The 71,474-nt window shown below is 43.6% G+C and overlaps 2 protein-coding genes across 5 annotated transcripts in view; one reads left to right on the top strand and one right to left on the bottom strand.

The window, feature by feature from the left end:
- Nucleotides 1-2,629: 2,629 nt before the first annotated feature.
- SMYD2 (SET and MYND domain containing 2) lies at nt 2,630-59,205 on the top strand. Of its 4 annotated transcripts, XM_023203746.3 has the most exons (12): nt 2,646-3,065; nt 27,631-27,694; nt 37,200-37,310; nt 40,550-40,610; nt 41,329-41,453; nt 47,126-47,193; nt 50,098-50,200; nt 52,642-52,752; nt 53,424-53,544; nt 54,476-54,650; nt 56,645-56,753; nt 58,777-59,205. In XM_023203746.3, exons 1-12 carry the CDS (start codon nt 2,893-2,895, stop codon nt 58,855-58,857), a joined length of 1,302 nt encoding a protein of 433 aa, XP_023059514.1. In that variant the 5' UTR covers nt 2,646-2,892; the 3' UTR covers nt 58,858-59,205. The 4 variants fall into 4 exon arrangements, with proteins under 4 accessions (XP_023059515.1, XP_023059513.1, XP_023059516.1 ...); XM_023203745.3 differs by lacking the exons at nt 56,645-56,753; nt 58,777-59,205 and adding an exon at nt 55,332-56,212 and having other exon boundaries at nt 2,635-3,065; XM_023203748.3 differs by lacking the exons at nt 27,631-27,694; nt 56,645-56,753; nt 58,777-59,205 and adding an exon at nt 55,332-56,212 and having other exon boundaries at nt 2,636-3,065.
- An 8,078-nt stretch (nt 59,206-67,283) lies between these two features.
- The window catches only part of PTPN14 (protein tyrosine phosphatase non-receptor type 14), a 205,817-nt gene continuing 201,626 nt past the window's right edge, over nt 67,284-71,474 (bottom strand). Inside the window, exon 19 of the mRNA XM_023203744.2 lies at nt 67,284-71,474. This exon is cut by the window's right edge and continues 5,112 nt beyond it. The gene's annotated coding sequence lies outside the window, so the exon portion shown is untranslated.

The following is a 71,474-nucleotide window of genomic DNA, read 5'->3' on the forward strand; positions in this document are numbered from 1 at the left end:
CTTTTTGCTGGTTAGAGCCCTCAGAAATCAGAATGAGATTCCACGACATTTATTCAACCTTCAAATATTTTTTGCATTCTCTCTGTGTTCCAGGAGTAGTGGTAAGAGTTAGTGATGTAAGGGTAACAAAAACAGACTCATTCCCTGCCCTCATGGAGCTTGTACAGTCTGGTGGAGGATGTAAACACTAATCAGGTCATCACACAGACAAATGCAAACTGTCAGTGCTCTCACGTGCCAAGGCTATTTACATACATGTAAACAGTTATGAAGTGGTGAATGTTGGCACCCCAGCCAGCCCACAATGCTGCTCACAGATCAGTCTAAAACACTGGACTCAATGTGCCACCCCTCGCTTAAACACTTTCACTGGCTCTCCCATGGCCTCTGGAACAAAACTCACCTCTGGAGAAGATGCTCTTCAGCTGCTCCTGCCTCATTTCCTGTCTTCTTCCAGATGCTCAGGGGGCCCCAACTACAAGCTCTGTCCTTTCAGGGTCTTCTTTGTATGCAGTTCTCTCTGCCCAGAAAATTTTTCTCCCCACCTCCACTTGGAAAATCCTGTCCATCCTTCAGTCTTAGCTCTGTTACTTGAATGTGATGCCTGTCTTGACTAGTTAGTAGGCTCAATCTGTCACTCCCTGCCTCTACTACCACAGAACATTTTGTACAAGTCACCATAACTGCACTTATCCCAGTGAACTGTGTGTGTTTGCAGCAAAACACTGTGGTTAGGAGCATGGACCTTGAATTCAGACTGACTTGGAAACCAAATTCTGCAATTTATTGTGTGGCCTTGAAAATCATTCCTTCTGGGTCTTAGTTTCCTTCCTAATCTGGGGGATGAGGGGTATGATACCTAACTCATTAGGCTGTTGTAAAGATAAACGAGGTAATGTGTTTAATGATGGAGCATGATGCCTGGTCAACAATACTCAATAACTAATGGAGAGTATTATCAAACTTGAATGTGCAAATGCAAGGACCTAGGACTACGTTTTGTACATCTTTATTATTATTTTTTTTTTTTTGAGACAGAGTTTTGCTCTCGTTGCCCAGGCTGGAGTGCAATGGTGCGATCTTGGCTCACTGCAACCTCTGCCTCCCGAGTTCAAGTGATTCTCCTGCCTCAGCCTCCAGAGTAGCTGGGATTACAGGCATGCGCCACCACGCCTGGCTAATTTTTGTATTTTTAGTAGTGATGGGGTTCCTCCATGTTGGTCAGGCTGGTTTTAAACTCCCAACCTCAGGTGATCTGCCCACTTCCGCCTCCCAAAGTGCTGGGATTACAGGCGTGAGCCACTGCAGCTGGCCGATTTTGTCCATCTTTCTATCCCAGTGGCTGGTCATAGTCGATGTTTCTTAAAATGCATAAATAAAAATACTATCATAATGTCCTTTACTTGAAGAGGGGTTACAGGCTTATTGGCCACTAGTAAGGACTTTGTTGTTTTGAGACAAGGTCTTGCTCTGTCACCCAGCTGGAGTATGATGGAGTCATCACAGCTCACTGCAGCCTTGACATCTCAGGCTCAAGCAATCCTCCTATCTCAGCACCACTTGAGAGGTAGTTAATTTCCCATAGAGATGGGGTCTTTATGTTGCCCAAGCTGGTCTCCAACTCTCCAATTCCTGGGCTTAAGTGATCCTCCCACCTTGGCCTCCCACAGTGTTGGGATTACAGGGCTGAGCCACCACACCCAGCTGATAAAGCCATTTTACTGAAATGCCAAAAATTCCACTGATTTTACATCTCCAATCATATTCATCCTTTCCCCTTGCTAAACCAGTCCTGAACTTACAGAGGTAACTGTTTGAGGTTCTAGTTTGAAGTAGTGTTTTCTGCTAAATGATCTCGTCACAATTTTAGTCTTTACTGCATGTACATCAATTCCAGTCTTTACATAATCATGTGGAACACGGATTATATTTTCCTTTCTCATATGAAAAGTAATAGCGTGCATGTGTACAGGACTTACGTTTCAGGCTTTGTGTGCTTTAAATCCTCTCTTAACCCAAGTGACTTTTCTAAGGTCACAGTTGGTGGGTGGTCAAGCATATTAAAACCACTGCAAAATCTAGCGCAGTGTCCTGGCCACTGGCCACAGCATCGCATTATCCCCCAACAGCCTAAATTCCTTGAAGGCAAGGTTATCTCTGGCTTCCTCTGCATCGTTCGCAGCATGCAGCAACTCCGTGAGCTGGGCTGGCCAGTGCATTTCCTCTTCCGTCCATGTAATTCTACTAGAGGAGCAGAGGGCAAACTACGTTCTCATTAGAGCCACAAGGTTTAAAAACCTCTAACCTTGGAAAAGCACACGTCAACCCTCTGCACACCAAACTTCTCTACTGTGGTTTCCCCTCTGCCGCTTTCTCCTTGGCGTTCCCCGATCACTGCCTCTAGGGTCTTTACAAGGGCAAGTGAACGTAGGGTTTGGGAGTCGGCTTCGCCTCCTACTATTTACCGGGTGCTGGTCATCCTTCGGGCCAGGCTGACTGTCTAGGGGTGGCCCTCGGATACCTGCTCCGTGCAGGTGACCCCCCCTCCCACCGAGGAGGAGGGCGCGTCCCGCTTGCTCCGTGGAGACGCCGCGGAGGCGCACACGCCTCACGCCCTCCTCGCAGAAGCCACAGGGGCTGCGGCTCTTTGTCGCGGCCACACCGGAAACGGCCCGGAGCGCGCGCGGGGCGGCCGCCGAGGGTCCCGGCGCGGGGCGGGGCCGCGCGAGGCCCGGGCGGGGCCGCCGTCCCTTCCGGGGAGCGGGGAGCCGCCGCCGCGTCCGCCGGGCGGCTCCCACCCCGCCCCCCGCAGCTCTGGGTGACGCGTCTCCAGTAACAGCTCGCCAGGAGCCGCAGCTCGGGCACAGCCGGCGCCGGCGCCCCGCCGCCACCATGAGGGCCGAGGGCCTCGGCGGCCTGGAGCGCTTCTGCAGCCCGGGCAAGGGCCGGGGGCTGCGGGCTTTGCAGCCCTTCCAGGTGGGGGACTTGCTGTTCTCCTGCCCGGCCTATGCCTACGTGCTCACGGTCAACGAGCGGGGCAACCACTGCGAGTACTGCTTCGCCAGGTAGGGCGGCGGCGGCCGCGGCGGGCGGGAGCTGGGGGCTTGGATCGCGGCGCCAGGAAGTGCGTGCGGCTCGCGGGGTCCTAGCGCCGGCCTCTGGGGCGGGGTGGGGGGCGGGGAGGGAAGGAGGCCCCGCGCTGCAGCCTCACGCCAGGCACCACGTGCGAGGGGAACTAGGACCGGTGCCCGCTGCACGCCCTGCGCTGCACGTTTTCAGAGTTGCTCACGCAGGATGCGCAAACTCGGGAGTGCAGCTTCCTGCCTTCAAATGTGGGCTCCGAGCCAGGCTTGTTCCAAGCCTGGACACTCACTGCCCTCCCGGTGCATTGGCAGCGGAGCCCCAAATTTGGGCAGCCACGGGCTGTCACCTTTAACTTATGCTTCCTGCGGTGTGTTCTGTTCCCCACAGGCCAGCCCTGCCTGAAATTGGCCGTTTCTCCCAAGGAATTTAATGACTTAGTATATGTCTTGTAAAGTACGTTTACGTGTGAAAGTACGCTTACATGGGTGTTTGGAGGGACGCCCGTGAGCACTGACCACACGCCCTGGATTCTGAGGCGCTGCAAGGATGAGTTGCAGTGTCCAGTTTTGGTTTGGGATTAGGAAGACATGGTCGCAGTAAGGGATTGGGCAAGATGTGTGGTTGCTAATGGTATTTAATTGTAAGATACCATATGTATATATGTGTCTGTGTTTGTTTATATGATGCATATACATTTGCACACACCAACACATATAATTATATCCTCAACTCTTACGAGAGTTTCAGAACTGAAAGGCACATTAGAAATCACCAATTCGATCCTGTCTTTCACTTAATAGATGAGAAAACTAAAGCCCAGAGAGAAAGTCGGGTTACCTTTATGCATTCACACCAGTAGTGAAGGGAGTGAAATCTAGCCTCATTCACTTCTACCTATTTCTCACTGGTTAGGTGCTCAGTAAATTTACTAAGGCAGGAGGCATGGCTTTGGGGTTAAGTTTATATCAGGCCTTCCAGTACTCTGAGTAGAGACCATGTTTTGCTTTCTTTGAACCTCAGTTTCTTCATCTTTGAAATGGAGATTCCTGGGCTGGATTAAGCTGACCTGCAGTCCTGCAGGGACCTTTTGAGTACAGGTCTCAGGTCCAGCATACTCAATCTCTCAGACCTGTATGCCTTATTCTACAATAAGACGTAGCAAAAGAAGGGACAAAGGCTAAATATTGTAGTAATCTTGCCCAGACTCCCTGCCAGAACTGTCTTCCGCTTGGGGGGACCTGGAAAGGAACTAGACACGGAATCATGCCGTGGGCAGCTTAAGGGCTGTATGTGATGTGGCTCTTTGAATTGGTGAGCCAAGAGCTAAAGGGTCATGGCACCACTTTGCAACGTTTGAGTGAAGTGAGCATTGGGTTTTCCCAAAGTTAAAAAGGCTGCTGTGACTGGTCCCTTGATCTTCTGAGCCTTGCTGTGGCTCGGAGTCTGCAGCAGCGTGGGTGTCTGCAGTGGCAGGAGCAAAGCAGGTCAGGCAGCACAGAAGGAGCCTCCATCAGGGATCCTGGCAATTCCTGGAAGCCATCACCTAAGACCATGGATGCCAGGCACATAGTAGGTGCTTACTTTATATGGGTAGTTGCCATTCCTGGCCCCCAGTGAATGAAAGATCAAATCCCTCTGGGTTTAGAAGGGATTAGAAGAACTGAGAGATGCTTCTGTTTAGCCGTAAGTCTCCTAATTGTTTCTACTACGCATACTCCCAACCTTAGAACGTTAGTGGATGGTGAGATGCAACTTCACAAAGCATTCAGCCTGGATTATTCTGCCATATGTGACAGTTTGCTGCCTTTTTTGTTGCTGCATTTTTCTGATTGACATTTATTAGTGTTATTCACTGTTGCCTTGGGTCCCTCACCAGGGCTGCAACTTGCAATGGGGTGTTATTACGACTTGCAAACCCCTTCTCTGTTTGATTTCCCTGAACTTCTGTCAATACCTATAGTTTATTTCCTCTCTGTTTCCCCAAAGAATTTTTTGAAATCAATTAAAATAATACAAAAGAAACGATAGCCATGATACTTACACAATTAGAAATATCTTTGTACCCTACTTTATGATTTCTATGAAATGTGAATCGTTTAGTATTAGTGGTTAGATCATCTGATAGATTCAGCATCAGTTCCTCTGTCTACAATTCGTGTATGACCTAGGACAAATCAGTCTGTCCAGATGTATGAGGGGAACATGTATTTTCCTCCATAGGGCCTCAAAGTATTGGAGTAGAATTCTGCAAATGTTCATACATACAGGTCAAAATCTGCTGCCTGTCTCAGCCCCACACACCCCTTATCCTTTCTTTTGCCAGAAGTTTAACGTAAACAGTATTGCTTAAGATAAATGAACTACCCAAGAATTTCCATGTCATATTAATTGTATCAGGATCTAACTTTTTTTGAAGGAAAGAAAAGTTATTTCTTTAGGTAGGAATAAGTATATTCTACAAATTGAGAAATAATGGAAAATGTCTTAAGTCTCAACAGAATGGGATTCTTATGGTCAGGGCAATTCAGACAAAGGTTTGCTTTGAGGAGTTTTTAATTTGTATCACGTTTCTCAGTCTGGTGGGTGCCACTGGAGAAGATGCGTATCTTGCCTGAGCTGCTAGAAGGCAGCTCCTAATAATATTATATAAATTTCTTGCACTTGAAAGCTGTCCCTATCAGACTTCTCAGGTACACTTTATACACACATATACACATAAACGCACACATACATATTTTGGCCATTTATCACCGTTTTTTGGCGTTTTTTCCCCCCCCAGATATATAGATATGTTTGTTTGTTTTGAAGCAGAGTTTCGCTCTTGTTGCCCAGACTGGAGTGCAATGGCGCGATCTCAGCTCACCGCAACCTCCGCCTCCTGGGTTCAAGCAATTTTCCTGCCTCAGCCTCCCGAGTAGCTGGGATTACAGGAATGCGTCACTATGCCCGGCTAATTTTCTGTTTTTAGTAGAGATGGGGGTTTTCCATGTTGGTCAGGCTGGTCTCAAACTCCCAGCGTCCCAAACTGCTGGGGTTACAGACGTGAGCCCCCACACCCAGCCAAGTATGTTGTGTTTTAAACTGAGTTTTAGACTTTTTTTTTTTTTGAGACAGTCTCATCTCGCTCTGTTGCCCAAACTGGAGTGCAGTGGCACGATCTTGGCTCACTGCAACCTCCGCCTCCCGGGTTCAAGCAATTTCCGGCTAATTTTTGTATTTCTAGTAGAGACAGGGTTTCATCATGTTGGCCAGGCTGGTCTCGAACTCCTGACCTCAAGTGATCTGCCCGCCTCGGCCTCCCGAAGTGCTAGGGTTACAGGCATGAGCCACTGCACCCGGCTTAGACATGTTTTAACACCCAGTGTGATTTTTCTCAGAAAGAGACAGGGTTCCATTTAAATATTTGTTCTGTGTGCCGTTCCTCAGGTAGGCAGATGTATCCCTTTTGATATTTTGTTCTCTTGGCTCATGAGTTATTTAAGGGTGAGATTATTGTCATTTCCTTGTTTCTTCTGAGTGTAGGGGGGAACCAGGAAAGCCCATTTAGCCTCCTTGGAATAGAGCTGTTAGAACCCAGTTTCAGTGAATTTCGGTCATGTCTGGCTTAGATTAGTTGTTTTAAAAATTAAATTGTTTGCATGAGCCAAACTCTGTGATTAAGGTGTCCTGCTTCAGCAGTTATAAAGACTTTTTTCTCATGTCCCCCAGATTTATTCCCTAGTGTATTCATCTTAGCTTTCCTCTTGTTTTATCAAACCAGCAGAATAATTTTTAGTTGATCTTTATCAGTATTAAGGGCCATGAAATCCTAATGCTGCTTTCCTGACGTTCTCTGAACTAGCCCTGGTTCTGGCTGCCTGAAGCTGTGCATGAGAAGGGGACCTTGTCCCCAGGGCTGCTGTGACTCTGGCTCTCCTCAGAATGCTTTCAGAGTTGTCTCGGGGGAGAAGTGGCTTCAGATGGATTTAAATCATTATGTTTTCTGAATTTAAAAAAATTGAATGTGTGCTCTAATAAAGGGGTTCCCCTTCTTTTTTAGATGCAGTTTTATAAAATAGGTGGTAAGACTAAAACATACATACAACAGATTTCCTGTAAACAGTTCCATTAAAGAATACAAAATTCAGCAATCTGTATGTTAGGTAAGGAAATGCTGTTTTCACTTTCCGCCTTTCAGTATTTCAGGGTTTCCTGTACATTAATGCATAACTTAATGACAGGGATATAGTCCAAGAACTGCCTTAGTAAAGCAGTTTGGTCCTTGTGCCAGCATGCTAGAGCGTACTTACACAAAGCTACATAAGAGAGTCCTCTATTCACCTAGGCTGTATGGTGTAGCCTATTGCTCCTAGGTTACAAACCTGTACAGCATGTTACTGTACTGAATACTGTAGGCAATTGTAACACAATGGTAAGCATTTGTGTATCCAAACGTATCTAAACATAGAAAAGGCACAGTGAGAATATAGTATTACAATCTTATGGGATCACCTTTGTTCACGTGGTCTGTCATTGACTGAAATGTTGTTAGTGCATGACCTTATTTCAGTAGAAACCGCAAAGCAGGGACTTTGTGGCAGGTGGATTGGGTTTGAATTCTGGTTTCATTCTTTCCTGATGGTTTGTCTTTAGGCCAGTTATCACTTAACTTCTCTGAACTCCCAGGTTCCCTTATCTGTAAAATGTGCATGCTAATGCTAGTGCCATTAATCCCAGCACTTGGTAGGCTGAGGTGGGAGGATCCCTTGAAGCCAGGATTTTGAGACCTGCCTGGGCAATGTAGCAAGACCTCATTCTCTACAAAAAAAAAAAAAAAAAAGGATTTAGTTTAGCCAGCTGTGGTAGCCCAGGCCTGTAGTCCTAGCTACACTTGGGTAGGCTGAGGTGGGAAGATCCCCTGAGTCAGGAGGTTGACGCTACAGTGAGCCATATCACTTACTCCGGCCTGGGAGACAAAGTGAGACCCTGTCTCTTAAAAAAATAAAAATAAAAAAGTGCGGGCTGGGCATGGTGGCTCACGCCTGTAATGCCAACACTTTGGGAAGCTGAGGCGGATGGATCACTCGAGGTCAGGAGTTTGAGACCAGCCTAGCCAACACAGTGAAACCCTGTCTCCACTGAAAATACAAAAATTAGCTGGGTGTGATATAGTCCCAACTACTTGGGAGGCTGAGGCATGAGAATGGCTTGAACTTAGGAACCCAGGAGGCAGAGGTTGCAGTGAGCTGAGATCACGCCACTGCACTCTTGCCTCCATCTCAAAAAAATACAAGCATACGGGCCGGGCGCGGTGGCTCAAGCCTGTAATCCCAGCACTTTGGGAGGCCGAGATGGGTGGATCACGAGGTCAGGAGATCGAGACCATCCTGGCTAACACAGTGAAACCCCATCTCTACTAAAAAATACAAAAAACGAGCTGGGCGAGGTGGCGAGCGTCTGTAGTCCCAGATACTTGGGAGGCTGAGGCAGGAGAATGGCGTAAACCCGGGAGGCGGAGCTTGCGGTGAGCTGAGATCCGGCCACTGCACTCCGGCCTGGGCGACCGAGTGAGACTCCGTCTCAAAAAATAAATAAATAAATAAATAAATAAATAAATAAATAAATAAATAAATAAATAAAAGCATATGAACACCCACCCTACCAAGCTCAGCTTGAGAATTAAATGACAGAGTGAAGAAAGTTAGGTACTCGGTACAACCCTAGCACACAGTGAGCCATCAGAATCACACCCTGATTTCTTTTTTTTTTTTTTGAGATAGAGTCTCACTCTGTCACCCAGGCTAGAGTGCAATGGCACAGTCTCCGCCTCTCAGGTTCAAGTGAGTAGCTGGGATTACAGGCGTGTACCACCATGCATGGCTAATTTTTGTATTTTTAGTAGAAATGGTGTTTCACCATGTTGGCCAGGCTGGTCTTGAACTCCTGACCTCAGGTGATCTGCCTGCCTCGGCCTCCCAAAGTGCTGGGATTACAGGCATGAGCCACCACGCCTGGCCTGATCTCTTACTTATACTTATTTGATGAACTCTGCTGGCTAAATGTTTCTAACTTAATTAAATTGTGTGATAAAATATTACAATTTTAGGGGCATTTTTATGGAGTTATGGGGAGAGGTGGATACTGGGAAGGAAATACTGGAAATTGTTGACCAGTGGAATCACCATTAAACTGGGTTATTGGCTGGGCGCAGTGACTCACACCTCTAATCCCAGCACTTTGGGAAACCGAGGTGGGCAGATCACCTGAGGTCAGGAGTTTGAGAGCAGCCTGGCCAATGTGGTAAAACCTCATCTCTACTAAAAATACAAAAATTAACTGGGCATAGTGGCGGGCGCCTATAATCTCAGTTCCTCGGGAGGCTGAGGCAGGAGAATCGCTTGAACCCTGGAGGTGGAGGTTGTGGCGAGCTGAGATTTTGCCACTGTACTCCAGCCTGGGCGACAGTTAGACTATGTCTCAAAAAAAAAAAAGATGGCCTGTTGACCCATAGCCACAACCAGCACTTCTCAACCTTGGGTTCCCCAGAATTAATGATGGACGTCTGGGGTCAGTTTTCAGGATTTTTCAAAACCTAATGGAAATAATATAACATACCTACACAGGTAAACCTTCAAAAAAGAGCCTTTTCTCACTCCAAAGTGCTTAGGCACTTTAATATTATTTTAATAAGATTAAACAAATATTTATAGAGAGAAATGGAAGGAAACAGAATTTTCCACATTGCAAGGATATCAGGGCTCCTTTCTGCCTTTTACTTTCAGCACAATTGTTTCAGCTGCAGCAAGGAGCCGGCCTTTAAGACTTCAAATGTGCCAGGTGCTGTAACTCACGTTATTTTTCATATGCGGGGAACATAATTTCTGTTATAGCTTATAGGGACTCAGTGACCAAGCTGCACGTTTGGAACCGATTTCAGATGAAAGAGACAGAATAACAGCAGGATATCCTGAAGTGAAATTCAAACCCTGGTGAGTTAAAACCACCATCTAACACCTTTCCCTCCCCAAAGCAATTGCACAGAATCCTCTCAATCAAAAAAAATCTGAAGAACCTGTAGAAAATGGCATTTCTTTAAATCATATTGCTCTTTGCAGCCCACAAAGCATTTCCAGATACATTCTTATTTTGATCCTTCTAAGGATGGCTGGGATACACAGGGCCTTATTCCATTTTACATAGAAACTGAGTGTTAGGAAGTTAAGCAGTTTCTCTGAATTTCATACTTTTTTGTCAAATATTTATTGAGTGCCTTTTAAAGGCTGGACTCCGTAACCTTCAAGGATGGAGCCAAATCCCCATGTTCCTTGTATGATCTTCCTGTGCCCCCTTTGGCCTGAACCTACTGTGTGGTTCACCTGGGCACTTAACCCTACTTTACTACTGTGTGGTTCCCTGGAGACTGGGGACTTAATCCATCTCTGATATCTCCTTGATTGAACACAATTTGTAATTGCCCAACAATTTAACAAACGAATGCAGTGTTTAAATAATTGTTTTAAGTTTTAAAAAATGATTCAGCCACTTTAGATCTATATCTTATGCTGATATGGGCTTAGATTATAATGCTTTGAAATTTGCATAAGAGCTACACATATTCTTTTATATGTATGAATTATTATGTAATAAAACATAAAAAGAACACGAGGCTTTGGTCCTTTTGTGGGCTTGGAATATTTTTAATATTACGCTAGGACTAAATCAGTTAGTCATCTCAGCCTTTATACCTACGTATAAAGAGTTTCGTTGTGCACATGTACCCTAGAACTTAGAGTATAATAAAAAAAAGAAAGAGGTTGTTTCTGTGCCGTGTGATAGGGCAGCATCAGCCAATAGCCTTTTTTTTTTCTTTTCCTCCTTAAGCAAATCCATTCTTCAGGCTCACTCTCTACAGAAGTTACATCGCTGAGTTGTGGAAATGGAATTTATGGTGCAGTGATAGGAGGAGGCCCCTGGTTGGTACTCCTGTAGAACAGGCAAGTTGCACACCACCTGTAAGAAGGTTCTTATAAAACTATGTTAAATTTCTTTGAGAAGATCCAGGGCTCACTGCTATAGTTTGGCAGGAACCTGGTCTTGAGGAGAGCTCAGAATTCGTGAGAATTCAGGACAGCAAAATTGTCTCTTTTAGGATTTGATATAGTGAGAGAATTGCAAAGGAAGTTTCTACTGTATTTGGGTGTTTTAGGCTTACTGCTTTGAACTTAGGTTAATATTCCCTCCTCTTTTCCCTGTCAGTCTAAAAATATGAAATAATTACTATTTTATGCCACTTTATTTCTGTCCTTGAAGGAAGCCATCAATAATTACAAGCATGCTTTATCTTCCTGGAGTCATGAATAACTAAATTCACTCCCCCCATCCATACACATCTTTTTTTGGACCTCAGATGTACAGTTGAGGTAATCATACTTCTGAGTTCAAGGCATGCTTTTATCTGGTATGTGCAAGGCAAGTTTGGTTTTTCAGAATGTCCCCTCTCATTTCTGGCTCTTCTCACAGGCAGCTCCTCTATGGGTTTGGTGGTGTATCTTTGAATACATGTGTATGTGTGTCCTGATGATCACTCGGGAACTAGACACACCTAGAACAAGGCACCCTGATTGTACTTGGCAGATTCAGACCTTGAGCTCTCTTCTGATCCTCCTGCTCATTCAGCGTTTTTCTGTAGCTGTGTCAGGGCAGGGGCCCCTGCACTGGCCCCTTCCTCCTGATGAGTGGCCTGTTCTGACATTGGGGGAGGCAGGGCATTTTGAGGTCTCCTTTGCCTCTCAGGAACTTGCATTGTTAGCCCACCCACATCCCCAACGTTCACTTCTTTGGATTTCTAGGAAATCTGCAGTAGTTTAGGGGTGCAGTCCTTTGGCAGGGAATTAACTGAAGTACCTGCCTTTTCAGGGGTTGAACCCATGACCTTGGCCTCATTAGAGCTCTAACCAGTCACAAAGCACACACCTCACTTTGTGTAACTTCTGCTGACTTGTTCCTGCCACCCTCCGCGGCTTCCTATTCAATTGCAAAGGCGTTCACACCAACACAATAGAACAGAAGGAAATCAGATCCCTTCAAGACTTCTCTGAAGGACAGAAATATGCAATTTAGCAGGAAAATAATACAAAAAAGTCTTGAAGGTTCAGGAAACAACTTATCTTTCTAGTCCATACATTCACTGAAAATCCAGCTGTGTCTCTCAGATTCTTCTTCAATCAAAAATTTAAAAATAGTATGGGACTCCTTGTGTCAATTTATTAACATAAAATCTAGTGACTCTTGTACATGAAGTGGAAGGTTTCGGATGACTAGGTAGAAATATTGCATGTATATTATTAAAATGGATTGGGTTAGCTTTTATAGAAAAAGTGGATCTGAGAATTCATAAGTGCTTGTCTTTGGCAAGTTTATAGTCCCTAGAGATAAAAATGAATGCATGCTGTAACAACAAAGACACAGTTGTGTCTTAGCGAGTGCTCTGTGATGCACAGGGTGTGTTGGTGCCCAGGGGACACAGAGTCACCATGGAGGAGAAGAGAAACAAGGACAATCTGCTAGAGAAGTGAAGTTCACACAGGGCTTGAAGACCTGAACGTATATTGGGGGAGGGACATGATAAGATAATCTGGCTGTCCAAAAAGATACAGGTTTTTATTAGAGCCAGATAAAAATCTCAAGGATTTTATGTCTTGGCACTTGGAAGGAGTTATGTTGAAATCTGGGTTCTCTTTAATCTGTGGATACCAAGAAAGACTCTTCAGGGATGTAGGTACTGACTCATATTTTTGATGAGATGGTGATTTTTCTTACTCTGGTGATGTTTGGGTAGGAAACATTTGCTCATTTGCCACCTGAAAAATCTCTTCTCTGTCAATTCCATGAATCTGTGGTACAGTGACAGTTGCTGTTCACAGCGATAACCTCATATGTTCTTAAAACCTCAACAATAAGACACATTTAAGTATGAGCCAATAGTATACTCCCTAAGGGTAGGAATTCTATTTTTTAACTCATTCAAAAACGTTTGTATTTATGGATACTTAGTGGGTTCTATAGTTCTGGAAAACAACTCCAAAGAAAAGGAACGAAAATCCCTACCACCATGGAGCTTATTTTCCAGCAGCTTTTGTTCATCTTTATTTTACCCCCAGTTCCTGGACTTTGTAAGGCTTCAGCAGATGCTATATAAAAGGCAGGAAGGTTTGCGGGTTATGTTCTTTTTATTTCTTCTGGTCATCCATATATGTCATGAAGAACATTCTGTTAACCAGAATGTTTAACCATGTTGGGACTCAGAAAATGATACCCCAAAGTTTGGCCCTTTGGCATACAGAGCACTCTCCACTGAAGGGGGTTGGAAGGGCCTCAGAAGCAAAGACTCTGTGACCTTCCCTGCCCGTCAGTCTATTACCATTATTAGCTCATACCCTTTTGTCCATTCTTCATTGAACCTAAGCATAAACAGGCAGTGTTTCTTGAGTTCTTGAGTTATTGGGCTCTCATTCTGAAGGATCTTGTGTCACGTAAAAACTTCGACTAAATCAGTTTGTTATGTTTTTATCTTGTTAATCTGTCTTTTCTTCCAGGGGTGTTGGCCATGACCCTTGTGATGGATGAGGAAGGACATCACATGCTTCCACCCCTACAACTACAACACCCTGTCTCATGACTGGCACAAACTAAGAGAGAGCTTTGATAAGATAATACTTAGGTCCAATGAATTGGCAACATCCCTATGTTGGTTAAAATAGCAGCAGCTCTGGGTAGATATATTTTAGAAGTTAATGAAATATGGCCTATCCATACACCTGAGTAAATATTTTATTTTATTTTTTTTGAGACAGAGTTTTGCTCTGTCGCCCAGGCTAGAGTGCTCAATCTTGGCTCACTGCAAGCTCCACCTCCCAGGTTCATGCCATTCTCCTGCCTCAGCCTCCTGAGTAGCTGGGACTACAGGTGCCCGCCACCAGGCCTGGCTAATTTTTTTGTATTTTTAGTAGAGACGGCATTTCACTGTGTTAGCAGCAGGATGGTCTCGATCTCCTGACCTCGTGATCCACCCGCCTTGGCCTCCCAAAGTGCTGGGATTACAGGTGTGAGCCACCACGCCCGGCCACCTGAGTAGATATTTTAAACAGTAATCTAAAAAAACGTTTAGAGTTTTGTTTTTTGTTTTCTTTTTTAACTTTAAAACATTCAAGTTAACAAGGAAGTAGGGATTTAGGAAAAACCTATTTCATCCAATATTTAATTGATTTCTGCAGATTTCTGCACATGTTCCAACTTTACAAGATACTCAGCTACTAAATATTTTCTAGGTGCAGAGAGAGAGAGAGAAGCCCACCTTTCCTGATCTACTCTGTCTGTGAATCTGAGGATTGCCCCTGATAGAACTCCATGGTAGAGTAAGGGCTTCCTGATGGACACCCTCAGGCCAAGCCTCAGGAGCCATATCTGAGTCTAGCTTGCTCTGCTGTGTTATTTTCACTCTGGTCATCCTAAATTGCTTATAGTAATGAATACACACATGCACACACATATATGCACCTTGCTGATTCTCCTGTCTGTGTCCCTCTTTGCCTGGCTCACTCCTTTGGTTCTGAGAAATCTGTCTTGATTTCTGCAGGCTGGATTAGTTCCCTTCATCTTTGCTCCCACAGCACCTCATACAAACTTCCTTTATCACACTTACTCTTTGTATGCATGAATTAGGTCTTACTCATCTTTGTAACCCCAGGATTTAGCAAGAAGACTGGCCTCTGTTCCTGCAGTAAATATTTGTGAAATGTATTAGTCTCATTTCTACATCTTATCTTACTAGTGGCCCTTTGCATAGGCCTCATCACCTCTCTTAATCTGCAACTGTTCATTCTTGGAAATGACTCCTTGTAAACACTCTCAGAACTCTTCATTGATTCCCTGCTTTCTTCAGGACAGATTCTTTGCTAAGTGCCCCTCCCATCGTATCCAGCATTATCCCTCACTGCATTTTGACTTAGACTCTAAGTTCGATTTGGATGGTCTTTGCAAAGCTGAGGAATGTCATTCTTCATTCTTCCTATTGTCCATTTGTCATCTAGAATATTGTTCTCTGTAATATTTCCTTCCTTATCTTCTGCCTTCTTCCTAGGTAAGGCCTTAGAGCCTCCGTTTGTTTATACTCAAGAAAGATTCAGATCAAATTGCATCTCTTTCCAAAGCTTTTTCTGTTTCTGTTTTTTTGTTTTGTTTTGTTTTGTTTTGCTTTTTTATTTTTTTGAGACAGAGTCTCTCTCTGTCACCCAGGCTGGAGCACAATAGCACGATCTTGGCTCATTGCAACCTCCGCCTCCCAGGTCCAAGTGATTCTCCCGCCTCAGCCTACTTAGTAGCTGGGATTACAGGTGCATGCCATCATGCCTGGCTAAGTTTTATATTTTTTCATAGAGATGGGGTTTCACCATGTTGGCCAGGCTAGTCTCGAACTCCCAACCTGAGGTGATCCACCCCTTGGCCTACCAAAGTGCTGGGATTATAGGCATGAGCCACCGTGCCTGGTCCAAAGCTTTTTCTTGACTACTTCAGCCCACACATCTTTCATTTTATTTATCGACTTGTTTGTATTTTGCAATAATTTACTATTTATATTTATTGAACATCATACTCTTTCAAGCATTGTGCTCTCACTGTGGAGTTTCAGAGATGAGTAAGACAACATGCTCAGTAGGTGCTATTTCCCTAACTTCTGTGTCTTCAAAGAGCTCAGTCCTAGGGGTAGCTTTCTGCTCTCAATTCCAGGTCATGTGGGCCATTTGGATGCCGAATCATTTTGCCTGATATTTATATTTATTTACCACTCTCATGTAGGCAGGGCAGATTTCCCCAAATAGCTCTTTTTTTGGGGGCGACAGAATTTTGCTCTTGTTGCCCAGGCTGGAATGCAATTGTGCGATCTTGGCTCACTGCAACCTCCGCCTCCTGAGTTCAAGCTATTCTCCTGCCTCAGCCTCCCGAGTAGCTGGGATTACAGGCATGCGCCACCATGCCTGGCTAATTTTGTAATTTTAGTAGTGACAGAGTTTTTCCATGTTGGTCAGGCTGGTCTTTAACTCCCGACCTCAGGTGATCCGCCCACCTCAGCCTCCCAAAGTGCTGGGATTTACAGGCATGAGCCACAGAGCCCAGCCGCTCAAATTTTTTTTTTTTTTAACAACAATATTATTTCCCAGTATGGCTGTAGCACAGTACTTTTGTACCTAGAAAATAACACTTTTGCATATAAATTACTTAACTATGATAGATTAACATGTCTTCTTACTGCCTCATGTGCAAGGTTTTATAGTATAAAAAATGTTCTTCATTCAGAGAAATACAAATGGAATCAATAAGGATTGAAAGAAAAACGTCTGCTAAATCTGTTCAGATGGTATCTGATCAGTTTAAGTTTTCAAGGTAAAGTCCACAATTGGGGGTAATTCACCTAAACAAATTGGTAATTCAATTTTTTATATTTTGTTTGCAGGAAAATAAAACTGAGGGGATGAGAGAATGTCGGCTCTTAAAATTCTTTTGTAGGCAATTAAAAAGAACATTTTCCAGGCCAGGCGCGGTGGCTTATGCCTGTAATCCCAGCGCTTGGGGAGGCCAAGACGGGCGGATGGCTTGAGGACAGGAGTTCAAGACCAGCCTGGCCAACATGATGAAACCCTCTCTCTACTAAAAATACAGAAATTAGCTGGGCGTGGTGGTTCATGGCTGTAATTAATCCCAGCTACTTGGAGGCTGAGGCTGGAGAATCTCTTGAACCCGGGGGCAGAGGTTGTAGTGAGCCAAGATTGTGCCACTGCACTCCAGCCTAGGCGACAGAGCAAGACCCTCTCTCAAACAAACAGACAAAAAACACACATTTTCCTGTAAGTAAGATTCAGAACAGGTCTGTCTGGACAGGTAGTTAACACTCATGTTTTGCTGCAGCAGACCTGACCATGTTCTGGGAACTCACAATTAGCATTAGACTGTAAAGGAATTTTTACCATGGTTTATTTCTGTTTTATGTACAGAATGTTGAAGTGAGGAATACTGTTAGGAGTATTTTAAGTTTTCAAGTAGTTAAATTTATATTACTTTGGTGTTGTCATTTTCCTTGATATTTAATCACGTGAGTTTTACGCAACAGCAAGCATAGGGGACTCTAATAATATTGGTATTCATTACAAGGTACTAATAGTAACATCTGTCATTTAACTGGAAGAAATGGTCGATATTATTTTATTATCAGTTCCTTTATGAGAGAACTGAGTTAGAAAGGCATTCGTTGTTTTTTTGCTTTTGACTTTTCAATCAGAAGGCATTAGAGAAGTAAAGATAAAAGTAGCAAGGAAGTGTCATTCTGACCTTGCACGAAAGTTAAGACCAAGCATTTCCAGAGGAAAATGTGAAATTTTAAAAGTGCGTACATTCATTCTTTGGACGAGCTTTAACTATTAGAGATTGTGCAGGGCCTACAAGAGGAGATTCGGATATAGGTGTCCAGGGGCTGAAACGAAAATGTAATGTTCACTGTTTCACAGGCTAAATATTTCTCTCCTATATTCATAAGCTTTGTGAATTTTTTTTTCTTTCTAAGGCAAAGGTAAATTTTGTCTGGGCCAGAGCCTGCATGAAAACAAATCCGTGTTATTTTGTAACTAGGTCAGCCATCACCCTGACCACTAAACCCAGCTTCCTCCTTGTAAATTACCGCTCCAGTTCCAATAGTTGGGAAAACCTATTAGTTGCCACCTTACTGCCCTAAATATTTCCTGCCTCCCCAAGAGGATGCAGGTTCTAACTTTTAACAAGCCTCAGAACAAAGCCTGGTGCTGAGCGAAGGTTCAGCACAGCCCTGGGAAGAAGCCCCCTGCTGCACGTGGGTCCCGTTCACTGTTACATTGTGGATTAAAGTGATGTGTGGAGCACCTTTCACTATTACACAAAAACCTGTAGCCTGAGTATTATCTATCCTTGTCCCCTGACCAGGGTTATAATAGGGTTCTGCCACAATTCCTCCAATTTTTATTTCTCTTAAACAAGATTGGAGGCCTTGCTAGTATAACCACCCTTGCTGGGTGGGAGGCTAACTTTGTTTCTGATTGTCTTATTTCAACCTATGGTGAAGTTATATTGCGCTGCTGGGCTTTTTTCCCTTTCTCTTTTTCATTTGGCTGGGGCTGCCTCTGTTGAACAGAGCAGACTTGTCACTTCTTCTGTCATCATTAGTTAAAAGTAATTGTTATTGCAAACCCCGTCTATGCCAGTATCATTTTCTTTCATGGTGAAACCCACTAAGCATTCATTTCAGTAGCAGAAAGTAGGGAGCTTACAGAATCAAATCCTTTTTATCTAGACCGACAGCACCTGCGGCAACGCGTTAACTAGCGGGAGTTGTTAATTACATTTCTAACTTGTTGATCTTCATGGTTTCCGATTTTTAAAAGCAAGGAAATTAATCACTGTGTGTGTCTCCTCCAGTCGGAAATGACAGGAGCGTGTCTTCTAAGTTCTGTTCCAGTCAGTAATAATCAAATACTTGCATTTTCCTGTAACATTTCTTTTCTTCCTTTGTGGATGGAACTATTTCTTACGTTCAAAGAACCCTTCTGTTCACAGCAGGGTAGATATTTGCCCATAAAACAAAAGCTTTAGAAACATAGATCCTCTAGCTATGAGTCTGAGTGAGACTATGCTGATGATATTTCAATAGTTGACATCACTTAAAAAAAAAGCACAAAGGCTAATTATAAGTGTCGTAGTACCCAGCATTTATTGAACGTTTACAGTGTTCTAAGCGATGTGTTAAATGTTTTGCTTGCATTTTCTCATCTAACTTTCATAGCAAACCTATGAGGGGGAAATGATATCTTTATTTGACAGTGAAGGAAACTGAAGTTCAGAAAGGACTAATAACTTGCCCCAGATCACATAGCACATCAAGTACCAGAAAGAAAAAAGGATTTGAGAGAGGGAAGTGGGAAGAGTAACTCATCATATTCATCCTAAATTGTGAGACAGGAATCAAGAAGCAGCAGAACAAAAGCTGAGGATTTTTTTCCTAAAACTTGCACCTGCTTCTAGGATACGTCTTCATCACAGGTTAGAAAAAGACAGGGTCAGCTACTTTATTCTTACGTAAACGTTCATCATCAAGGTAGTTAAACAATCTGATCCATCCTGTGATTCATTCTTAAGAATATCAGAAAAATCTAAACAATCTGCCTTGCAGAGTGCTTCAACTGTATACAGCAATTTCCACATGAAAAAGCCACTCCACCCAAATGTGTTACCATAGGCCTGTGGCTCCACATTCTAGAAGCACATTGGAATCTCCTGGGAGCTTTCTAAAAGTCCTAGTGCCTGGGCCCAACACATACCAACTGAATGAGAACTGATGAGCCCTGCCCCAGACAGCCAAGGTTGAGAACCACTGTGAGAGGTTATTAGTGATTCACTCTACACTTTCCTTTTTGTTCCACTCCTTTGGGGTTCAGTTCTTTTTTTTTTTTTAGGGAAATTTTGTTTTCTTTATTTTGCGCAGTCTTTTCCCAAACTTCCTGAACAATTCAGATCACATTACATTGCAAACGAAAAATTTACGACTGGTCTTTTGTAGAAACAGAGTTTATTCCAACTGCTTTGTATATTCCTACAACGAAAATGGATAGCCCATATGAAGTTTCTCTCTGGCTGTAACTCTTCAGTCAGCAATAGTCGAACACTCACAGGATCTCTCTCCTTCTCTCTCAAGCACATGTACTACACACACACAGTACAGGTACCAGCTCAGCAAGTTTTAGTTTGAATTTCAGCCATGGGACTTATGAAGAGTTTAAATTTCTCGCTAGCTGTGGAAAGAACTGAAGCACACGTCTGAATAATTTAAACAGTGCTTCCTCCCTGCCCCCACCCCACCTCATCTAGAATTGCTTAAACCAAAATAGATCAAAGCCGATTCTTATGTTAGTCACTATCAGTAACAGTAGCTATCAAAAATTGTTAGCTTTTCTTCTCTACTCTGAAGGCAAGCTGGCCCAAGACGACCTATGTTAAGAAAATTCACACTGCTGAAGTAAATTAGAGATGACACAAACAAATGGAAAAACATTCCATGCTCATGGATTGGAAGAGCCAATATTGTTAAAATGTCCATACTGCCCAAAGCAATCTACAGATTCAACCCTATTCCTACCAAACTGTCGAAGTCATTTTTCACAGAATAAGAAAAAAAACTTTCTAAAATCCGTGTAGAACCAAAAGAGAGCCCAAATAGCCAAAGCAATCCTAAGCAAAAAGAACAAAACCAGAGGCATCACATTACCCAACTTCAAATAATACTGTAAGGCTATGCTAACCAAAACAGCATGGTATGGGTACAAAACAGAGACAGACCAGCAGAATAGAGTAGAGAACCCAGAAATAAAGCTGCACACTACAGTCATCTGATCTTTGACAAAGTCAACAGAAATAAGCAATGGGGAAAGGACTCCCTATTCAATAAATGGTGCTGGGATGACTGGCTAGCCATATGCAGAAGAATGAAACTGGACCCCTACATTTTACCATATACAAAAATTAACTCAAGATGGATTAAAGATTTAAATATAAGACCTCAAACTGTAAAAATCCTAGAGCATCTAGGAAATACCATTCTGAACATTGGCCTTGGTAAAGGACTATGACTAAGTCCTCAAATGCAGTTGAAACAATGATTGACAAGTGGGACCTAATTAAGCTAAAGAGCTTCTGCACAGCAAAAAAACTATCAACAGAGTAAATAGACACCCTACAGAGTAGAAGAAAATATTCACAAACTATGTGTCTGACCAAGGTCTAATATCCAGAACCTGTGAAGAAGTTAATTAAATAAACAGAACACAAGTAACCCCATTAAAAAGTGGGCAAAGAACACATACAAGTGGCCAATAAACATGAAAAGATGTTCAACATCACTAATCATCGGAGAAATCCACATCAAAACTACAATGAGAAGCCATCTCACATCAGTTAAAATGGCTGTTATTAAACAGTGAAAAAATAACAGATGTGGCTGTGCATAGTGGCTCACACCTGTAATCCCAGCACTTTGGGAGGCTGAGACAGGAGGATCACTTGAGACCAGGAGTTTAAGACCAGCCTGGGCAACATAATGAGACCCCCATCTCTACAAAATAGACAACAAATTAGCCAGACATGGTAGTATGTCCCTGTAGTCCCAGCTACTTGGGAGGCTGAGGTGAGAGAATCTCTTGAGCACAGGAGTTTGAGGCTACAGCCATAATTACAAGCCATGATCATGCCATTGCACTCCAGCCTGGGCAACAGATTGAGACCCTGTCTCCAGAAAAATAAAAAAATAACAGGTGCTGGTGAGGCTGTGGAGTAAAAGGAATGCTTATACACTGTTGGTGGGAATGTAAATTTGTTCAGCCACTGTAGAAAGCAGTTTGGAGATTTCTCAAAGGACTTAGAACTACCATTCGACCCAGCAAACCCTTTACTGGGTATATACCAAAAGGAAAATAAATTGTTCTACTGAAAAGACACTCAGATGTTCATTGTAGCACTGTTCACATTGGCAAAGACACAGAATCAACCTAGGTGCCCATCAACAGTGAATTGGATAAAGAAAACATGGTACATATATACCATAGAATACTATGCAGTCATAAAAAAGAATGAAATTATGTCTTTTGCAGCAACATAGTTGCAGCTGGAGGCCCTTATCCTGAGCAAATGCAGAAACAGAAAACCAAATACCTCATGTCCTCACTTTTTTTTTTTTTTTTTTTTTTTTTTTTTTGAGATGGAGTCTCTGTCACCCAAGCTGGAGTGCAGTGGCGCTGTCCCGGCTCACTGCAACCTCTGCCTCCCGAGTTCAAGCAATTCTCCTGCCTCAGCCTCCCGAGTAGCTGGGACTATAGGCATGTGCCACCATGCCCAGCTCATTTTTTGTATTTTTAGTAGAGACGGGGTTTCACCATGCTAGCCAGGATGGTCTTGATCTGCTGACCTCATAATCCGCCCGCTTCGGACTCCTGAAGTGCTGAGATTACAGACGTGAGCCACCACACCCAGCCGTGTTCTCACTTTGAAGTGGAAGCTAAACATTGGGTATTCATGGACGTAAAGATGGCACTGAGATTACTAGGAAGGAGAGATGGAAGGGAGCAAGGGCTAAAAAACTACGTATTGGGCACTATGCTCACTACCTGGGTGATGGGATCATTTATATTCCAAACCTCAGCATCATGCAAAATCCCTGTGCAGAAACCTGAACTAGGAAGGAGAGAGGGGAGGGAGCAAGGGCTTAAAAACTACGTATTGGGCACTATGCTCACTACCTGGGTGATGGGATTGTTTATATTCCAAACCTCAGCATCATGCAAAATCCGTGTGCAGCAAACCTGAACATGTACCCACAGACTCTAAAATAAAAGTTGAAATTATTATTTTAAAAAAGGAAAATTTGCATATAACCAGATATTTGGTTCACTGAGCATATGTGTGGTAAAGTCTTCCCTAGAGCCAGGCAGAGCTTTTCAGTTTTTAGTGAGGAGTGCAGTGTTCTCTCACCAGGTTCCTAGAGGACATGATCCAGCTTGGACTCTCCCAGGATCTGTTGGAGAAACAAGTAGGCTCACCATACTGAATGAGAGGAGGGACTTATGTACACAATAAATACGTCAATCCTTGCTTTCTTACAATCTGTTTCAAGTGAAATGGGTTCCCGGAGCACAGTGGGTTGAGAGACGCTGTTGTACGGATGTTCCCTCCCCATATCTCATTTTGAAAAATGATCCTGGATCCCCTCCCCATTGTATCTTTAAAGCAAAGTGACATTAATGGGATACCACTGGAGCCCGGGCATTATGCAGACTAGAGTAAAGCATGCCTCTCCCATGTGTGTTGTTACTATTAGCTTATCCACTCATGTAGAAAGACTGTTTTTGCTGCATGGAGTCTCCCCTCCTGAACCATTGTCGCAGTACTCAAGGAAGGATGCTCTGGCATGATGGAAACAAGATGTGTGAATTCCAATTCTGCCACCTACTTGCAGAATGACCATGTTGGATTCATTGTTTCACGTCTAAGATCCTCATTATCTTCATTTGAAAAATAGGAATAATAATAGCTTCTTCTTAGACCTGATGAGATTACTAAAATAGATCAGCAGTTTTCAAACTTTTTGGTTTCAGGGTCCCTCTGTACTCTTAAAGGTTATTGAGAATCGCAGAGAGCTTTTGTTTATATGAGTTATATCTATCATTATGTATCATATGTCAAGTTAAACAGAAAATTTTGAAGGTTTATTCGTTTTGAAATAACAACTATTCTAACATTTTTCTGTGAGAAATATCTTCCAAAACAAAAGAATTACTGAGAATAGTGTTTGTGTTTTAAATTTTTGTTAAGTCTCTTTAATGTCTGGATTTATAGAAGACAACTGGATTCTCAAATATGCTTCTGAATTCAGTCTGTCATGTTTTAGCTGGATTATGTAGTAAAAATAAAGCTTCACATAGATATGTAATTGGTAAGAGAAGGGTATTTCGATACCTTTCTCAGTTACATGTGATGTTCTTATTTGATTCATCACTAAACTTTGATAATTGATGTTGTCTTAAAAGTTGTGATGTGCATTCGGAAACCATATTGTGAACTTTATGTACTCAGTGACATAGAATCTATTGGCTTCCCTTACACTTGGAACGACTTTTTTGCCATGCATAACTTTTGAAACAGTGTCATTGGCCATTTGGAAAATATTACTTACCTAGATTGTACAAATCTCCTGAAAATTGACTCATTTTATGAAACCATATCAAAAAATCATATTTCTTAATATTGCCACTAGTCTCATCAGATAAGTCTTCAGTATTGAGAAGCTGTCAGGCTCAGGATGGCAGATCTGTGTTTCCCAAAATTCTAATTTTTCCTTGAAAACTCAAATTTTATCATTGGCAGCAAGTGTTGTTTTCCAGGAAGTGACAGGCTCACTTCATTCATCTCAGTAATATATCTGCCAAATGCTCAAGTCTGAATAACCACAGTTTATCTAAAACTGTTCTTTCAAGTTAAAAAAAAAAAAAAAAAGAAAGAAAGAAAGAAAAAAAAGGCCAGCAATGTTTCCAAGAAGAAAGTGGCTAGTTCAGTTTACATCGCCAGTGATTGCACCAGTACTCTTTCGTGACATAGCCACTGGACTTCAGTACGAAGCAGAAATACTTTTTGCATTCTTCCTGCTTCACTATACAATGCCAAAGAGATATATACTTAAGAATCGAAATTTAGTAAAGTTAATATTCATTTAGTAAAGTTAATTTCATGAATGTCGGGGACGTTCATGAAACTGGCTTTCCCCCTCTTACTAACAGTGTGGCAGTAAAGAGTACAGTGTTTCTGACCAGGCGCGGTGGCTCATTCCTGTAATCCCAGCACTTTGGAAGGCTGAGGTGGGTGGATCAGCTGAGGTCAGGAGTTCGAGACCACCCTGGCCAACATGGTGAATCCCTGTCTCTACTAATACAAAAATTAGCTGGGCGTCATCACACCTGGCCATCATCCCAGCTACTCAAGAGGTTGAGGGAGGAGAATTGCTTGAACCCAAGAGGTGGAGGTTGCAGTGAGCCAAGATTGCACCATTGCACTCCAGCCTGGGCAATAGAGCAAGACTCTGTCTAAAAAAAAAAGAATACAGTGTTTCCTGGGCTTTGATTTACGCTCAGGTATCTGAAGGTTTACTACCCTCCAGGAACCTTTATGCCTTACACCTTCTGCATCACAAATGTTAAGACAGTGAGAAAAAAAGCAAATAATCTGAATTCTGTCTCTCACCAACTCCCTGAAATGGTGTCCAGGACCCCAGCAGTCTGCAGACCTTCTTGAGAACCACTGGGATAGAGTGTAGAAATGATGTATATATCATATTTCAGCCAACACTGAAAAGTTAGCCTTTACTTCCTGCTCTTTATTGTTTGTGGCTGTGGACTTGGTGACAAGCTGGTTCGAATGAAGGCCAGCCTTTGGGAGAGGTATTATTTTGATGAAATCTAGAGTTCTTTCCTAGTTCCCTAGAGCTTAGTTGCCTACTCTCTCCTTGGGATGTTACGTGGAGGCTGCAAACAAGTATTGGTTTCAGGTTAACTTTACTACTGGTTTCTGTGCAGGAAAACCTGTATTAATCCTTGTTTTTTTTTTTGTATGTTGTGGAGCTAATAAATATCTTTTTAACCATGATAATTTTCTAATCTCTTACATCAGGGGTTCTTAACGCTGGTGTCAGAGGCTCTTTGCTGGTCCTACATATGGGCTTTTAAGTGGCCCCTGAGCCTGTTCATTTTTTTGTTGTTCAGCATTTAACAACAAGTTAAGTGCTGTTTAACTTATTCATGTTGAATGAATTTCAAAAAGCCCTTGAAATTTTACAGACTTCTTTTGTTCATTAGGGTTGGGGGAGAAGGTGGGTTATTAGAGAAAGTTAAAAGCTTCAACCAAGTTCTCAGAGGTCTCTAACCTGCCCCCTATAAAAACAAACATTAAAGATGACTTTTCGGATGGACATTTTTAAAGGGTAGCATCTCCCACCGTTATCTATTTTCTGATACACCTCTCCGTGGAAAGAAGTTTGCAAGCTTCCTCCCTGGCTCTGCTGTCTTTGTTTTTCCTCCCCTGGGCATTTCTGCACAGCGCATGTCACCCAGTGCTTGCTGACGAGTCACTTCACCGTGATTTTTTTAGTGCATTTCCCGAGAGGGCAAGGGTCTGTGCATCTTGTTTCTTTTATATTCCAAAATGCAAAGTCAGTTCAGTCCCTTCAGATATACCCTGGGGGTTAGGGGGAGTATTTTAGACCAGAGAATACATCAGTTAAATTATCAGGTTCCTTTTTGAACTATTGAGGTGTGCAAACTTGGAATATTTATTTATGCCTCAACCCCAAGATGTGTGTTTCTCCCACATTCTTCAGTCTGCTTCTTGGAATCCAAGTGCTGTCATGAAAGCTGCAAGGCAGTCTGTTTAGTTCCAACAGCAGAATTTTTGGAAGACTTCCTTGATGCTGTAGGAGGAGTGTGGTGACTACCACTTGCTGACGAGAAGCAGCAGAGGATTCTGCAGCGTGACAATATGTATATCCGTATTATAAGATGTCAGCCCCACCGTGCACGCTTCCGCCCCCGCCCCCGTCAGCTCTGCTGGGCTGCAGAGGAGGTGGGACGAGGTGGCACAGGGTGGCTCTGCGGCAGCGTAGCCGCTTCATGGTGTCGGTATCTCCACAAGTCCAGAAGCTGGCTTCACCGGGATGGGAAAGAGTTAGACAGCAGGTTTTACCGATTGCGCTCTGACTTAAACAATGTAATTGTTCCCTACTTCAGAAAAAAAGTAAAGAGTTTTGTAGTATGTGGCTTAATTCAGTGGCTTTTCAGCTTTTGAAAAAGCTTTGGTTCATCTCACACAATACACACGCTAGCACCTAACAGTTGGGAAGCAACAATGTCCCCGTCCTTTATGGGAAGCAGGAAAATGATATAACAATGAATAAGTTGAATTGACCCCATTATGAAGAGGCAGAAGAATAGCTAAATAGTACACTGACAAAATGGGCATGTGTAGCAATCAGATCCCATAATACCGTATTCAAGAATCTGTCTCTTGGCAGGGGCACGGTGGCTCATGCCTATAATACCAGCACTTTGGGAGGCTGAGGCAGGTGGATGGCTTGAGCCCAGGAGTTGGGGATCAGCCTGGGCAACATGATGAAACCCCGTCTCTACAAAAAATACAAAAATTAGCCAGGCATGGTGGCACATGCCCTGAAGTTCCGGTTACTTGGGAACTGGTGTGGGAGAATGGCCTAAGCCTGGGAAGTCGAGGCTGTAGTGAGCCAGAATCACGTCACTGCACTCCAGCCTGGGTGACAGAGTGAGACCCTGTCTTAAAAAAAAAAATCTGTCTCCACTTGCTAGGTTGCACTTTGAAACTTAGCTTTCTGGACAACATTCGCATAGTCCTAGCATACTAAATTCCATCTTTGCATTACTTGCAGTTTCTAAATAATGAGAGTTGTCACTCACATGGGATTTTCACTAGAGCAGCTGCACCCCAATACTCCATCTTCATGGGGTCAAACCTACAACATGGTTTTGTTTATTTCTGTGCCTCTTTAGCAGGTGAGAAAATCAGGACATAAGAACCTTGACTTGCCCTGAACTACTGACCAGTAGTACAGATGATGTTCATAGCCTTGGTGATTTTGGCCAGGTCACCGGTCAGTCAGAGCCATTGTCCCTCATCTCTTTGGACAGCACCCTTCATACTGGTGGGCTCGGTAAATGTGAGTGCGTGCACTGTTTGACTCACTCACTCCTCAAAGGCTAAATCTGGTCAAACTCTCGTTAAGGAACATGCGCCTTCTTGGTGGGAGAGTAAGGTAAGGTGAACCTTGGCTCTGCTTTCCAACCAGGTGGCTTTTGTTATTGCATGATAAAATGTACAGCTTCACGTTTCTGTGCCTCTCACCACTACAGTGCCCTTTCTGTTTTTAAGGAAAGAAGGATTGTCCAAATGTGGAAGATGCAAGCAGGCATTTTACTGCAATGTGGAGTGTCAGGTAGGTGCTGGGCCATTGGCAGGGAGGGCCTAATTTCCTCTGAAGTCCTCTTCCTTGTCATGGCATTCCTCAGCGCCCCCCTGTAGCCAGAGCTGGAAAGCATAGGATGTGGCTGGCTATCCTTGGATGTATGCTGACCCCAACCTCACAGGCAGCCAGTGATAGGCAGTAACAGTTTGAGGCCGCATGCAGCACCAAAATTGAGGTGCAGAAGAAGAGAAGACCATGTTAGATACAGGCAAGTGTGCTAGCAAGTTTGCCCCAAGGACTGCAGCCACAGATGGAAAATGCAGAGATGACAAATAAACAATGTTAAAATGCTGTCTTTAAGTTTTTAAATTTTTTATTGTTGTATTTTTATAAATTCCTCCATAGCAGGCTACATCTTACCCTTGGGCTGTTTGAATCCAACCTGCTTACAGCGAGACTCAGATGAGCCCCTGGTCCAGCCTCTGTGTAGCCAGAGGGGGGCTATTCTGAACTCGTAATTGGAGCCAGCGCCTCAGGAGCAGGCAGGACTGAGGGGTTCAGGATGGATGAGTCTCAAATGAATCCTGAAATGTAGGAATGGGATAATAAGGAGGATGTTGGAGGAATTCTTGGTAGACTCTTTGAGGGCCTAAGAGTGGTATTTCCCAAACTGTTAAAGTAAACACTGGTTCCACAAAATGTTCGGAGATATTTCACAGAAAATGCATTTCATGTTCAAACAATTTAGGGGAACGTGGTCTCTTTACTTCAGAACTTGTTATAGTCTTTGATACACTAGTATGGCATTGTGAATTTCTAAGCCTTCTTGTTCGATCTCTCTATACCCCCGCCCCGGCATTTATTTTTAAAGGGAACCTATTAATATACCTTGGGAAATGGCGATGCTGTTAAAGGGTGGTTCTATGGTACAGGGAAGATTTTCTCCCTATCTGCATCTCTTTTTGTTGTTCCAAATACCTGGTGTTGTCCTTCTCCCCTCCCCACCCTCCAGCCCCATCCCCAGTCTACTTTGGCTTACCCACTATTTTTTTTTTTTACTTTCTCACCTCCCTACACTGTTGGCCTCTGAAAGGCCTCAAAGAGCATTATTTAGCAGCGGGAGAGATTGCTAAGCCCTGATGTCTCATCTGACTGTAGCGCCCCAGGGACAGCGGCCCCTCTCCATAATGGAGCACAGGCTGAGACCTTGGCTTGGGAATCTCAGACTCTGCCTTGGCTCTGAAGACCATATGCACCGTCCCCTTCCCTGTGTTTCCCACAGCAGGCTCCTAGAGGCTGTCAGCCTGTGTGGCAGTGAGAATATAAATGGAGCTCGTAGTTGAGTTTTCGGGGAGGGTGCCTTCTTTTGAAGAGGAAAGATCATACTTTGCTCCTACCAATTGTAGATAGAGTAGTGCATTGGTATTGTAGAGATCAGCAGGCCCTGCGACATATACAGTTTGATTCTAGGCCTGCCAGATGAGTTAGCTGTTTCTATATGTAAGTTAAACACTTCTAAAAAGTTAACTCATTCCATTCTGGTTCTGTAGCAAAGCAAGCATAGGGAGTCACATGTAGTTCAGATCATATAGCATAGAGTAGCAGGAGGCTGTGGTCCTAGGAGCAGGTCCTGGCTCTGCTACTTGTATGAAATTGGCAAGTTATGGCCGGGCGCGGTGGCTCACGCCTGTAATCCCAGTACTTTGGGAGGCCAAGGCGGACGGATCACCTGAGGTCAGGAGTTCAAGACCAGCCTTGCCAACATGGTGAAACCCCGTCTCTACTAAAAATAGGAAAAAATTAGCCAGGCATGGTGGCGGGTGCCTGTAATCCCAGCTACTCTGGAGGCTGGGGCCAGAGAAGCGCTTGAACGTGGGAGGCGGAGGTTGCAGTGAGCGGAGATCGCCCTTTTGTACTCCAGCCTGGGTGACAAGAGTGAAATTCTGTTTCAAAAGAAAGACAGAAATTGGCAAGTTACAAAACATCCCCGAGGCTCAGTTCCTTTAAATCTGAACTGAGGACAGTGGTGCCCACCTTGATGAGTTAGGGACCACGTGATGTGATAGATATTAAAGTTTTATATAAGCTGTTACCCTATATACAGGTGTGAGGAGTTAGTATAAATCATATTACAGTCCACAGGAAAATCGAATTTGTGTAATTCAGGCTAGACTAAAGCTTAGCTTTATGCAAAGAAATAAACAGCACAGTTTTGATTTAAGGGGCTTGGTTTTTCAGCCTGAGAGAATGAGTGGATTCTAAGAACTTGAGGGTACTGATGGTGTACGTTGTGTGAACAATGCTTATTACAAAATGAGTCTTAACTCCGTTAAGTAGCTGTGAACAGTGTATTAATGAGTACCATCAGAGTGTGTGGCATGTGGAGTTAGCTGCGAGTCTTGAGTCTCCTAAGCACGCTGCTAAACTGTCTTCTGTTAGGCCTTACGGCGTGGCAGTATTTTGATGAATCGTCATGGCCCACGTTGGGATTTGAGATGCCCATTTATGGTTTCCCTGTCCCCAGGACCTAGAATCCCAGATGTGCAGATTCAGAGACCTCATTTGTAAGCGTGCAATGAGGGGTGTCCTCCCTTGGGGGAGGCTCACATTAACCAATATCCCAACCTCTATGTGCCACAATGCCAGTTTATTACTCTACAATAAGAAGTTGAACAGTCTAGATGTCCTGCCCTTGAACAAAACTATACAGGTGGTCACTTCATAATAAGACAATTGCTTAGGGGAGCAAGGAACTCCAGGATGGAGGAAACAGTTATGGGATTCTACTGTTGCGAGGCTGCAGGCCAAGAGAGCCTGCTGTGTTCAGCCTCATGATGGAGTTTCCCCTGCTGCTTACTCAGTTCCCGGGCAGGGGACCCTGAGCACTGGGGATTACTTCTGCAATTCTGCTTTCCTGTGCTTCTGTTAAGTATCTGGTGACCAAAGCACCCTTGTAGGAGGTGAGTGGTACCGCAGCTCCTGAAGCCTCTTGTTTCTAGAGGTGGCAGGTTGGATCTGACCTGTAAGTTTCATTTTTGTTTCATCTCTCTCCCACTGCTGAAGGAAGAGGCTAATGACCATTAAGGTTTTTCATCCTTTGGTACTGAAGAACTAAATAAGTATGGGCAGTGTATTATAAAGAGATAGAGCAGACATAAAGGTTTAATAAAAGTAAGTGCCTAGAAATAAAGGGTAGTGCAAGGGCTTCGTAAAGGAAATCATTAGGGAGGAATCTGGGGCATCTGCTCCAGATAAAAATGTGTTCAGGGTTTGGCTTAAGGGAGCGCTTGCATGGGATCAAAGTAGAGGCTCTGCTTAAAGGATAAAACGTGGCACAAAACAAGAGCGCGATGAGGAAGGTAATTGAGTGATTCTCCACCTAAGAAAGCATGGCCCTCAGTTGCCAGTAATTAACTGGTCCTTTCTCAAAGGTAGGCCCTACCCCCCTGGAGTCATCAGGTGGTCGGTGCCACACAGCAGATGGTGGAGTTGGGATAGAGGTTATCGAGTTCAATGTGTCAATAGATAAGAAAGCATAGTCCCAACTGGTTGGGTGATCCAAGATCACCCAAGGTCAAACAGTGGCAGAATGAAGATGAGACTTTACACACTACTTGGGGAGGGCTTTCACCCCTTTACAGTAGTGTGCTTGGGAGAAGTGAGGGCCCTCTAGAAAAGGAGGTGCTGTGGGAATGTCAGAGAAAGAGAAGTGGCCTTCAGTGGATGTGAAAGGAGAGAGCTGCGTCCGTTGTTGCCTTGGCCAGAAACCTCTCCAAGAGTCCTAAAGGCTCACATTGCTTCCTGGGGGTTTCCTCTTTACACAGAGTAAAGCTTCTTAGGGGATCCTAGCCATGGTGTATGTTCTCCCCAAGCCCTCTTCTGTCTGCATGCTGTGCTTTCGGATTTTGCTTTATTTGATACAGTTTTGTTCTATCTTGTCCTGTTACTTTCCTCTTAGTTCACTTGACTCAGTGTGATGGTGCCAGAGGAAAGATTTTAATTGCTAATGCATGAAAGGATAATGGGAGGAAATACAAAAGAAACAAATTCCTTTTTATTTCGGCGTGTTATTTTGTAACTTGTGTGTTTTAATGAACTGTATTTATTTTTCTAAATACACCTGGGAAGCAAAGTATATTATTCATTCACCCATTCACCCATAAATTGTACCAGGATATTTTCAAGAGAAGAGTTTTAGAAAGTTATTATATAGAATAAATCATTGGGCAGTAGAACTTTCTAGGGAATATTTCTTGACTGTAATGACTATAAAGAAGAAAACCTTTGTGTTTTAGAGCTGAGGGGGTTATGAGTAAGCTTTGAAAGTAGGAAGGGATTTTTTTTAAGTGTGTATGAGGAGCATGTGAGAAAATAGTAGGCCCTTATCATTAACTAGAAAATAACTGAAGTATAGAACATGTCTAATAAATGCTATTGTTATGGGTGATTCGTGTAATGGGGCCACAGTCGTAGGTTCAATCCTGGATCAGTTCTCTCCTGTGAGCCATAGGAAGCATCTTAAATTTGGGCCACTCTTTTTGTCTAAATCTTTAATATCACCAGTAGGAAGAAATGCATGTGAATGACTGAGTATGTCTCATCGCTTATATTGGGAAAACGCAAAGCGTATGTCCTGGTGATGGTAGCTCAGCAGCATGGGCCATCTTTGTATAAGGTGGTCAGGTGTCCACCTGATTGCTTTTGTACTCTTCTTCTCAAGGATCATGCTAGTGGAAAGCAGAAATCCTGTGACATTTTTTCCCTGTTCCACATTTTAAGAAATCACATGTGAATGTGTACAGGTAGACTGTGTTTGTTGTTAGAAGAATAGAAACACCAAATGCTAGAGGCAGAAAAGGGACTTCATGATGAAAATCCAGTCTCCTTATCGAGGAAGGCAACATATTTGCTCAGCAGGAAACTAGATGCCGTAGTAATCACTCTTTTCTTCCAGTGTTGGACATGCTGGTGCACCATGAGACAATTTTGCAACTCTTTATGCATCTTTAAGCATTTTTGACTATGCGCAAAAGTGAAAGTCATGCACAGTAGTTATTATCTTAGTTGAAAATGAATGGGAAGTTTTAAAAGAGGACCATCAGTATGAGAAATTCCATATCTCACCTTTTTTATAGATTTGATTAAGTTGCACAATCTGTCCTCATTATGGGAGAATCAGAAAGTGCAGACTAATAGAACAGAATAAGTATTCATAATCTTATTCCTTGAGAGAATACTTTGGTATATATCTTCCTGAATCCCTTCTGTGCTTATATGTGTATTTTATTATTTTAGGAAAATAAGATCCAGGTTTACAGAAAATTTTATAAGGATTGCAATCAGGGCAGGAGCACTATCTTGAATTTTGAAGAATAGTGGGAAAACTTTTAGAAGAATTGATAACATTTAAAAAAGCATAAAGAGTTGCAAAATCACTCTGTATACAGCAGTACTGCCAGTATTCAAAAATAATTTATAACATTCGTTCCTATTCATCAGGTTAGCCTAATTTTTTTTTTCAATTTTGTCCAGTCTGGTTGCTTATAATTTCTTACAGGCAAAACTAGGGTAGTTGCCTCTGTCAGGTTCTTTAAAGTATGTGGACCATCTCTGTGATAGAAGAGAATGTATCGAAATATGCTTAAAACCTGACATTTTTACTAGATACTATCACATCTTCCTTTTTTAAGAATTAAAACTGTGCAGTGCCATCATGGTATATCTCTGCCCTTCCTCCATTAATCCAAAGCCTTCAAAAAAGAAAGTGAAACAGTATTACTATGGTAAATTTTCTTTAATGAAATTTAACCTGATTCTGCATTTTCTTGGTTATCCAGCTACCTGATTTTAACTGCTATGAGTGGGACTGTATCTAATTGTAGGTGCTCTTTTATCTTGGTTCTGACATTGCCATAAACTGCTTAAAGTCAAAGACTTCATCTCCCATCCCTGCCTCTAGGGTCAGTTGCAGGACTTGCTGAACGAATGAATGAATGAATGAACAATTACCAACGTTTCAGAGCGCAGCCTGGGCCAGGCATTGTTCTGAGTGCTTCTTGTGGATCTGCTGATGGGATCCTTTGCATCTGCATGAATGCGTGATGATCCGTATTTGGCCCACATTTGTTGGTAGTCTTCAAGCTTGATATCTGATTATCACTGTTGGAAGGTGTAAACTCATAGACTCAGAATTCTGGACTTGCTAAGTAACTTAAGGATCATGTTATTTACAGCCAAGGAGACAGATGCAAAGGGATTAAGAGACCTGCGTAGTCACACAGCTGTTTCGCTGCAGAGTGGGAATAAATGGCAGGTTTCTTGAGTGCCAGGTCAGTAGCCCTCCTGCTTGACAGCACTCTGCTTTCCTCCCAAAGCTTTCCTTATGTTTGATTCCCTTCCTTTTGAGGACATTTATATCAATAAATGGCACCATTATGTAATATTTACAGTAACATTAATTTTAAATCAACTACATTAATAAATAGATTGTATTTTGTAAATAGTTATATTAATAAATGTTCATATTTAACTTCCCAGGAATTCATTGTAGTTGCTAAACACCAAAGCCCCACCTGCAGTTCAGAAAACAACAGCTTGCAGGCCCATTAGGGACAGAGTTCATGTCTTGGAGCTTTCTTGGAGTTCCTGGAGTCAGAGTGGGCATTTGTCTATAGTTGTTAATGATCCATCTGTCCCCAGCTGGTAGGTCCCCTTATCCCCTCAGATATCCCGAGGGTCATCGCTGTCTTTTCCTCTTTGCTCTGCAGCTGAGGAGGGAGCTGATTAGTCTGCAGGGAGCCAGACCCACCTGTTCCCACCTCTTTGCCTCATCACCATGCTCTCATTTTAGGCTTTGGCTAAAAACAGATTCTCTTCTCCCTTGTGCATATCTTGTCATTTCTTTTCCTCCCTGCTCTTAGTTATATTTGGCGCGGCGTTATTTAACTCTGCAGAACATCTTGGCCCAGAACTTGAGCTAAGGGGCTGTACCACAGACTGCATTAAATCATTAAGTGACAGTATGTGCGTCCTTCTTGGGGGATCAGGGTGGAGGGAAGGGGGTGAGGGGACATCTTCATTCCTTCAGCAATTATATTGAGTGCCTAGTAAATGCCAGGCACTGTTGTCAGTTCTGGGGTTACAGCTATGAACAAAATAAAGTTTCTTTATTTTCCTGGGGAGAGACAGACACTAAACCAAACAACTAATCAATATGTAATATGCTCAGGTGGTGAGAAGTACTAAGAAGCTGCAGAAAACGAGGAAAGGGAGAATGATGGGGAGGTGCTGTTTCTGACAGGGTGATGGTGGCAGGTATCTTGAGAAGGTGACATTCCAGCAGCGGCTGGAGAGGCGGAGGGAGGGAGCCACATAGATACCCAGGGGAGGAGAGTGCTAGCCACAAAACAGAGCAAGTGCAAAGGGCCTTGAGACAGGTGCATGGCTCCAGGCACAGCCAGGACACTGCTGTGGCCAAGTGCAGTGAGGCAGGCGAGAGTGCGGTGGGAGATGATGGGCTAGGGGTGGTACAGGGGCACTCCCATCATGTATGGCCTCCTAGGTTACCTTTAGCGCTTGGCCTTTTGCCTGGATGAGAAAAGCCGTTAGGTTTTGAGCTGAGGACTGGCCTGATCTGAGTTTTGTCAACAGGATCCCTCAGGCTGCTCTCTGGAACCTAGTCCCTGGGAGCAAGGACAGAAGCGGGCATCCAGTTAGAAGGCAGTGGCAGGACATTAGTCATGAGAGACGTTGGGGCTGCAGCCGGGTAGAAAGGTTGGGGTACTAAGAAGGGATCAGATTCCGGGCAGAGACAGAGGATTTGCTAGAACTGACTAAATGTGGAGCGTGAGTGAGAGAGCAGCATCAAGGATAACTCTAGCTTTCTGGCCTGAGCATATATTTTTATTTTTGAGACAGAATCTCACACTGTTGCCCAGGCTGGAGCTCAGTGGTGCAGTCTCAGCTCACTGCGACCTCCGCCTCCTGGGTTCAAGCGATTCTCCTGCCTCAGCCTCCCGAGTAGCTGGGACTACAGGCACACGCCACCACACTCGGCTAATTCTTTTATTTTTAGTAGAGATGGGGTTTTACCACGTTGGCCAGGCCAGTCACAAACTCTTGACCTCAGGTGATCCACCCATTCAGCCTCCCTGCCCTGAGGATTTATGGCCATTTTCTGAGCTAGGGAAGGTCAAGGACAGAGAGGATAGTACCCCACCATGGTGAAAGAGACAGTTTGTAAGGGCTCCCATCAGTATACAACGTGCTCTGACATTTCCCACCTAAAAAAAAAAAAATCCCCCGCAACTTTCCACACTACTCTAAGCTGTGTCTCCTTTCATTCTCTCTTGAATTTGCTCCCAGTCGTTTCTTACCCCATCATCCCACCAAAACAGGTTTTTATGAAAACCAGCAAGCTTCCATGATTCCAGATCACATTCTCCGTCATCTCACACTAAACCTATATCCAGCACTGGCATCATCGTTTACTCTCTAATCCTCAAAGTACTTTCCTCCCTTGGCCTCCAAAACGCCATGGTGTCCTTCTCTCAGTGCCTTCCCCATGTCAAGTGATGACGCCTCCACCCTTCCAGCAGCAAGTGTCCCTACCTTCATCCCCCTACCTGGGGCAGGAAAACTTCAGGGCATATGATAGAAAGAATACTACTGTTAGGCCAGGCATGGTGGCTCAAGCCTGTAATCCCTGCACTTTGGGAGGCCTGAGCAGATGGATCATGAGGTCAAGAGATCAAGACTATCCTGGCCAACATGGTGAAACCCCATCTCTACTAAAAATACAAAAATTAGCTGGGCATGGTGGCGGGCACCTGTAATCCCAGCTACTCAGGAGGCTGAGGCAGGAGAATCGCTTGAACACAGGAGGCAGAGGTTGCAGTGAGCCAGGATCCTGCCACTGTGCTCCAGCCTGGCGACAGAGCGAGACTCCATCTCAAAAACAGAAAGAAAGAAAGAATACTACTGTTTTATCCAGTGCATCTTTGGGAAGTCCTAAATATTCCTAAATTTCTTCCAGTATTGCCCTTCATGGAACCCTCATTTGTGCTTTTTAAAAAGTCACCTGTAAAAGGGACTCATTGCTGTGTAAGTCAACTCTCCATTATTTGCCCTGACGTGAGAACAAAACCAGAGCGGAACTGTGAGGCAACAGAGCCAAATCAATGGCTGATACTCAAATCGCTCCCTCTGCAATTTGACAGCTTGAACAGATGATGGAAAAATGTATGTGTTGTTTGGAATAATGAGGAGCTGCAGAAAGCCATGAGGTGCTTGAGGAAAAAACACAAAGTAGATCTTCTCATCCCAACAACCTTGACCAGGCCCGAGTCGAGGTCATACAATCCTGTCTATCTTAAAGGATGTTTTAATCTCTAGCTTTTGTGAGCATCCTCGTGTTTTCCAAAAGGAAACATATTTTACTTGACCTTTACTAGGGGGACTCATTGCATCCTCTTCTCTCACACTTTATTCCAGTGTATGTGCTGTTCTTTAATAATGTTTTTTTCAATCTTCCCAGAAAGAAGATTGGCCCATGCACAAGCTGGAATGTTCTCCCATGGTTGTTTTTGGGGAAAACTGGAATCCCTCGGAGACTGTAAGACTAACAGCAAGGATTCTGGCCAAACAGGTGAGGAAATGGGACAGCGTTCAAATGCATTTTATTTTATTTTATTTTTAAAGGTCAGAAAGATGAGTAACTGACCTTTGGTAACCATCTCTCGTTAAACATCCTTAGACTCCATTTCGTACCATATCCATATGGACAAGGGTGGGGAAAATACTCCAGGCATAATCTGGTTCGTTGTGTGCCCTGTGCAATTAGGTTTTTGCTCACCCCAGACCAGGAGCATAGCCACAGCTCTGAAATTCTGAGCTGTTTTCATGACAGGTTTACATAGAAGTACATGACATGAAAAGCCTGACCCCAAATAATTAGAGCTTCCTAGGGAAGCAGATTGGTCTGAGCAGCTTTGAGATTTTCCCCTCTTTCCATTCTGACATAAAGAGTGTACTCTGTTCCCCTGTCCTGTGCAATATTCTGCTGTTTCTTGGCTCCTTTCTTGCCTGTGCATAGGCAGGCAAAGAATTGGATGGAACAGCCATGACTATGACATGTGCAAAGAAGAGAAAGAATGGAAAAGTAGAAATAGAGGCAAGGGAGAGGGGAAGAGAGTTAAAAAAAAAAAAAAAGTGAAGAAGAAGGAAAGAAAGAGGCGCCCTTGATGGAAACAGATGATAGTCATCAATGGCTTTCTCCAGAGGTGATACCAACTCTGACTATTCAGAGTCAGAATAGTCAGACTATTGGTCTGGTGGGCACAGGCTTGGTGGGCAGGCCTATGCAAACTTACCCTCAAAGACTAAGGAAGCTGAGAGACAGAATAAAGAAGCTGACAAATCCAGCTTATTAGAAACATTTACTAGGACTTATGAACTGAAGCCATGTCTATGTCTTGGGCGGCAGCAAGACAAGATGGTGGATCCCTGCACCATTACCCGCCAGACCCAGGGCTTATATACCATGGGGAAGAAATGTGTACAGCAGTTGAAAGGAAATGTAAGGATGCTATGCGAATCTGCCTGAGAGCAAGATTTGTGCTCAAGATTGTTTTGACCTAAGGCAGGATTTAAGGTAACTGTAGATAAAGTAGAAATCTTAGAAGCATTCCCAGAGCAGGAGTTAACCAGAAGTCAACATGGTGCATCAACATCCAGGATGAAATTGCTTTAGCCACCACACTGACTGTTCTCCCCCTGATCTGGTTCATTCTTGCTGATTGCATGATAATTAGACACCCAATCTTGGAAGGGCCAAACTAAAAAGAGGACAGGAAAATGCCATAGGACTTGTCCTTGTGATCCAATGAAATAGGCAGTGTGGGGCTTAGAAGGCCTGTGTCCAGGCTGTGGAGGTCTTGCTCCTCAGTGTTGTCAGAGAAGTTGGTGGCAGGGCCTCTGGACTATAAATCTTTTAAAGCTGAAATTTCGTCTGGGCAGGCATAGTGGCTCATACCTGTAATCTTAGCACTTTGGGAGGCTAAGGCAGCAGGATTGTTTGAATCCAGGAGTTGGAGACCAGCCTTGGCAACAAAGTGAGACCCATTCTCTGTAATAAATTTTAAAAATTAAAAAAATTTCCCAGGAGTGGTGGTATACACCTGTGGTCCCAGCTATTCTGGAGGCTGAGGCAGGAGAATTGCTTGAACCCGGAACTTCAAGGCGCAGTGAGCTGTGATTGTGCCACTGTACTCCAACCTGAGCAACAAAGTAAATGAGACCCTGTCTTTAAAAATGAAAAAAAACAAAACTGAAATTTCATCTACCTCTTCCATATACCTACCAGCCCTCCTCTGCCCTTAAAGTTTTTCTATTTTTTAATCTAAGCCAAATGTGATGGAAATGATTAGCATGTATCTGTCCCCAGACCAAGTCAGGATCCTGGGCTGTGTAAACAGAAGTAGAACATTTCCAAACTCTGAGGTCATCTTTCCACTATGTTCAGCTTAGGTCAGGTGCTTGCTGAAATGCTACCTCACCAGCTGAGAGTATCCAAAGCCATTCATGGGTTGCCTGTAGAGTGAGACTAAAGCATCAGAATTCTTTCCCTGCAGGAGGTTAACTTTCGGATCCTTAATAACAGTTATCTTTAAATGTATGCAGAGTATTTGGGCTGAATGAGTCAGAGGGAATAGGATGACTGGGTGAGGCATCAGAGCCAGTAAGTCATCAGATGGGATCTCTGCGCATTTTGGGAGGATTGGGTGGCCAAGCCGGTGTTTTATTATTTTCTTCCCCTGAATTATTGATGATATTTATAGTAATATTTTAAGAATTCAGAAGAGGCTGGTAGACTTTCCTGAATGAAAAGCTTTCCCGAGAGAGATGACTTATAAATCTTATAAAAATGCATTCCGTGAATGGAAGATTTCTGCTCTAAAAAAGAACTATTGAGATATTTTGGCACCAGGAGGGTAGTCTGAATGCAAAGATGAGTTTATACAAGCTTCATTCAACTTTTATTATAATTACTACTACTACTAATAGTGTATTAAATGAAAGTTACCTGCCCATCTTTTCATCTCTATAGGACTTGATGATTAAAAAAACAGACCATTTGTATTCTAGTAGCTTGCAAAGGATTAGGGGAGACAGGCTACCAAACTACCAAGGGGAGGCTTAACATGTTAACTAGGGAGGTGAGCGTGCCCTGCTAGACCACCTGTATCCCCAAATTGAATAGCCAGATTACAAAGACACGGCCTTGGGCCAGCTCCTGAGCTCTGCCTTTGAACTCTTGTCAACACCAAGTTTATTCATGTTCTCAAAGCCTAGCGGGTTTACTATTGTTAGCTCCTCTTGGGGTGTCTAGAACAAAGCCAGCAACACGTTTAAAGTGAATCTGGGCTCACAGATACAACCAAAAGTGTTCTTTTTGAAACACAGAATTTGAGATCATTTTAGCCTATGCTTAAAGAAAGTGTAAAATGGATGGGGGGTTTGATTTTGTTCCTTTTTAGAAGGCGAAATAATAAATAGGATGGTTTGTCTGTAGACCCAGTCCTTTTAAGTAAAGACCCTAAAAAGTTGTTGTCCGGCCCTGTTCTTTCCCATAACAGGCATTTCTGAGCCTACTATGTGGATAGTATTATCAGGGTATTAGATACGCAGTAGACATTTTAAAAAGCACTTTAGAAGAGTCTTTGGATTTGGTTGTTGGAGAGCCCTAGTGGTGGAGTCCTTGGGTGCCCGTTTTACTTCCTTAAGAATTGTTACTTTTTCTTTATGTTGATGTAAAAGTGAAAGTGCCACTTTCTACACTGGTTGTTAAAAAATCTATATCTGTATGATGTCTTCCCCAATTGCTAGAAAATCCACCCAGAGAGAACACCTTCGGAAAAATTGTTAGCCGTGAAGGAGTTTGAATCACGTAAGTCTTTCTGTGACCAGCCATGCAGTTCTCTCAGCCACAGATATCACATGGGTTCGGCAGGATTGAAGCGAGGACGGGCTAGCCTGTGCTCAGAGGAGTAGTGATTTCTTTCATTACTAGTTTTTATTTTGACTTTTGTGCTGTTTTGAAAAGCACTTTTAGCTTTTTCCTTCTGAGTTGACAGGATTGTTAGGAAATAATTAAAGGAGGTAGGAGCTCCCAAGATGAATTACTGCACCCTGAGCTACTTCCTGCTGGCCCTCTTGGCATGCTGAATATTTTTGGATCTTTGCTGAATTGCAGTCCTGTAAATAGCTGATGTTTTTACTGAAAGCCATGAAATCAGGGGTTGTCCAGTTGTTTGACCATGGCCCAGATTCCTGGGCCAATTGGGGGGCCCTTGACTAGGCTGAAGCTGTTTATGAGTCATGGCTACTCATCCCTGACCTCGTCACTAACAGTCAGTTGAAATCTCATGTCCTGAGTGACTTCTAGTCATCAGAGGGAGAGGAAGAAGAAATGGCATGCTTTCTTTCCCTAGGGTTTGTCAGTTAAACCAAGTGATGGGGAAGAAAGTTCTCTGGGGGTTCAACATGTTAGTTTTGGGGTTTTTTTTCGCCCTTTCCTTTCCTCTATATCATTTACAGCAACAAAAGATGTAGCTAGAAATCCTGTGTTTTCTACCAGGTGAGAATAATGGATTATTTATCCACAGATCTAGATAAGTTAGACAATGAGAAGAAGGATTTGATTCAGAGTGACATTGCTGCTCTCCATCACTTTTACTCCAAGCATCTCGAATTCCCTGACAATGATAGCCTCGTAGTACTCTTTGCACAGGTAAGGATGCCGACAGCAGGTAACACTCAGTCTGGCCTTTCCCTCTCCAAGCCCCTGTCCCCAGCACGCACTCAGTGAAGATGAATGCCAATAGAACGATGACATCTTCCTGACAACGAAGCTCTGAGCCAATTGGACCCTGTGTTGCCATAGCCTTGCTTGGTGACCTTGAGCAGATCAAGGTCCTCTCTGCTGGCCCTCATTGATGGGTGGAGTGTAGGAAATTCGCCTCTGCCTCTGCCTCACAAAGAGTTCGTGAAAACAAAGGAGTTATCAGTGCCCTGGTACTCTGGCATACTTTAAGCTCTTTGCAAAGAAAAGATCATTTGAAGTTCCTACATTAAATTTAACTTTTACTCTCTTGAACCTTCTGTTCTATCTGTAGTGTTTTTTCACTCTAACCAAGGCTGCACTGTTAGAGCGGAGGCAAAGACAGGTGCCCCGACAGGAGGGCCCTTTGTGATGGCCCGAGGAAGGGCAGTCACTGCTGAGAGAAGCCCAAGTGGGTCTAGGTGTGGGAAGTCTTTCCTGATAGTGGCTAAGAAATCTTGTTTAGAGAAGCCTAAGTTTACCGAAATCAGATCTAAGGAAAACTTAGGTTTCTAAGCAAGAGCAATTTGAAAGTGATTACAGCTTTGGAAACTAGGCCACTGGCAAGGTGAAGACTTGGGCATTGTTAGGAGGAGAGAAGAAAGGGTGCAGCGGCCATGCCTTGGGGAGCGTACAGCCTTCCTGTTATTGTGAGGGTGGTTCTTCCTGGCCTGACTTACTAGATTGGATTTCTCTCTCCCGTGTGCCTTTGCAATTTCCTCTACAAACTGGGCATCTAGTTGAAAGTGACCTTCCCAGAGAAATACTAGAATTCTGCTCCACGGGAGCAAGAAGCTACATCAATCTCCGGATGTGTAAAAGAGATGAAGTGGACACTTCCACGGTTTTATCTTAGAATAGAATAAGCGTTACCTAATGCACCCTTTGCCCAGTGACTCTATTTGCAGGAATCTGTCCTAAGGATATAATCAGAAATCATGGACAGAGATGTACATACAAATTGTTCATTGTAGGATTCTTTTAAAAGCCAAAGGCAGAAAAGAAAGAACGAATGAGGGAAGGAGGGGAGGAAGGGAAGAAGAAAAGAAAAGAGGAAAAGGAAATACTATAAATGGCCAATAGTGGGAGTTTGGTTACATAAATAATGGCATCTCCACGTGATGGAGGGTTACATAACCTTTATAAGTTACGTTTCACAGACTGTCAAAAGCTGTGAGAAACGCTGATGACATAACATTAAGTATCAAAGCAGTATGAAAAAAGGGTATAATACGAAAACACACATACATAACTTAAAGATTAAGTGGAAGTTCACAGTTGTCTTCTGAGTTGGGGAAAAGTTTAGGCTTTTTACTGGGTGACTTTCTGGATTTTCTACCATGAGCATGTATAACTTACAAAAAGCATGCTAAGAAGGAGAAAAAGTCAAAAAGCACACACTTTAAAAATTGCACACGTAAAGAAAGTGGCCAGGCACCATGGCGTGTGTCTGTAGTCCCAGCTACTCAGGAGCCTGAGGTAGGAGGATTGCTTGAGCCCAACAGTTCGAGGCTGCAGTGAGCTATGATCACATCACTGCACTTCAGACTGAGCAACAGAGTGAGACCCTGTCTATAAAGAGAAAAAAAAAATAAAAAGGAAGTGAGTCATTCATCACTTCTGCCCACCTCAGCTTCCCACAACTGTGAACCACTATTAACAATTTATTGAATTCTTTTATAAACTTAGTGTTTATTTAGATATATTTCAGTTATGTGACTGTCATAATCAGAAAAATATGCTATTCCTTGTAGGTAAAAAAGTGGCTTCAAGTTTTGAGTGTTAAGGTAGAAGGAATAAAAGACCTTTCTAATTTTCTTATTATCCTGGGTTTATATTGTACTTTCCTAAGTATCCTGAGACAGTAGATTTGGCTGACAATGGGAAGTGAGGAATGGACTTCTCTTACATTTTCTGAAAAATTGAATACATAATTTTTTTCTGGATTAGATGAAGTATGGTTATATGAGAAAGCATAGAGATGAAGTACACATAAAGTATCTACTTTTCTGGCTATGGAAAAAGATAGCTTTTCCTCTAACGCAGTGATGCATGCTGATAGGATTTCTCAATGTTGACGCAGTAGTTATAGGACCACATTTTCATAACCAAAAATCAAGTCACTCGATCTCACAAGTAGAAGTATATTTGTGGTGAAAGTGACTGACTCTTTGAAATATGGACTGACTCAGAAAATTCAGAACATTTGTATACCTTAAAAATGTGTATATACACACATATACATACACATGTATACACACATGTGACTACAGAGAATTAATTCCTTTACTGACTTTATCAAATATATGTGTTCACACAAATATACACACATATACTTTTTTCATATGTAAATTTGAAAGGGGACATTTACTATCCCCAAAGAAAACTCCAAAGCAAAAATGCAAAGTGCTGCTGTAGCCACATGCCACTGTCCCACCTCTCAGCCAGCAGCTACGTGTCTGCTGTTCCAACCCCTGAACCCTTTCCACCGTCTGGTCCACGGGAGGCTGTTGTGGGTTACCTGGAGACCTGGCAGCAGCTGGCAGCAGAAGGTGACCACACATCTTTGACAGCATCGAGGTGTGTTCTGATCACTGGGAACATATGCATGATTGGGAAGTGTATTTTTGGTGTGCAGCCGACATCTAGTCTAAATGCTAATTATGAGAATAGCTTTAGCAAGGTTCTTATGCCTGATTTGACTTCAGCAAAAGGACCATGGACCATGCATTTTTTCTTAACACACAAGTTCACTTTTTTTCTCTAGGGTTATTTCAGAAGGGAGGGAAAGCTGGCAGGAAAATTGCTATGTAAGTAGGCTTAAACACCATCACGAAAGAAAAAGTAATGACTCTTAGGCTCGTGGAAGCCTTCGCTTATGAAGAAACACACACAGTCTTCCACAGTAAGAGGAGCGGGGGAGGGAATAAAGGGACTGATGGTCATAAAGTGATTGAATCTGAAGGAATCTGGAGTCATCAACTGGTCTAAGTGGGCTTGCTGCAGAGGAGGAACTGAAAAAGCAGTGAAATAAGAATCTCATCTCCCAAAGTAGTCAGAAGCTGTCCCTAGCTCAGTTTTGAAAACTGTTGCAAACTTGTCTGATTCATTGTTACATTCTGAAAACATTTGTACCAGACACTGCTGAGGCGTGCTAGTATTCAGTCTGAGATGATACACAGATCCTTTAGAAGCCAGTGTAATACAGGATACAGGTCATGCTCTGGTAATTTTGTTGAATGAATGAAAACTTTAATTTACTCTTACCTAGTGTTGGTTGATGGTCATTGGTTAATGGTTGTTAAGTCAATGTCTGTATGACAGAATTGGTCAAGGTACTTGGAGTTGGCACAAAAAATAGTATGCGAAGTCTTCTACTGACAAATGCCCAACCCCTCAGGATTTCAAAGGCTGTGTATTATTTTACTAACCCACAGTACCCTCCCATTTTCTGCTTTTTATGTTGAACTGTGAATACTGCAAGTCATACCCATCATACAGCTCTTAATCGCTTTGTATGCCAAGGTTTTCAAGCCCCTGCGTTTGGCCCTTTAACGTGAAGCAGACTAACCACGTTAGCCTTTAGTAGATCTGACCAGTTTTAGAAGGAACGTGGTACAGTGTGAAGAAACCAGAGTTGCTGTTAGAATTGAATTCTGACTCCTGTTCTGCCACTTATTTACATGTCCTTGAGCAAGTAAGTCACTTAATCATTGAACCTTCCTGAGCCTCAATTTTCACATCTGTAAAATGAATTGCTGTAGTAATGCTATAGTGATGTTACAGATTTATGAGATGGTAAATCTGAAGTACCTAGCACAGTGCCTGGCCCATAGTGAGTGCTTGGAGGATGCTAGTTTTACAAACCCCATCTGCTGACCTGAATTGTAACAGTTCAGTGTCTCCAAGTGCAGTTGGAATTGTTCAGTGTGAGTGCCTCACGGACAGAGACTTCATAGCAGCATGGGACAAGCAGAGGTCTCAGCCTTTGTCACTAAGTAGCTTTGTGACTGTGGACAAATCATTGTTCCTCTCTGACTTCAGTTTCATCCTCTAAAAAGTAGACTCTGAGTTTTCTTCCAGCAATGAAATTTTAGAAACATATGAAGATCACCTACCGAATTGTCTTCTAATAGTCTGGTTTTCTTTGATGCCACAAATTTTCAACCTGTTTGTGTTTCTGTTTGTCTTTCTGTGCCCAGTGCCCAGGATGTGAGGGCTCCCAGGACATATCTGTGGAAAGAATGAGTTTATAGAACAGTACATAAGTTAGGCATGTATAGTCCTCATTTTCAGCCTGCTTGCTCTAAGTTAGGCTTCCAGAATGGTGAAAGTTGCCCTTGGTATTTTTCTATGCAACATTTCTTTTTTTTTCTTTTTTCTTTTTTTGAGATAGAGTCTCACACTGTCGTCCAGGCTGGAGTGCAGTGGTGCAATCTCAGCTCACTGCAATCTCCACCTCCCAGGTTCAAGTGATCCTCCTGCCTTAGCCTCCCAAGTAGTTGGAGCAGTTGGGATTACAGGTGTATGCCACTAGGCCCGGCTAATTTTTGTATTTTTAGTAGAGACAGGCCTTCACCATGTTGGTCAGACTGGTCTCGGACTCCTGACCTCAGGTGATCTACCCACCTTGGCCTCCCAAAGTGCTGGGATTACAGGCGTGAGCCAGCTGTTCCGCACATATCTTTTAAAGGGTGAGAAGGTGGCCTGTAGTTGATTCGGCTGAGACTTGAAAGGCAAGGTCTCAGTGCCTTTGCTTTAAGCCCTCAATCCCTCTGCCTTCCCTAACAGAGAGAGGGATAGCAATTAGATTAGATGAATAAGGGCTTCATATTACCACCTCACCTTATGAAATGAGCATTGGATTGATTCCTTTTTTTTTTGAGACAGATTTTTGCTGTTGTTGCTGAGGCTGGAGTACAATGATGCGATCTTGGCTCACCGCAACCTCTGCCTCCTGGGTTCAAATGATTCTCCTGCCTCAGCCTCCCAAGTAGCTGGGATACAGGCATGCACCACCACGTCCGGCTAATCCTTGTTTTTTTTTTTTTTTTTAGTAGAGATGGGGTTTCTCCATGTTGGTCAGGCTGATCTCGAACTCCCGACCTCAGGTGATCTGCCTGCCTCAGCCTCCCAAAGTGCTGGGATTACAGGCGTGAGCTACCGTGCCCAGCCAGATTGATTCTTTTCTTTAAAGACACAGTGATTCAGTGATAGGCTCACGATCATACAAAAGAGCTGTAGCAGAATTGAGATTAGACTCCAGGTATCTTAACTCCCATGCAAGTATGCAAACATCAGTCCTCAGAGTCTTGGGGGTCTTTGGCATGAGTAGGCCACTGTATTCACATGGTAGGTAGGCTACGCTAAGGGATGCGTCACAGTTCTGCTTGTTTGTTTATGCATGGAACTGAAAAGTAAATTTTGTTTGAACAATAACATGGGCAAAAGAAAGGTTTTAAAACCACTACACCAAAACATCTTCCTAATTTGTTAAAGGTCAAAATTTTAAAAAATGATTTCTACCCAGAGAGAAGAAGCTCCAGCTCATTTTTTTTCTTTCTCTCTTTTTCTCGCCACAGGTTAACTGTAATGGCTTCACAATTGAAGATGAAGAACTTTCTCATTTGGGATCAGCGATATTTCCTGAGTAGGCTGAGTTTGACTTCATTTCTTTCCTCTTTACTTACTTAACACTAATTTGATTTTTTTTCATTTTTAAATAACCCACCTAACTGCATGTGGCAGACATGAAACTCCAAGTGAATTAAAACAGCTTTTTAATCTGCCAGGTTTCAAAATATTTCCCCTACACTTAAGGATCCAAAGGTAGTAGTTAAGAGAACAGTTGCTTGTTAAGTCCTGCTAGGCAGAGAGCTGTTATTAAAGAATATTTTATAGTGTGCATAGAAGGAACAGCCCATGCCCTGCTGAGAAATTTGCTTTCTGCCTATCTGTGGTTCTGGAAATCTTTGCATTTCTTATGCTCAAAGTGAAACATTAATTGCCAACCAAGACTTGGCCACAGGCTTGAGTACAGAATATATGAGCTTCTTCTCCATCTGTTCTTTTTGATAAATACCAGTACATAAACAGCACAATTTGGAGGGAGAATATGCTGAAGTAGTAGTGGGCCGGAAAAAATTTCAAAGAACTATAGGATTTTCTCTCGACTTGAAGAATACTTGAGTAATTCAACAAAGGCTAGCCAGTTGACAAATGGAGATCTTTGTAGATCTGACTTTAATGGATTGCCCAGAATGATTTTGTCTTTGTCTGTCTCATGGAATTAGTATTTCCAAAATGCTTCAGTCCCTGAAATCAAACCTTTGCTTCACAGATAGAGCCAAGGAATTCATCATGCATGCCCCTACCCTCCAAATTAATCCACGTTGTAGATGAGTTCTATCTAGAGGGAGGTTGCTTAACATATGCTGCAGGGGTCTTTGGCTGTAGGTTGCCACATACGTGGGAGACCCTTAACACTCATGCATTTGCCCTGTGTGATGTGCCTGCCCTTAGCTCTGTGCGCCTCTGCCAGACGTTGTGCACTGTGTAGGTCAGAAACAGAAGAATACGTACGGTCTGTGTCTCATGAGCAGCTGTCACAGGCTTACTTGAACCAGAGAGAATAAAAGTTTGTTCATGTAATATTTGTCCTTGGGGCCAAAATGGCATCATCTGCAGTTGGAATTCTGGTAGTGAAGAAAGAAGCTTTTTTTTTTTTTTTAACTTCAGCCCCTGGAAAAAGGCAGGAGAAAAAGTGGGCATTGGACCCACTGAAGAAGGTGCATATTGACACCTGTAGAACTGAAATGAACTATGGAATGTCTCTGTTCTCAATATCTTAAAAGACTAAAAGATTAAAAGTGAGGTGCTGCCAGGCGCGGTGGCTCACACCTGTAATCCCAGCACTTGCGGAGGCCGAAGTGGGTAGATCACGAGGTCAGGAGTTGGAGACCAGTCAGACCAACATGGTGAAACCCCGTTTCTACTAAAAATACAAAAATTAGCTGGGCATGGTGGCACACACCTGTAATCCCAGCTACCCAGGAGGTTGAGGCAGCAGAATCACTTGAACCCGGGAGGTGGAGGTTGCAGGGAGGTGGAGGTTGCAGTGAGCTGAGATTGCACCACTACACTCTAGCCTGGATGACAGAGCGAGACTCCATCTCAAAAAAAAAAAAAAAAAGAGTGAGGTGCTTTGAGGATTCACACCTGTCAGTGGTTGCCAACAGAATTGTGATACCAAGAACACACATTGTTTTAGGGTCTTTGCCTTAGTGCATTTCCCCCACCTTCATTAAAAAGATACCTGAGTCTGCCTTGAACGATTTAATACTTCCGCAAAATGGTTTTAGAAATGTGCTTTTATTTTAATACAACTACCCTTTGATGCATTTGTGTATTTGATTTCCTAGGGCCTGATTCCTTGGGCATCACTTGCTAGGAAGCCAAGTGGGCCTTGGTGAAGTGCAGAGGGGGCCCTCCCCAAGGTCAAGACCAGGAAGTTGCTACCTGTTTATCTCAGGCACCAGGCCAACCACATACTTTGCTGAGGCCTTTAGCAACCAGGAGGTGGGGGAGTGCCCTTGGCCATAACCAGCCTGAGGCAGTTCATCCTCATCAGGCTTCGAAACCCCTTTCCCTTTTTGTATTCTTGGAGCACACAGGAGAGGGGCTGTGGTCTCTGGAGGGTCAGGGAGGTGACATAGGCCACCAGAGCAATGACACGCATGGCTGTGAGTGCCCGTAGGAGCATGAGCCCCAGTTTCTGGGCAGTTTTAATTGGGGGAAGAAATCCCTTTGGGCTGAAATCATATCGGCATTGTGATTTCAAAGGCAACATTTTCAGAGATCAAGCACTTTTTCCCTGTAGTTTAGAAATTTCTGTTCTCAGAACTTTGACCTTGATATAATCAGAAAGCTCAAAGCACGTCGCATAGGCGAATCTCTCTCTCTCCTTCTCGCTGTCCCTGAAAAGCAGACAGTGAGCAGCAGGAGCAGTAATGTCCCAATTTTCCAGATGAGGAAATTGAGGTGCAGAGAAACTCAGACGGGTGTCTCCGGGTCTCTGAGGGGATCACACACCCTTCCTCCCTTAGGAAGCTGGCATTTCTCAACATCTGAAAAAAAAAACGTGAGAAATAATCCACTAATACAAAAAACTGCTTGAAAACGACAACACACCTGTCTTTGACAATGTATAGTGGAGTAGCAGTTAGCTGTGGGTATTGGGCTCTGAGAGCTGCCTTCTATCAGGAAGGAATATTTGTGGCATTTATTGTTTTTGCTGTTGTGTGTTTTTTGGTTTTGACTTAGATAGTACGTGAATTGTGGATTTCAGTTTTTAATATGGTGAAAGTCTTAGATGGTAGATAGGATTATCAGTGCACGCAGAACAACCTCTTAGAATATGATAGCCAACTATTAGATTTTTAAAAAAATGTCTTGCAAAGATTCAGTTCCTCTGACTTAGCAAGTAAGTAGCGAAGGAGACTAAACAGTCTGCCTATCTCATTTTAAAAACTGGGTTTTCTCTTCTGACTAACAGCGTTGCATTGATGAATCATAGCTGTTGCCCCAATGTCATTGTGACCTACAAAGGGACCCTGGCAGAAGTCAGAGCTGTACAGGAAATCAAGCCGGGAGAGGAGGTGAGTTCATGGCTATGGGTGGCTGCAGCAGGGGGCTTGAGACTACTCTTTTAAAAGGCAGTGTGGACAGATCCGTGCAGTGTCACTTGACTGAATGAGCTGTGAATGCCTCCAGCAGTTTAGCTGCGTCCGCCCCCAGGCTCTCCAGGAGTCGGTGATCAGGTTTGTGACCTGTAGCTTAGATTCCCACACTTTGGGGCTTCTGTTTGGTGCTCACCATTTCCATCTCTGGTCAAGAAAAACAGGAAATAATAAATTTGAGTCAGATTTCTCACAAAGCTTTATAGGGATTTACAGAGAAAGAAGACATTTACTACCAAAATGACCTCAGTCAAACTTTTGATTCTCTTCAGAGTTTCTGTATCCCGATTGCCAAACAGCTGAGCTTGAGCTTTATTGTATTTTATTTTTTTCGTGAATTCTTGCTTGTTTCCCACCGTCCCTAAAAGGTCCGAAGCAAAAGAAAGCCAGCAACGCAGCAATAGCTGAAGAGCTGGCACTGCAAGTGACACATCAGCATTTCATGTTCTATCAGTTCTCCATCTGAACTTCAGGTCGCAGCTCACTTTTTAGGAATCTAATTCGAATGCCCAGGTATATGCAGTAATAGGAGAAGTCAAGGCAGCCTGTGGCCGAGGGGCACCTTAGCTTCCCTCCCCAGCTTCAGGACGAGGAGAGAACCAGCTTTCCATCACCTGCTCAGCGATTCCCTGTTCCCTTTCCATGTGTGATTCCTGACTACCTCATGAGACGTCTCACCCAGGAAGGGCCGGCCTGGTGGATTGCTCTAGTATGCTCTGTGTTCTTAAGTAAATTCCCAGCAAGACACGTGAGTTTTTAGGAACTTTGTAATCACACACTTAGGTTAAATGTCAGTTTAGCAATTTGTAACGCTATTTTATGGTACACGCCTGGGTATTTGAAGTGTGAAGTGTAACTGTCAGTGTGCTGAATGAGAAGTGCTTTGCCTTCTCTGGAAGGCGCTCACTAATCCACAGCTGCCTGGGAGCTGAAGCCCAAGGTGCAGGTTGGCCCTTCTACCTTCAGCTAAATCCATCATGATGAGGGCGTGTCCCTTTTCGGCTGGGGTGTCTGAGTTTCCAAAGGTCTTGCGGAGACTGCCCTGAAGCCTTTCTTTAAACAGGTTAATTGCAGCCAGTCAGAATGCAATCACCCGGCTCCAGTGTGCCTGTGGGCTGACTGCAGAGATGAACTGGTTGTCAGCTAGGCTGGCACAGTCTGGCTGTGAGCAGTGGTACTGGAGTGGCCTTTGTCGCCATCTTCTGGAAGCTTCCATATGTTGCACTGTGTGTCAGTCATTTCAGAGATAATCGGCAGGCTCTTGCAGTGTGCGGCAGGCCAGGGGTGGCTGCAGTTTCCTTTTGCCCTCATGTTCTCCTGGATCTGAAACGCAGTAACCTAATTTTGGGGAATTCAGTGCTTTGGGGATTACTTATTCTTCAGAGAAGGAGAAACCCCATTCCCCAGGGTTTCGGGGTGAGCTGCAACGTGTCCAGTACTGCCCCGTGGGCTGGGGAGAGCTTGGCTGCCCCTGCAGCACCCAGCCCTGTGCGTGTCCTCCCCTGCCTGCCTGGTGGTGCCTGCGGTCACTGGCACGCTAGCGGCTTTGTGAGATCCATCTGTTCAGTCAGACATTTGCCTGATTGTGTGGGATGAGCAGCCAGTGAGTAGATAATGGACATCTAAATGCTGGTCTCCTCCATATGCTCCAAGTCTTAGTTACAGACCCCATTAGGAAAAGGCAAGGACGGTGGAGCCCCATGAATGAAAGGTAAGGGCTTTCCAAGCTCCCTGCTCTGCAGGATCAGGAGCTTCCTGCCGGGCCAGGCTGCAGCATTCTGGTGTCCTAGAAGTTGTGTTCACCCTCCACTGGCTTCCTGGCCACCCAGAGATGTGGGTCCCAGCCCACCGAGTGGAGCCTCTTGCTCCATTGCCAGGTGATGTGAGGAGGAGGGGAACTTAGCTGCGTGTGCGTGGTGTGTGCGTGCTCATACCCTCCCCTGTCCGCAGCACCCAGTGATGGCGGCAATGAAGCATTTGCGCCGTCCCAGGTAGTGAAATACGAAACTACGTGAAGTCCAGGCAGAGGCAGCTGAGGGAGGCAGGGATTCTCTGAACCCTCAAGGTCACTGTTTTAAGGACTCCTTGATTCTACAGACTTTTTCCACTAACCTGCACTTTGGCTTCAGCTCCCAGTTCAGCTGTGGACTAATGAACACCTTCCAGAGAAAGCCAATGTCAGGTGGCTGCTCAGTTCAGGAATTCAGTGCCTTAAAGTAAACAGCGCATTCCGCCCCTGCAACCCACCTTATCCTCCGCCCCTGCATGGATACCACCGCAGGTGACTGCAAAGGCACGGGAATGACGAGGATTGAGTTTACCTGTAGCAGACTGAAGTTTTATCTTTTTGGACCCCATAGGTTTTTACCAGCTATATTGATCTCCTGTACCCAACAGAAGATAGGAATGACCGGTTAAGAGATTCTTATTTCTTTACCTGTGAGTGCCAGGAGTGCACCACCAAGGACAAGGTAAGGTTGTTCATTGGGCAAGAGCGCTGACTGCACTCTGATCTCAGGACCTCTCTGCCGAAGAGCTTGTCTGACTTGGTGGATCTCCTCTAGGATCTTTTTGACCCTTTAAACCCTCCTTACAAAGACAGCCAGAGGGAATCCAGTTAGACCAGGTCTCTGTTCAAACCTGCTCCTAGTAGCTCAAGAAAACATTTCCATTACACTGTACAAATAGGAGAAGGGTCTGCCAAACTGTTCTTTCTTGAAAAGAAACAACTGCTCAAAGGAGGAGAGAGGAAAAGCGCATGAGTATAATCTTTAGGCTTTCCAGCCTGTTTGCGGGAATATGTGGATGTTTCCCTGGCATTTTCCAAATTGTTCCGTCAGTGCCATCCTTCCTTGTTCTAGTCTCTTGATTTGTAAATGTGTGAACATGTATATCTGCCCATAGCCAACACATTTTAGATAAGGAGTATCTAGAAAATTAATCTATTTGTTTTGTTTCTGTAAAAAGGTAATGGAGTACTGAATTTCTTTAGATACATTGCCTGATTTCCTTTCATTCTTTTGTAACGTTGGAAGGGGCCAGTGTCTCTCTCTGTATGGGAATGTGTATTATATGAGAGGTTTCCCTATCAGTGTGGTTTCCATGGGCGGTAACGCATTGCCCTTGTGGATATTTCCTTCAGGATAAGGCCAAGGTGGAAATCCGGAAGCTCAGCGATCCCCCAAAGGCAGAAGCCATCCGAGACATGGTCAGATATGCACGCAACGTCATTGAAGAGTTCCGGAGGGCCAAGCACTATAAATATATCCTTTACAACTGTGCTGATGGTGTATTATCCCTTGCCAACAAGGCAAGGTGGGAAGTTGGAAAGAGAGCAGGAGAAGGATGAATTTAAGATTCTGAAAACCAAAGGAGGAATGTCTCCTGGTAAATGTGTAAAGACGTACTGACTACCCCGATGTGGTGTCCATCCTATCGGAGTTGTATGATCTTATTTCCCCTTATTTGGCTAGTTTGGCTGGGAGCTCCATGTGGTGGAGGACCGTGAAGGACAGAGCCTTGATGGCTTTGTGCGTTGGGTATTTTACTTTGGGCAGGGCACAGTGCCAAGGGCCTTGCTTATTTCAGCTCTCCTCACTGGCACAATCTGAGCAGGGACTTTGCTCATTCCCATGCAGCAGATGAGGAAACAGCCTGATAGATATTAAGTAATTTGCCCAAAGGACACAGCCGATGGTGGTAGGATCTAGGATTGTTTCTCAGCTCTAACTATCAGAATCCATATTCTTAACCATAATTGTAGCATTTTCTTGGGAGCTGAAAAGGGATTCGATTTGTACTCTAAATGGTAGAATTTAAAAGCAGTGAGAGGAAATTAGAGAAGGGCACATTGTTTCTCAGCATAAGAAAGAACTTTGCCACTGTGGGAGTAGTGCTCAGGGTTCCAACTTGGGTGAGGATTTGAATTTGATTAATGGGGATTCTAATCAGCATTGTTTACATCAGAACTAAGGGTCTGGACCCTGCGGCTAAAATTCTTTAGTTGAGCGGTTTGGATCTTCAGGTTTTCTTCTTGAGAAATATAATTCCTTTCACTTTTGCTTGGCTTTCTGTAAGTTACTTTTTCATAAGGTGAGGGTGAGAGTGGAGTGGACGAAAGAACTCCTTGCACCTAGCCTGGGGAAGTCTCCAGGCAGCATGGGCCCGGCGGCCGTTTCCTTGACTCCACAGCACCCCCTAGTGAACTGCTGGAGATCTGCGAGCTCAGCCAGGAGAAGATGAGCTCCGTGTTTGAGGACAGTAATGTGTACATGTTGCACATGATGTACCAGGCCATGGGTGTCTGCTTGTACATGCAGGACTGGGAAGGAGCCCTGCAATATGGACAGAAAATCATTAAGCCCTACAGGTGATTGCAGAAGCTGTTCTAATCATCCACAGAGTGGAAATTGGTTGTTTAGAATGTATACGATAGTGTCGTCTTCCTGCCCATTGCTCAGACTTGCGTAGCGCAGGTACCTCTTTTCTGCACCCACATCTGGAGGTGCCGGTGCAGGGCACTGTTCCTGAGTCAGGCCCGTTCTCACCACCATCCCGAGGAGACAGGTTGAGGTTATACAGCGGATACTGGGGCAAGATCCCTCCCAGGTCCATCCAGGCTCATATCCATAGTAGTTAACCCAGGCTAATTTTGAGAAGCCACTAGTTTGCTTCTTTTCCCACCCACCAACTAGCAATTAAACTTGGAAGTTTACCTGCTTTTCATCGTTACTCACACCATCCCCTTCTTTTGCTTTTTCAAATTACAGCCCCAGTTTGCAAATGGGGAAGCTCTGGGACCCGTGGGTTGACTGTGGTTATCTAATCTCCCCACCCCAGGTTTGAAAAAAAAAAAAGGCTTTTTAATTTGCACTAATAATATTAGCCATGGAGAGATGTCCTGCCTGAGAGGGTTACTAAACCTAAAAGTGGGTGACAGACAGAAGTTGTGGCTTTGTCTTCTGCCTCTGACTAGACACTTCAGGGCTGGGGTGGCCTAGATGGGATCACTGGAGCTCTTTTTAAAGGCATTGATGTTATGCATTTACAGGGTACGTCCAACTAACCAAGTGGGCCAAGTGAATCAGGGTCACTGGGCATTAGACCCAGAAATCTGTGTTCTGGAAGCATCTCAGGTGTTTCTCAGGAGTTGGAGAAGCCCTCAGTCCCCTTCCACTTCCGAGTTTAAGGTCTGTGAAGGTTGTGTCTGGTCTGAATGTCCACTGCCCACTTCACCCTCTACTTACCCCACTGTGCCCTGATCAGCCAGCAGGGGGAGCCCAAAGGAAGCCAGCTCTGAAAATCGGCTCTTGGAAACAGAATTTGTTAAATTGGGGATAAACTCAGACTTTCCCTTTCTCCTGGAGTGGGTGAGGAAGTCCACTGGCCTCATGCACAGTTCTCTCTGTGAGATCTGTAGGGAGAGAGGGGCAGACAGACAGCATCCCAGCCCTGTAGTTCTCCCAGCAGGGCCTTGCTGCGCTAGACCCATCTTCATCTGCATGAGCCCCTCCCAGAAGCCCAGCTCTGGTCCTCTGTGGGGCCACGGGTCCCAGGGCTGCCTCCTGCCCAGGAATACAGCTAGAACATGTCTTTTTGGACTGACTTTCAGGAGACACAGGGTGGAACAGCCTAGTCTTTACCATCACCTCTTACACACATGTAAGCACACACACTGGCTTACCCACCAGCTGCCTCTGGGCCCTGTTCTTAGGGAAATGGCTGTTTCTCAGACAGACCCCATCAGTCAGCCTTTAGGTACAGCCAGAGAGAACACCTGCTGTATCTAAAGCCCCTGCTGGACAACGGGGAAAGAACATCCAGAAGACATAGGAAGTGTTGTGACTTCAGAGCACTTACAGTTTTGCTAAACAACTCATATCATAGTGTGACAGAAAGCTGGGGTCTTAAGACACATTGGTGTGGGTGTGTGTGGGGGTAGGGGATTGGGTGGGTGGGTGTGACTGAGTACCTAAGGTGATAGGCCTAATTGCTGCCTTCATAAATGGGACATTTACTTCACAAGGTGTTTTCCCAGGGTCTTCCTCTGGGTATATTTGAAATAGAAAAATCTGGATTGGGATTGAAGGTTGTATTTACAAATGCTTTTGAATAGGATTTCTTCTGCAGTTGTTATGTAACTTTTCAGAAACACACAAGCTACCAATAATGAACAACGTCTGCAATGATTCAGCAGGGTGGCAGCATCCACACTCTCCACCCAAACCCTGGTGGGATTTGGAGAGGCCACTGGTGGGGAGAGGTTGGCCCTGAGCATGGCAGCCTCCGGGCTTACTGCACCCAGCCTGTGGGCGGCTCAGCAGTCTCTGACATAGTGGCCTGTTGTCTCTTCTCTTGTTCTAGTAAGCACTATCCTTTGTACTCCCTCAACGTGGCCTCCATGTGGTTGAAGCTAGGGAGACTCTACATGGGCCTGGAACACAAAGCCGCAGGGGAGAAAGCCCTGAAGAAGGTATGTCTGTAACTCGGCCTTAGGATTCCCAGTGGCCAGACGGCCTCCTTAGCGCACCCCCTTCATGCCTCACTAGGCTGAATGGCTGAAGCAGTGGAGGGTGAGCAGCTCTCACCCGCCCTCTGGCCGTGGGAGCAGCCGGGGTGGGTCCTGCAGGTGAGGGTGGAGTGAGGAAGTGCACCTCTGCTGTGCCTGGAGGAATTCTCCATTTGTTTGCCCTTTAGGATTTTCAGAATGATGATCCCCAATTGTGGTGAAATCAAGGAGGTAGAGAGAGTTAGGGTTAGGATGTTAGAATTACGCATTTGCTGTTTCTAAAATGCACGTAATCATCCTCTCAGTTCATTGAGGACCAGTTACATACTAAGACCCTTGTGTGCTTTGGCTTTGAATTCTCACAAAAATGAGAGGCTTTCCTGATGAAGAAAAATGAGGTTGAAGCAGGTGAGGTGAGTAATAGCCTAGGGTACATAGCGGGGCCTTCATTCAAATGAAGGTCTAAGTTGAAAGCTTCAGCTCCTCTCACTCAGGCTGCGGTGAAGCTGGTGGGGAGCTAGGCCCCTGGGCAGCATTTGCCTTCAGTTCGATGGCTGCCCTGTGCTGCCCAGGAGCCAGGCCCTGACCCTCACATCACGGGAGGTCAGAGTCATCCTCCTGAGTATTGATTCTCATTGTTTGTGATGTGGAATTCACAGTCAATACAGTGTAATTTAGGGGATAGTCCATTTACTCCTGTAAAAGACTTTATAAAATGTTGGGGCCATGGACAGGGCCTGCAGGCGTAATCCTTCACCTTCTCCAAAGTTTCCCAATAGACTATTTGGGAAGACGGAGGAAGGCCCGCATCCCAAATAAAAGGGTCATGGCACAGCCAGGCTGGAAGGGAGCGTGAAACAAAATTTTCTGTTTTAAACTATGGAATTTGTCTTCTGAGAATTAGCCATTTAGGTCACAACTGTAAAGTGTGTCAGGTGATTAAGTAATAGATCAATGAAGGCTGGAGCAGATCTGAGCAAGGAACATGAGTCTTGAAAAGAATGCCCAGGCAGGGTCGACACCTGAAACAGGTGATTTCCAAAGGCTTGCATTGTTACTTGGCCTGCCTCCTCTTGGCTTGAGATCTAGGAGGAGAATAAATAATAGATAGGAATGCCTGTCTTAGTCACAAGCCATCAAAAATTCTCTGGGGGAATACTTTTTTCTCTGAGTAATTTGGCTGAATACAAAAGAGCAAATATATTCTTAGAGATGACATTGGATGTAAACTTCCTATATGCCAGGCACTGTTCGAAACACTGTATCTGAATTAACAACCCTGAGGGGTAGGTATTTTTCCAGTTTTACAGTTGGGGAAAATGAGGCACAGAGTGGTTAAGTAAATTACCCAAGGCCACACAGCTAGGAAATGATTAAACCACTGGAAACCTGACCATTTTACATTGCCTTACTATAAAGAAACCTTAAGTACATTCTCTCTAGCATCCCCCAATGAAACCTGCTACATTTCTTTAAGTTTTTAGAATATATATTAAACGGAAAGAGTGTGCTTTTCGAAAGGGAAAAATAGTTTAACTTGGTCTTGTAGATTAGTAATGTCAACTAAAAATCAAAATAGCTTTGATGTAAAACTCACTATAGACTTTTCTGTACCAGCATCACCTATTTTCTGGGTTGAACGTAATCAAAAAAATTAGTCCTTAAAGCATGTTTTACTGAAATTTCTAGAATCTTGGGGCAAGAGAATATCATGAAATCAGTTTCATGACATCATTTCTCCAGCTGCTACCTGGATATTTTTGCAGAATATTTTACCTAGCAGGAGGCACTGGATGAGTTGGCTACCAGATAGTCTTGTCCCCTTTTTTTTCAAAAAAAAAGCCAGGTTCTGGTGGAGAACATAGGCCCTAAAGGCCAGTTTGCATCCTGTGCCTTAAAGCAGAGAGATCCGACTTAAAGTTACCCTGGGTGGAGGTGTGAGGGGATTGGCTTCTAGGCTGTTATTGTTTGTCTCGCTCTTTCCTAGGCCATTGCAATCATGGAAGTAGCTCACGGCAAAGATCATCCATATATTTCTGAGATCAAACAGGAAATCGAAAGTCACTGAAACTATGCAGCATTTCAGTTTTCATTTAAACACTTAGTTCAGAAACCTTAAAGGATTTGACTATTCCAAATTGCACACGTCACTCCAGCATCTCTGTAAAATAATTGGAATGAAAATACTTCTTGCACTTAAACATTGCACATGCCATACTTTGAGGTTAGTCTGAATCTTGAACTTTTAATACCAAATGAATTTTGAATGCTTTTGTTTCCTGAGAGATAATGGCATGGTTTCATATGCTATACTTTGGACAGAGTTTTAAAAATGCAATTATTTTTTCTTTCATGCCTCTTGTAATGTTCTGAACAAACTTGAATGATGAAAGAAAATAAAAGAGATATCAGTATTTGAGGTTTGTGTTTTCTTCTGTTTGTGGGGAGGATTTCTCAGTGGTGGTGGGAGCCCAGGCTTGGAGTGGAGGTGACACGTGCTGTCCAAAATTCAGCAAGCTCAAGTCTTCTTCCTTGGTACTGGGGTCAGGCAGCCTTTTTATTCTGCAGTAGCTTTCATGGGGCTGTGCCTGTGGAGGAAGAAAATGGGAAGAAAGAGAAAAAGGTACAAGAAGGAAAGAAAAGTATCTGTGGTGGAGGAACAGTCCAGTGACCCGAGCGCCCTCCAGCAGGCGAGATTTCGAATCTGTTCTCTGGTGCCTGGTATTCCTTCAGTGTGTAAAGGTGCTTAGTGCATGCTTTGCTTTCTTGGCTTTTCTGTCCCCATCTGTCTGACAGCAGACTTGCCATCTCTCATTCTGTTGATTGTTCTGTGCAGTACTCTCCTTTTTTGGAAAGACTCCAGGGTATGCTTGGGAAGGAAAAAAATTTTTTTTCCTTACCAACCAACCCTGTGTTGTTGAGTAAACACTGATCTCTACCCACACAGACAACCGGAATCCAGCTTTCTGCAGCCCCACAGCCTAGACAGCAGCAACCTGGGGAGTTGTTTGTTAGCAACCATTGTACAGAAGGACCCAGCACACGTTCCTGAATGCAGTGTCTTGTAGTCCAAAGAGAGGAATTTCCCCACTGGTTAATAAGTAAAGCCTGTTGAAATTTACACGTCAATTACCTTTCATAGTCATGGTCTGAAAACAGCTAGAACAGCTATAAATCTGCTACATTTTCCTTCCCTGCTCATCTACACGCACCTGCATCTTCACACACACTCATGCCCCTCTTTCACACGCAGTTTACTGCACACAGTGGGATTTAGCAGATAGAATGCTTTCCTTTGTCCTGTGTAGTCCAGTAAGACATTTATTGAACACTTGGTACTATCTATGCAAAATGCTCTGAATAGCTCTCTAGGTGCAAAGAGAAGAGTAAGGCATGGTCCCGGATCAGTGGAACTTAGTGGTTTTTTTTTTTTTTTCTTGAGACAGAGCTATCTCGGCTCACTGCAAGTTCCGCCTCCTGGGTTCACGCCATTCTCCTGCCTCAGCCTCCCAAGTAGCTGGGACTACAGGCGCCCGCCACCACACTCGGCTCATTTTTTTGTATTTGTTTAGTAGAGACGGGGTTTCACCATGTTAGCCAGCATGGTCTTGATCTCCTGACCTCGTGATCCTCCCTCCTCGGCCTCCCAAAGTGCTGGGATTACAGGCGTGAGCCACTGTGCCTGGCCCATAACTTAGTGTTTTAAGAATGTTCATTTACTGTATATTCAGTGACGAAGCCTAAAATAAACTTAGCCTACTGTCTCTACAGGTTTTATAAAATTTGCAAAAGTAATCCTTTCTCAGTAAATTCAAGTAATGGAAAGGTATATGAGAAAAGTAAACTTCTTTGTTCCTCACCAGTCCCACTGCCTAGAGCTAACTACCATAAACAGTTTGCTTTATGGTCCCAGGTTTTTCCATTCCTGGATGATGCATCTATATAAATAGATTTAGAAGAGCAAAGACAGGATGGTACTGACATAGGATTTTGTAACCTGTTTACCCAAATGAACAAAATGGATCTCTTTGCATTTCAGCACTTACAGATTTGCCTCATTCTATTTAGAGAGAGAATATTGCATTGGATGCATGTCATTGTGGACTCAGTACTTCTCCTATTTATGGACAGGAGATTTTTTCCCAGTTCGCTGCTGTTACAAACAATGCCACAATGAATGATCTGAAACATAAATCTTTGCTGTCATGTGGTAGCATTTTGGGGAATAGATCCCTGAAAGTGCAATTTCAAGATCTAATAGTGGGAATATTTTTAAAATTTGAATAAATATAGCTACATTTCCTTTTGTAAGAAAAAACTGCATCAGATACAAATAAGATATAATAGTATTTGCTTTCCTCTCCCTCATAACATTGTATTATCATGAAAATGTTTTTGGCAATCTAATGTGTGAAATATTTTGTTTTATGTGCATTTATTAGTGAGATTGGACTCACTAAGGATTTATTTTATTTCTTTGGTGAATTGACATTCATGGCTGAGCTGTTTTTAGCACAACACTTTCTGACACCAAATGTTTGAGGTTTTATCTCTCACCAGCTATTCTCTAACTCTTTGACACCAACTGTGTGTCCTACAATTCAGTTCTATTCTGATACTACCCTGGAGTTAGCGTCAGACTCCATAGGTTTAAAGACTGCATCCCACAAGACTTCCCTCACTTCAGATGCCAGTTGGAAGGATCTCACTTGGTTACCCAGGCTGGAGTGCAGTGGAGTCAATTTTTTGTTTGTTTGTTTTTAGAGGTGGGGTCTTGCTGTCTTGCCCAGGCTGGTCTCCAACTCCTGGCCTAAAGAGATCCTCCCACCTCGGCTTCCCAAAGTGCTGGAATTACAGGCATGAACCACCTTTCCTGGCTCCCAGGTTACCCAGTTTCTATCTGACGTGGAGGGGGTTCCCACAATCCCCTCACCTCCATGTTCAGTGATTTATTAGAATGGCTTATCAGAGTCCGGAAAACATTTTACTTCCTATTATTGGCTTATCATAAAGGATACAAGTGAACAGGCAAATGAAAGGGACATAGGGCAAGGTCTGGAAGGGTCTTGGGTACAGGAGCTTCCATCCTCATGGAGCTGGGATGTGACATCTTCCTGGCACGTGGACGTGTACACCAACTCGGAAGCCCTCCAGACCCCATTGTGTGGGGTTTAAATCATTGATTATTTAATGACTTAAATGATCATTAGTCATTTAATGAAATCATTAGCCATTGATGATTAACGCAGTCTCCAGCCCTTCTATCTTCCCCACAGGTTGGGGATTTGAGGCTGAACATTCCAAGCTTCTAATTTAAGGCTTGATCTTTCTGGAGGTCAACCCTTATCCTGAAGCTACCTAGAGGCCCACCAAGAGTTGCCATATTAGAACAAAAGAGACTCCTGTCACTTAGGAAATTCTAAGGGTTTTAGGAGCTGTGTCCCAGGAACTGAGGACAATGACCAAATATCTTTCTGTGTCACTAAAGGACACCCTTTGGTCTCTGACCACAGATTCCTCATAAAAAAGGATGATATTTACTGGCACATTTCTAGCTTCCCATGTAGTCACTGATAATCCATTCTGTCATCCTATTGCATGAAAATGTCTCCCTAGCTGAGGCCACTCAGGCGTGCAGGCTTCCAGTTGAGCTTGTCACGTTCCACAGGTAAGAGTGATCTTGGCAGTATGCCTTCACCCTTCCAGGCCTCTGGTATAATTGAGCTAAGAGACAATACCATCTCTTGTTCTGAGCCTTTTTCAAGATGTCAGCATGATACTGGATTTCCCCTATTACATAACTCATTTACTCATTCCTTTGCCCTCAGCTGCTATTTCTCCTCTCCATTTATCCCCTAACTTTGTTCATTCACCGTTAGGGGATATGGAACCTAAGTAGCTTCCACCTTTGTGCTCGTCTAGGTTGCAGACAGCAATGCCAGTCTAACGAATGCCTCCTCTTCAGTCCACTCCCTTTGGGTAGGGTAGGATTCCATAGGTAGAGAACTAGTGGGCTATTTCTGACACTAGGCAATAGAGCTGCAGTCACTGGTAACCCCGATTTTGCCAGATAGGATGAAGACCTAACTTGCCCCATCAAGCCCTTAGGAATTCTGACATAAAGGTTTAGAAACATGGTTCCAGTTTCTTGCTTAGAAATCATTCTTGCTTCCAGCACTGGTAGTTGCAGCCCTGGTCCTGGGACCACTGCATCAGATAGGAAAAAGAAAGGTGAGATGATGTAGGGAAGGAAAAAAAAAAAAAAAAGTATGGTCATACCAGAATCTTTTCCTTGGGAAGAATGGTGGTCATACCAGCACCCTTTCCCAACCCCTCTGCCCCAGGTTCACCAGGAAAACAGAACTCTCTCCAGTGGGGACACTCCCTTAGGCCCCCCTTATTTTATGTGAGCACACACTTGTGAAGGCATGGAAGCCAGCTCTTCCTGCCTCTATCTCCCCCAATTTTAGACAGTAAATATTTCAACTGCCTGTTACAATTCTCTATTAAATCATTTATCTGAGGGTAATATGCAACATTACGCCCATTTGCTGAGATACCTCTTCCCACTGGAGGACATGGTGGGCTGCAAAGTGTGTCCCTTGGTCTGGAATAGGTGCACTATCTTCTGGGTCTTTTGTAGCATTCTGAGCATACTTGCATCTACCACTGGGTAAGCAAATCCCAGTCCAGAGTCAGTGTTGATTTCTCTCAGGACCCAGTTGTAGCCTCCTGGGCCTACTGGCATTAGCCTGACTTGTGAGCTAAGTGCAGGGCCCCCACCCCACCCAAAACAGCCCTTACTAGCATTTTGTTTCTCAGAGGGTGCAACAGGAATATGTCTAGATTGAGTGCATCTCTGCATTGTTGCAGCCTGTCCCTGCTATGTCCACTCATTTCATGGACCTCGGTGGCCACCTAGGTGAGCACATGAGGGTATCTGCTGTTGATTCCATTTATCTTCTGATGCTCCAAGGGTTTTCTTTTGATGGGCATCGATACATCCTACTTCAATGCACTCTTCAAATTCCCTTGGTGGTTCCCATCTGGGCTAAGTCCCACAAGACTGCCCTCACTTCAGATGCCAGTTACAAGTATCAGGTTCCCAGGTTAACCATACTTCTGTCTGACTTGGTTACAAAGTCAAGGGGTTCCCACAACCTCCTCCCTTATTTTATGTTCATTAATTTGCTAGAATGGCTCACAAAACTCTAGAAAACACTTTACTTTCTATTACTGGTTTATCATAAAAAAGACAAATGAATAGGCCAATGAAGAGGTAGATAGGGTGAAGTTCGGAAGGATCCTGAGCACAGAAGCTTCTGGTCCCATGGAGTTGTGGTATGCCACCCTCCTGGCATGTAGATGTATTCACCAACTCAGAAGCTCTCTGAACACTATTGGTCAGGGGGTTTTATGGCAGTTCCATTACATAGGCATGATTGATTGATGAACCATTGAAACTGACTCAATCTCTAGGATCTCTTTCTTTCCAGAGGTTGGGGATAGGGCTGAAAGTTTTAAGCTCCTAATCAAGTCTTAGTCTTTCGGAAGACCCGCCCCAATCCTGAAGCTATCTAGGGGCCCACTAACAATTGTCTCACTACGGCCTGGCACGGTGGCTCACGCCTGTAATCCCAGCACTTTGGGAGGCTGAGGCGGGTGGATCACAAGGTCAGGAGATCGAGACCATCCTGGCTAACACGGTGAAACCCCGTCTCTACTAAAAATACAAAAAATTAGCCGGGTGTGGTGGCGGGTGCCTACAGCCCCAGCTACTTGGGAGGCTGAGGCAAGAGAATGGCCTGAACCCAGGAGGTGGAGCTTGCAGTGAGCAGAGATCACGCCACTTCACTCTAGCCTGGGTGACAGAGCGAGACTCTGCCTCAAAAATAAAAAAAGGATTGTTTCACTAAAACAAAAGAGGCTCCTATCACCCTTGATATGAAATTCCAAATTTTTCTGTGATACCACATGGCCATTGATTGTTTTGCTATTTGTTAATGTCTTTCATAATAACTTCTGAGCTTGGTATATATTAGGGTATTAGCTCCTTGTCATATGTTAAAAATATTTTTACTTTAGTTGTCCATTAACTTTATTTTTCATGACACTTGCTGTACAAAGGCAGATTGTTTTCATCTTTAAGTGAAGAAAACTATTACTGGTTTATTATAAAAAGTAATATTAATTTGTATTTAAATCTTTGATCTAGCTAGACATTTTTTTTTCTTTTTTTCTTTTTAGACTGAGTCTCGCTCTGTCGCCGAGGCTGGAGTGCAATGGCTCAATCTCGGCTCACTGCAACCTCCGTCTCCCGGGTTCAAGCGATTCTCCTGCCTCAGCCTCCTGAGTAGCTGGGGTTACAGGCACACACCACCATGCCTGGCTAATTTTTATATTTTTAGTAGAGACGGGGTTTCACCATGTTGGTCAGGCTGGTCAAACTCCTGACCTCGTGATCCACCCGCCTTGGCCTTGCAAAGTGCTGGGATTATAGGCATCAGTCACCGCGCCTGGCAGAATTGTTTAATAAGATATACAGGCCAAGCACAGGGGCTCATGCCCGTAATCCCAGCACTTTGGGAGTCCGAGGTGGGCTGATCACTTGAGCCCAGGAGTTCAGGATGAGCCTGTGCAACATGACAAAATCCCATCTCTATAAAAAATACAAAAATTAGCTGGGCATGGTGGTGCACGCCTGTAGTCCCAGCTACTCTGGAGGCTGAGGTGGGAGGATCACCTGCACCCAGGAGGCACAGGGTTCAGTAAGCCAAGATCATGCCACTGCACTCCAGCGTGGGCAACAGAGGGAGACCCAGTCTCAAATAAACAAAAACAATAAAACATCCCATGGTACTCCTTAATACATTTTAATTTTCATTTATTGAATTACTTGTTGAATTATTTATTTTCTCATGCTGATTTTGAAGGGTACCATGATCATTTCTCTAAAACTTTGGTTTATTTCTGCAGTATTTCATTCTATTGATCTATTCTTGTGCCAGTAAAATACTCTTTTATATTGTTGCGCTGCAAAGCTTTTAGTATATACTAAGGCTAATCCTTCTGGGTTCCCCTGAATTGTTCTGGTGTTGTGATTTTTTATTGGACTTGCACTGGAGTCAGTGATATACAGAGAACTAGCCTCTTCATGAATCTTCCTATTCAAGAATGTGGTAAGTTTATTAATTCATATAAGTTTTGCCTCAGAAGTAGTTTTGCTGTGTTTATACAAGTTTCATTTATTCTTTTTGTTAGATGTTTGTTTTCTTTAGCTGAGTTTTTTTCCCCTCATTATGTTTCTTAACTAGTAAATCTGGCAAGTTTTTCCCATTTATTTTCATTAAAGAAAATAAGAGGTAAAATCACATAAAATAGCCATATTTGGTTCTGGTATTGTAATCTTATTGCATATTTGTGTGTGCGCGTTGCTGTTTCTAGTATTTATCTTTAGTTTTGAGGGGAATTATTCTGTTTCTTTCTTTTTAAAAATTTTCTTCCCCAGCTCTGCTAACAGTATATTTGGAGACAGATACGTCTACTAGGTTACTGTTTTATCTCTCAATTATATAATAAACTTCTACTTTTTCTGTTTATCAACCAAAGAAAAGAAACTGGTTCTATTTGCTCAGCTCACAAAAGAGAAAACGAATTAGTGTATCTGTTCTCCTGCCATTCTACCCGATTTACTTCCATTTTCATTGGCCTATTTTATCGATTATCATCTTTTTTAACATTATGTAGCCTTTCTTTCAATAATTGTAATTGCTTTGTTGCCACAGTCACCATAGAGAATTAAGTGTATGTTTAATGAGATTTGCTTGCCATATCCTTTCACCCCAGAGTGGCTTACAGTATTCTCATTTTTTTGATGTCAAACTAGTTGGGATCTCTGGTAGTTCAATGACTGCTTGTATAGTCATGGGGGTTGTCAATGCGTTACTGGGAGAAGTTGTTATATTTTTCTGTTACTTAACAAGGATACAGAAAGCATCTACCCACATACGAGGGGTTCACCGTGTATGTGCTATGGCAGTTATTGGCTGAAAGTCTGGACAGGACAGCCACCTTTAAACCTAGAGACAAGTTGAGCTGTTATAAAACTGAAAGGCAAAAGTAAGAATTTGGATTTTCTACAGCAGCCTGGTTGGTGCCTGCCTTTTCCACATCAACAGTTTGGTACCTGAGTAAATGACAGTGGAGGAGGAGTAAGGAGGGGCTTGGAACTTAACAAGGCTTATTGCTGCATTTGTGAGAAAGACCTATTTCTATGTATTCTTCACTCCACTTGCCTAGTGATCACCCCTTTCAGGTTTCTTCTAACAGCGACAACCTTGGGAATTTCAAACTAAATCTTCAGTATGATAAGGTTATACAGGACTAAAAAGTGGGTAGCAATAAATGGGCTTTAGAAAACAAAGCATGCAGGTTTTCCCAGGCACTTTGAACTAATGCAAACATATACAGTACAGAAAAGAGAAGGTGTAACTGTTTTCTCTGAAAAAAGGTTTATTGCATATGGAAATCAATAGATATCTTTTACAAAAAAAGGTTAGAACAAAGATCTCACATTTGTAAAGGCACATATGAAACATTTTATAGCAAGCACAAGGGCAGTGAGAACATCAACAAGGTTCAGTATCTAAATAAGACTTTATAAAAACAGATAGGAAACAGTGCAAAAAATACTGTCAAAGTCAGTTCGATACACTTCATAACTGTGTATACAACTGGCAAGCATAAGCTTATTTACTGATATAAAATAGCACATAGAATAGCATGCATAGTTTTATTTTAGGCTTTTCATATTATTAAATTGATAGGAAGTCTATGCCAAAGTACAGTTGACATGAATATTGATAAAAATCACTCCCCAGCTTAGGGAATGTCCTATAAACATCTCACCCCTCTCTCTGCTTACAACTACACTTTGGTAGTAAGGAGACTGGGCTTCCATCTTGCGAGGTGGCAAGCGGCCACCATAGGGGGAGAATGTGCTCTCAGGGTCCCAAGTCCCAACCTGGAATGCATTTCTTACGGCAACAACAGAAAAGATGGTGATTAAATGTCTGGGTCAGCCCACAAAAGCCAACTAGATCTGACTGACACAGCCCTCCATTTGGGCTGTGGTGGAGGTCAGTGGGCTCCTGTGGGCTGGCCCAAGAACCGTAAGAACAAACCGGTTTCTAAGTTGGGGACTTGCCTGTACATTGTTTCAAAATGAAACCCAATAAATGTCATTTGTTTTGAATGACATTGTTTGATAGCAAAATTCACAATATTTTGTGAAACAAAGAGCAAGGAAAGCATCAAAATACTGAAGTAGGGAGCACAAGCCTAGTCCAGTGAAACAAACTAGATTAGCTTGTTATTTGATGTAACACAAGTTACATACGGTTACATGTTTATTAGCAATCTGCATATTTAGACCTTTTTTCCACTGAAGTATCCCCAAGCACATTAATTAGCTATTGAAGGAACAAAGGACATACACAGGAACTCATCTCTGATGAAGTGTAACTTTATGTCAGAAAGGAGAAGGCTAATGAATTTTTAAGATTCCAAACAGTGGCAAGAAAGTTCAAAGGAAATTGCAGTAAAATTGTACAATGTTCAAGTTGAAAAAAAAAAATGGCTCTGAATTACAGCATTCAGTTCTATGCTCAAGGTATATATTAGCTAACACTGCAGTTGTGAGAGGTGGGAGGCCCCTGAGAAATGCTGAGAACGCCAGGCACTCCAGCTCTGAGAGTCACCCTAGCTAAACTCAAAGCAGCATTCTTGAGATTTTAGCAAAAGGTTCCGCCCCAAGCCACAAAAAGATCCCAATCCAATCTTTTCAGCTTTATCCTCTAAAACCTTTTGTCAGATGAGATGGCATTTGTGTTTCCCAGGAGGAGAAGGTTGGGGAAGAAAATGAAGATAGCTTACATACAGATTTTACATGACCAGCTAATCTTACCCCTTCCTAGATAAGTGAAAACAGATAAAATGTTTCTGGGCAGGTTTAGCACCTGTTTCACTAGAATGGCCAGTCTGTGTGAAGAGGCTATAGTGAAGAAAACATTCTCCTTGCAGGGAGAAGCTGGAAACAAATGGGTCTTCCTGCACATCACTCTGCCAAATGTAGCCTCTCTCACTCTATATAAGTTCACCCTGAAATAAATATTAAGTACTGCTGTCATCATTGTTTTAAACAGAGCTTCTTTCATTTCTTCTAACAGTAAGTGACTGATTCTATCAGCAAGGGAGCAAAAGGGTGAGAAAGGAAGCTTCCTGCTTGCTGAGTTTTCCAGCTATTTTCATTCTGGTTATTTTCATCTGCCAGATCTTTTTTTTTTTTTTTTTTTTTATGAGACAAAGTCTCACTCTATTGCCCAGGCTGGAGTGCAGTGGCGCGATCTCAGCTCACTGCAACCTCCACCCCCGGGTTCAAGCGATTCTCCTGGCTCAGCCTCCTGAGTAGCTGAGACTACAGGCATGTGCCACCATGCCTGGCTATTTTATTTTTTTATTTTTAGTAAAGACAGGGTTTCACCATGTTGGCCAGGCTGGTCTTGAACTCCTGACCTCAGGTGATCTGCCTGCCTCAGCCTCCCAAAATGCTGATTTGATTACAGGTGTGAGCCACCACATCTGGTCATTTGCCAGATCTTATTCTTTGAAACTATACAAGCAATTTTTAAAAAATTACAGTAAGAGTCCCTAATTACATATTTTAGAGAGGTTTAAGGCAATGATTCTCCAACAAGGTTTAACTCTTTCATCTGGGTTGCACTCATAGGGTAGGTAAAGAAAAGAAAAAGTGTACTGTTGAGAGTTGATCCATAAAGCAGATGGGGAAATATGAAAAGGTAGCAGAGACTGGGTGCGGTGGCTCACGCTTGTAATCCCAGCACTTTGGGAGGCCAAGGGGGGTCTTCTCGAGGTCTGGAGTTTGAGACCAGCCTGGCCAACATGGCAAAACCTTGTCTCTACTAAAAATACAAAAATTAGCCCGGTGTGGTGGCACACACCTGTAATCCCAGCTACTTAGGAGGCTGTACTCCAGCCTGCGCAACAGGAGCGAGACTCTATCTCAAAAAGAAAAAAAAAAAAGAAAAGGCAGCAGACCCTAAGTGAACAAGGTGCTCATGGAATGAAGAGGGTGACAACACACAACAAGCCCACCCGTTCCCCTGAACAAGACAAGGAACACCAAAGTCACTGCATGTACATCCCAGTTTTGTGGCCTGAATATAAACATGACCTGCTGTAAAGGGGAGTGTGCTCTGCAGCACCTCTGAGATCACAGGGGAGAAGAATCAAGAAATGCAGGAGCCACATGGGTAGCAGAATGCTCTGCTAACAAGCAAGGCAAGGAAAGGCTGCCAGTGGCAGGTGAGGGAAGATGGTGCTTTTGAGCAGCAAATCCAGGCAAATATGATAAATCACGCATCACAATCCATGACATTCATCAAGCTCTACCTCAACAGTGAAGACAGTTTAAAACTATGAGCTAGGGTGAAAGAGACTCCAACACGGCCGCAGGGTTTCCCTAGCACGCCGCTCGGTGGTTCCCATCACGCTGACATTACAGAAAGGGAGGTAGGGAGTAGCAGAGGCATGACAGAGTTCCGAAAATTATTTGTGAAACAGAGAACTTTTAGATAGCAACTTCAGGACTGATCCAAAAATCCTTCCTCTCCCTCTCCTCATTTATAGAAATTCTTGGGCAAGTTTATGGCATTTTTGGGAAATAATGATCCTGATGGCCCAAAGTATGGCAGAAGGAGCAATGACTTTCTATACAAATGCCGGTCACACTCAGGCTGCCCAGTAGCTCCAGCCCTTCTGCCTTGTAACTCAATGTCCTTGAATTTATTTTTAAAATGGGAAGGCTAAACAAAGCTCCAAAACAGTAGGAACTGATACACATCCTCCTCTTTACTGCACCAAACAATCATTTTCCAGTCTATGAAACTGATGGATGCCAGATACTCAATGCTAGGCTCATGGACATTTTAATAGGGAATATCTCAGTTTGGCCTTGAGAAAGAAGATGCAGCTATATTAAGCTGGAGAGATTAAGAAAGGTAGTCTACTGAATAAAAATACTTACCTATCTGAGTTTCTAACAGTAACACAAAAGCTGAGAGCAGGTAGGATAAAGGCTGAGTGTTGACGGGGCAAGCTGGTGGTCAAGTTTCACAGGGCCCCCTGAATAACACTGACTTCTGGACGACACATTTGAGATAGCAGAATTTGATGAGATTTCCCCCATGTTTCTCCCTGAAATGTTGCTGTTACTTTCAACAGATGCCATCTGTAAGGTCCTTTGCCCCAAAATGTCTTGGAAGCTTAAGTAAAGACAAGAACTATTTTGCTTCCTTGCTCAGCATTCAAGAGAAGTAGCAAATGCAGTTTAACATCTTACAGCTTTATTGCCACCCTAGAGGGCCAACTAGTTTGCCAACCATAAAGCTGTAGGCCATTGGAAAATCTGTGCGGTTTCTATGAAAGACCTGAATTTCTCCATTTGGAAACCGTGCTGGATGAGCTGTTGCTCTGCTCATGAAAAGAAATCACTAAATAAGAGCATGATGAGTGTCTCAAAACCCACTGGCAAAACAATAAAACACAGCAGCAGAATACTTGTTGGTAAAACATGGAAACGCTAAATTCCCAAAAATGGCTACCCTA

Source organism: Piliocolobus tephrosceles, chromosome 1, assembly GCF_002776525.5.
Source record: "Piliocolobus tephrosceles isolate RC106 chromosome 1, ASM277652v3, whole genome shotgun sequence".
NCBI lineage: Eukaryota > Metazoa > Chordata > Mammalia > Primates > Cercopithecidae > Piliocolobus > Piliocolobus tephrosceles.

Excerpts from the sequence above, each read along its gene's own strand:
- SMYD2 (XM_023203745.3), top strand. The coding sequence starts at position 2,893 with ATGAGGGCCGAGGGCCTCGGCGGCCTGGAGCGCTTCTGCAGCCCGGGC. Across the intron at positions 41,454-47,125 it reads TCGTAGTACTCTTTGCACAG|GTTAACTGTAATGGCTTCAC; the intron begins GTAAGGATGCCG and ends TTCTCGCCACAG. Across the intron at positions 50,201-52,641 it reads AAATCAAGCCGGGAGAGGAG|GTTTTTACCAGCTATATTGA; the intron begins GTGAGTTCATGG and ends TGGACCCCATAG.